This window comes from Pseudopipra pipra, chromosome 8 (genome assembly GCF_036250125.1).
Source record: "Pseudopipra pipra isolate bDixPip1 chromosome 8, bDixPip1.hap1, whole genome shotgun sequence".
NCBI lineage: Eukaryota > Metazoa > Chordata > Aves > Passeriformes > Pipridae > Pseudopipra > Pseudopipra pipra.
Window position 1 is genome coordinate 17,660,636 of NC_087556.1, and position 60,948 is coordinate 17,721,583.

A 60,948-nucleotide genomic window follows, 5' to 3' on the forward strand; every position below is an offset into this window, starting at 1 on the left:
TACCTCACATTGACTTTCTGACTCAAGATGAATTTTCACTTTGCTGGACATGAATCTTTCTCGTTTTGGTGAGTGACAGATCAGCCAGATGGCAACGGATGGAGCTCACTTCTTATGGGAGCTCTTCTCTGCTCAGAGAGAGCAGAGTTTGGGCAAGTCAAGGCTCACAGAGGGGGGACACAAAGTGGTAGGATAGGTGACCACTGGTCTTGTTCTTCCTCTCATGCTATTTTGGAGTCCTGGATAAATTCAGTGTTCTAATTTCTTAATACTTTCTGGCATCTTTCTGCTAGGGGAAAAGAGAGAGCAAAAGAATCCAGGAAGGACTGGTTAAGTTAGTTTTGTAAATCCATGCATGGGGGAATGTGGATGCATATCCAACAGCTCTTCTAGCATTTGTAATGTTCTTTTTTTTTTTTTTTTTTTTTTTTTGGCTGATATAGCTGTTAATTTCTTGTTGCTGCATCCCTGACTTGAAGAGAGCCATAAACTGTCTCACCACCAGTGTATTGGAATTTTTCATTTTTGGACTGATGAAATCACAGAATCACAGAATGGGCAAGGTTGGAAGGGACCACAGTGGGTCATCTGATCCAACATCCCTTCTCAAGCAGATTCATCCTAGAGCAGATGGCACATGATTGTTTCCAGACAATATCTCCAGTGAGGGAGACTCTACACCCTCTCTGGGCAGCCTCTTCCAGTGCACTGTCACCAGCACAGTAAAGAAGTTTCTCCTCATATTCAGGTGGAACTTCCTGTGCATCACTTTCTCCCTGTTGCCTCTTATCCTATTGCTCGTTACCACCGAGAAGAGTCTGGATCCTTCCTCTTGACACCCTTCCTTCAGATACTTGCATGAGGTAGACAATATCCACTGCTCTCCTCTCATCCATCCAGGTAGTTTCATTGTAGAAGGCAATCAGGCTGGTCAAGCATGAGTTACCTTTAGTGAATCCATGCTACTCCTGATCAACTTTTTGTCATCCATGTGCTTAGAGAAGGCCTCCAGAATGAAGTGCTCCATCACTTTCCCAGGGATTGAGCTGAGGTTGACTGGCTGGTAGTTCCATGAGTCCTCCTTCTTGCCCTTTTATGAAGAGTTGGGTGACATTCACTTTCTTCCAGTCCTCAGGTACCCCTCCTGATTGCCATGGCCTTTCAAAGATGATCATGAGCAGCTTGGCTATGGTGTCCTCCAGCTCTCTGAGCACTCACAGATGTGCTCATTCAGGGCCCATGGACTCATGAATGGTCCAAAAGTTGATTCCATTTTCCCCCCAACATTAGAAATCAGTTTAAATCGCGCCTTTTCTGAAGGAAAAATAGAGCATAAAAAGAAAGTGTGTCAGAAAATTCCCTGCCCGTGGTAATGGGCTGATGATCCCATTCACATTCTGTGTTTAGCCATGAAACAGTGCTCTGGGAAAAGCTGCGTGTTTCACAGGTACTGCTGATGTTTCATGGAGGAGACTGTGAATGACAAGGAGTCAATGACTAGCTTCCTGGCCTGCTGGTCCTCAAGTGCATCACTACTAAGCCCCTTCTAATGCCAGTACTCAGATGGGTCAACAGACTTTTTGAGTGAAGATAGCACCATTTTCACTTCCCTGCTCTCCCAGAGGTCCACAGGCACTTATCGTATGGAAGTCCACCCAGCAAGGGGAGCCCTTAATCCCCAGAGGCATGTCACACTGGTTTTAGCACCCAGGACGTAAGACAGGGAGGTAAGACCCAAGTCATCTCACCACCACTGAGATGAGATGAAGGATAAAACTTGGCATGGTCAAATGATTGGGGTGATAAAGACAGGATTAAAACTTCAGGTGGTGTAAGTAATTCCCACTTCATGGATTTTAGAGGACCTTGTTGCTGTGCACCAGTAGAAGACCTCAGCTTCTAATGCCATTCCTTTAGTGGCCAGCAAACATATGTTGGAAAGGAGCCATCAAGACAGAAGGCACCTTTCCTTGAGAGATCCTTCCAGAGCAGCCAGCAGAAGCTGAGAAGGACTTCCCTTCCTCCCCTTCCTTCTCCTGCCTGCTAACTGCACACACTGCACACCTCTCCAAGCTGGGGTCCCTTTTCCTCTGGCCAACCTATGGCCAGAGAATTGGGAACCACTTATAGGCGGTATCCAAAGATGCCTTTTTGAACACTGCATTTGCAAGGATGGGAGGAGGAGGGGAGGGGAGTGGGGGAAGAGGAGAGGTACAGACACAGCACTCCTTGGCAGTGATTTATAGACTGGGTCAGGCACAAATTGACTCGTATGCAAGAAATGTAAATGGAATCGAGACTTTTGATGGAGAAGCTCATTTTCAGACTTAAACGCTTTAGATTAAACACACTCACACACAAATGCTGGCGGGGAGGGTGTTTTATATAATTTACATTACAAATCAATTCATTATCCACAGAGGCAGGTTGCACTGATTTTCAAGGATCGGAGATTTGATGAAGAGGATTCATTTCAAGAAATAAACCTTTTAAATTAACCGCAAGATGAGGGAAATTTCTTTATTTAAAAAATGCGCCAGCCCCTTCTTTGTTTCTTTTATTATTATTAATATTATTTTCCATCCGGCTCTGGGTCATTAAGGAGGGTCCAGAAGTCACAGATTGCCTTTCTGAGGGAGGAGAGCTGAGAACTTTGAATGTCACACATTTTGTCTGGCTCCAAACCCTTCATTTATTGCAACACAATTTGTTACCTGTGGTTGGCTCTGCACACCATTGTGTGCTGTGTACCAGGACTGATTTAGCAGGGAATGTCCTCTCCACCTTGAGCCTGAGAGGGGGAGTATCCCTTGAGAGTGGATGTGGAAGTGTCACGAAAGACAGACTTTCAGCTGTCTCAGAAGGAAAATGCCCCTTGAGCCGTGGGTGAAGTCCCCTCAAGCTTTGGCAGGGTGTGCAGTAAAAACCCTAGCTTTAACAAAGGCAGATGGCTTTATGAGGGGACATTTAAGATATAGGGGTAAACAAGTGGAACAAAAGGAAAAACGAGAACCAAGTCCTGACATCCCATCCTGCCCTACAGGTGTGCAGATCACAGTGGACAATGGAGGCAAAGGAGGAGAAATGAAGATGACTGAAGGACAAGTGATATGTTACCCTGTTCTTTCTTGGCAAGGCTGCAAAATACCACCTTTGAGGAAGACTCTTTCTCATTCCTGAAACCACTTGGGTTTAATTTGTTTCCCTTCTAGTAATTCCTGGCTCCAGCTTCCTTATAACTCTCAACAACTGCTCCTACAACCTGGCTGCAAATGTAGCATCTCAGTTCCCCAGCATCCTGCCTGGCTGCAGTACAGAGAGAGGCAAAAAAAGAGTGCTGGATAGAATGCAACTGCTTTTCTGTCTTTCCTGAGAAAATTATTTTTTTAAAGATACTTTCATATCAAAACCTAAATGGTTGGGTGTCTTTCCTAACTGAATAAGAGTCAATCCTCTAAAAAGACAACTGCTCACCTAACTGTAGACAATTACCTCAGCTGCATGGGATGAACCTGGGCCAGAGGCTTTTAACAGGCGATGGCTGGAAATGGGCAACTTTTGGGTCCTGGAGGTATCTGCATCTCTTAGGGTCCCAGCAAGCCTTCCTGATCCAAACCCCAGTGTGGGGCCTTCTTGAAACCACCCTCCTCGTGAGAGGATCCTGGCCACTGGTGAGACTACATGGGTGGTGCACCAGTGTCTAAGGAGGGGAAGAGCAGCGCCTGCCCCATTTGAGAGTCCCAGTGCAGTGCCAGTGGGCAGGTGGCAAGTACCTGAGCTGGAGGGAAGCCAAGATACCAGGGTTAACAACCCTGATCTTGCGGAAAAAAAAGCCTTGGGATCTTTAATGACCACAAATGGCTAAGACTTTTGCTTTATATCTCTTTTTTTTTCTGCAGAGCAATTATGCACATTTTAGCTGGGGAGCTTTTATTCTCATGCAGACGGGATAGATAGCACAGTGTCCTCTCCCAAGCACATTCAGACATAGTCAGTCCAAGTGCCCAGAACAACATGAGACATGTTTGACCTTCACAACTTTCCTTTACAGACCAGGAAGCTAAAACCCTGAAGGAATTTTCCTGAGTGAGTTTGTCCAAAGCAACATTCACCACCTCATTCAATATTTGCCTGCAAAAAAAATGCCAATTATTAAGAGACAGTCCTGGCTGGGCATCAATAGGCAGCCAGGTGTGAGAAGTTGAAGAGAAATACATCTCATTAATGTGGAATTGTTTTTAGGTTAATAATCTTGCGTTAATTTTCCTTTAAAATATTGTCTTTGACCGTTAAACGCTCGCACTGTTATAAAAAGAACGTAATAAATGATCTTGAAGCAAATTCTCCTGCCAAATGTCATAATTTATTTGCATAATTAGCTCTTAATTTTAATTCAATATGCAAATCCACGCTTCCTTTAAATTGCAGCAGCCTGTTTCCCAGCCCTGGCTGCCATGAATTTATTGTGAGGCGGCTGTTTGAAAAGGCAGCTTCACTGCCTTCTGGGGATGGCTGCCTGGGGGAGGGGGTGCCCACCGCCAACTCCAGTCACTTTTTGTTTGGGTTTTGTTTTGGTTCGCTTCTTATTAAGTTGGACCCCAGCCTGCTTCAATCCCTGAGCATCCCCCTTTTTCCCCCCAACAAGTCCTGTTTCCCTTTGTCTTCCTTCTGCATTCTCTCTTTTTTTTCTTTTCCTCTGTGGAGAAGACAATGTTGATCCTCCATGTTCCCTGCCCCTTGCCCCTCTATGAAAGGCTCTGGCTCAAGTCAACCTGGCAACTGCTCTGCTCTCCTCCCCCCTTCAGCTCTTTCTTCCCAGCCCTTCCCTGTTGCATGGCAGCCGCCCCTTGCTCGGTGCCTTTTTCCAGTGCCCTCCTACTTGTGAAAGAAGGTGAGAGGGAAAGGCTTGGCTTCCCTGTGTGGTTTCATCCCCAATTCCCCATCCATGGCTAGAGCAGTTGCAGATCACCAGAATCCCATCTCACCTCCATGGCACTGGAGTATGGACTGTGCTCCATACTGAGCCACTCTAAACCCCCAGGCTCACGGCAGGGGAGCTCCAGTGGGGCCATCTGCACTGCTGGGGAGCAAGTGTGGCTGTTCCCCTACATAGTCATGCCTTGGCTGTGGAGCCAGAGCCAGATCAGGGATGGTCCCCTGCCTCACTCCCTCCCTATCCCAGCATCCCTCTGTGTTTATTCCGAGCCTCTGCATCTGAGAGGAGAATGGGAGACTGAACAGCTCAGGCACCAGGCCACACCCAGGCACAGGTCACAGCTCTTTCCCAGTGCCCTGGGATATGCAGCCACCTGGCACCAGGCACTGCTCCTCTGATACAATGAAAATATCCAAATAAGACAGTTTACAGGTTTCTTCTCTCTTCCCAATCCAACACTGAAACAGGATTTCAGAAACCACCCAGCCCCTCCACGTAGAGAGAGACCTGTGGAGAGGTGGCTTTGAGAGGAAGGCAGAGAGGTGTTGGAGGCATGAATCCTGCTCCCTCTGTCCTCCTCCCTAGCTAACACAGGTTGTGTAACCACACCTGAAGCAGTGAGGAGCCCAGGCACTGCTCCTGGCAGCTCTCTCAGGTAGGCATGGGGCCATGGGAACCAAATCTCCATAGGTTTTTAGTCACTTTGCCTCCTTGACAATGGCCAGTCAGTGAGGGCTGTGGGTGCTGCATGCTTCAAGTCCCTCTGGCTTCACATCCCAGAATTTATCCCTGGGACCCAGGGAGCACGGAGGACATCCAGAGACTCCTGCCCTTGCATTTCGTGGCACTGGGAGAAGAGTGGGAGAAATGGGGGATAGAGCAATGTGACCACAGACTTTTGCACACAGGTTAGGGAATCAAGCAAAAGAGACAAATTAGCCTAGACAATAGAAGATCTTTTTCACTGGGGAAGGACTTAGGGGAGAGGGAGATAATGAAATGTTGCTTCATCAAAGCGGAGGCAGTTTGCAAGCTGCTCTCCCTTGTAACTCTATCGTGTTCAGATCCCAGGATGGACTGCAAGGGCCGGCAGCCATCCCTTGCACTGGTATCGGGTGCCCTCCCTCCCCTGAGAGTGTGGGGAGGGGATGATGGGGCCTTTGCAGAGGGAGGGTCTGGCAGGGCAGAGGGTTTGTTTTGGAGGCTGTAGGAAGGAGAGGGTGTTGGTATCTCATTACAGGCCTTAGATCTCTGAAGGGGAAAAGAAAATGGGAAAAAAAAAACACCCCCTCAAACTCAAACCACAGGCCTTTGTTAGAAATGCTGTCCGGGAAGGAAGGAAGAAGACAGGAACAGCTCAAATTCAGTCCTTCGATAATTAAAGCTTGCAAAAGAATAAAAGGGGAGGGCAAAAAAATAAATAAAAAGGTCTTTCCCTCCTCCCACCTGCTCCCAAAACAGGGCTGCTGTGACTTTCCCGGGAACAAAGAGATGCGGTGAGAATGGGCTTTTGCTTGATCCCGCATTGGCTGGGAGGGAGCAGCGGGAGAAACGTGTGGCCCTGCAGATGGGAGCTCCTCATCAAAGCTGGGGAAAAATAGGGGGGAAACGTGTTTTTCTGTTTCACTGATCATCAGAGCAGGACTCTGACTTCCTGATCTGAGGAAAATTTGGAAACTGAAGACAAAAACATTTCCATTCCAAAACTGAGCAGAAAGAAGTCAAACCCCTGTGTTTTCTGCTTAGCAAAATAAAGGAGAAGGAAATCCAGCCACTGGGCAACCCACAGACCCTTCCTGCCTAGGTTTGGCTGATCAGAGCCTCTTAAGAAATACATGTAAACGCAGCACAATTTGGGATTTGCTTTTGTGTCACAGCAGGGGTCTGGCAGGGGTCTGGGGGGAGGGAGGCAGATCCCGGGAGCTCTGTGGGGGTAAGCAAAAGGGATTGGTGCATGACACGTAAAAGGCTTTCCACTGCCTTCAGCCAAGGCTACTCCTTTCTCCTGCACCCACCTGCTGCCTGTCTGGGGACCTCATGTGTATCTCTTACTGTAATGATGCTTCTGTGTCCAAGGATTTGTCTTCTTTTACTCTATTTACTGCCTGTGTTACTTCTTACAGCTTCAGACCTCAAGTACTGGTTTTCCCCAAGTGGACTCTGCTATTTTCCAGAGGAGGATGATGCCACTGAAACCTGGGCTTCCAACAAGTGTGTGGAAGCTAGGACAGAAAGGTGTTACTTCCAATTTTCCCCATGCCATCGAGCAATGCATATCAGTCACTCTCCTGTGCCTCAGTTTCTTCACCTAATAACTGGGGATATGCTCTCTGGGTCTAGAAAGTCTCGTGTAGGAACCAGCTCCTTACTGACAGGCACTAAAAATGTGCAGAGCACTCATGTCAGTTGTGTGCTTTACCAGATGCCAGGGCAGCAAGGATGCTGCTCTCTGCTGTATGCTACCACAACTCTCTGGCTTTTTGCAGAGACACAGCTCTGCAATCCCAGATTTTGCACCTCAAAACCCAAGAGACCAAAACCTTTGCACTGTGTGTTGCATGTTGCAGAGATGGGATATACAGCCAACTACATGTGGCAGGAGCCACCATGATCCAAGTGTGGGGTTGCAGGCAGACCAAGCATTGCTCCGAGCTCCTGTCTGCTGGAATGGAGCTCTGTTAAGATAAAGATAAATAAAAAACCCTAAAAGAGCTCAAGAAATAGAAAATAAAAGTGATACAAGGAGGCCATTTTAAAACAGCTGATACCATGACTCCTGGAGGCTGGTCTTGCAAGTCCAGCATCACCAGTTCTGCAGTGCTGCTGCGGGGTGACATCAGCTAACTGCTGCACTGGATTAGAGAGAGATCAAAGCATGCTTTCTGCCCCTGCCACAGCCCTGCTGGGTAATCTGGGGCTCATGTCTCCAAGGGCTTTCTTTCACCTGCTTGGCTTATCTAAATCAGAGCTGTTGGCTGGAGACAATCTCTCACTTGCCTCGGATGGGCTAGGATCCGTGTGTCATCTGGCACCTTGAGGCTCTTTGGGAGTGCAGCAATGGGCAGTTTCCCAAGGCTGATGGAGTTGTGGGCTTTGGTTGCATTGCTTAAACAAGCAACCTTACTCTGCTCCCAAACTGCGTACTTACTTCTAGGGACCAGGAATATTTGCACCCTGTAGGGCTAAAGGAGAAAAAAATACCCCATATCTCTCTCCCCATCCTGCCTGATCCCCACAGACCAGCCTGGTGCAGTTCAGTGGTTCCCTGGTGCTCAGTGCCCTCTGAGTCTTCACACTGTGAGGGCTCAGGACATGAAGCCAATCAAGCAGTTGGATTGCCTTAACACGCCTTAGTGCTCTATAATACCTGCCATTCTCCATGGTTGAATCTGTTTCTGATGCTTGCCATATTTGAGGGTTATACGGCTGCACTTTTCATAGCCCATGCTGCCCTTCTGCTAAATGCTGCCTTCTGTCTTGCTCAGTTAATAGTTAAAGTGGTTGCCACGTCCAGCCAAGGCTGGTCCTTTGGCTACCTCCCTGGAGGTAGCTGGCCTAGGAGGAGGGGGCTGGCAGGACTCCCCCCAGCCTCCCCAGCTCCCCAGGAGCGTTCCACACAACGCCTGTGGAAGTGTACAAAGTGTCAACCTCAGCGTAGTTTTTAACCTGGAGTGATAGCTTTACTGATTTGCCACTTTACTACTCTTGTTAATGAATTTTTAATCTTCTTAATGACATTAAACACGGAAAGTAATTAAGGAAAACAAGTTTGAAACTGCTGACTTAAACCCTTTATTCAGAACTATTTAATGTAGAATTAATTTGATTTTGCCCATTATTCAAATGAACACATTACCTTCCTGTGCATTAGCCTCTTTTCCTTTTTTTTTTCCGTGTGTGTGTGTGTGTTTTGTTTTATTAAATATATCTTACTATGCTTTGTCCTTTTTGCTTAGAGGTAACCAGAAAGTTCCTCCCTCACAATGACAGCAAGGGTCAGCCTTTGGTATCTCTCATGGGTCTTGTAAAGTCTTTTTGCATCAGGAGTTCAACTGTGGTTGGGAGTGGAGGTAGCATGCCTGAAATACCAGGTTGCTACGACCTGCTCAATTAGGAGAGAAAGGAGCTTTGCTTCTCAGTGTGATCTGCTGGATTGCATCCTTAGCAAAGGGTGTCACATCTACTGCAGAGAGCAAGGCCACCCTGATTTACACCAGACTACCTGGCCCTGCGAAGAAGAGAGTTGGATGTAAACACCTGGGGAAAAGTAGATGCTTAGTTTTGTCTTACAGTGGAAGAGAGGGGTCCTTGAAACTTGTAAATACCCTTTCATTGGCATCACAAGCTAGACCCTTTCTTTCCATCTTTCTTAGACATTTTTGGCTCTGACCCACATGTATGAAGACAGCAGATGTTCACTTGATATTGCCCCTACAGCTGATCTTTTCTTTCTCCAACCTGACTTTTATGTAGCTATAAACCCTGCTACCACTTTGAGCCTGAGTATCTGAACTTGCAAACCTGTTTCCATTGGGATGAGGATTCAATACCATGAATCAGTTGCATTCCTGCTGTGATTTTCCTAACTTACTGCACAATGTCTCCCAAATGATGCTCCTTCAAAATGCTGGGAAACTATCAACAGTCAGTAAGTTTTTAGCTGCCAGAGGTCTCCAGGTCTGCCCCACCAGCAGCTTTTGTGCTTGAGAAGCTCTACTTGAACTCTGTGATGTTATTACAACTCTTACTCCTTCATCTAAATTTTCTGCCTCATCTCCTGTGTTTGGAAGCAGTGGAATCCCTACAAGTACCATGGATTCAACCCACCATCAGCTCAAAATCCAGCTCTCCCCAGGCAGATGTGGTGTTGATTTGATGGCAGGAGCAGACTAGATTCTGCTGCCAACTGAGACCAAAAAGGGCAACTGGTCCTTGTATCCAGAGGTCTCTCATCCCCTTTGCTATCAAGAATCTCCTTCTGGCATTCCAATGCACTGTATAAATAAGCTGTTTTCTCTGCAGCCACCTGCCTGGCAGAGTAGGTAATGTCAGTGGAGCCACACAGGCTAGTCTGCTTCTGAAACAATGAGAGTTTTCCAAATAATTGTGTGCACACGAAGCATTGCTGCATGACAGAGCCAGTTTGGGGCCATAAATCCAGCAGATGTGGTGAGAGTCTCAGCTACAAAAAAGTGCAGCAAAAGCACACATCTGAGTCTCTCAGACCTGAACTGGGGAATGTCAAAGTTTTGTACAAAAAACTTCCTGCACCTTTCCCTGAGCAGAAGAGAAACTTACTGAGCAGGGGGTGAAAAATACTCATTAAAGCTGCATAGAGCACCCGGGTGCTCCCTTCGTCGTGGATTTGTATGACACAGTGACTGCAGGAGAGAAAGCCCTGAATCTAAAGCTCAGTATTCAGCTGTTGGAGCAACAGCTTTGTTTTGTGGGTCGTTGGTGAGCAGCCAGATCCATCCTTTGTGATGTTTGCTCCTCTTTGCAAAGACACTGATTCAGTGTCCACTGGAAGTAACAACATCCTTTCCCTTGGCTCCAGTACATAACTGGATCATTCCTCAAGCTGGAATATTAAACATGCCGGCAGATTGTCATTAAAACCCTCTTTACTTTATTATGTGTTTTTGCTTCAACAGCCAAAACTGGAGGAAAGAAAGAGAGCAAACAATTTCCCTGCATACTGGCTGTAAGATACTCCGTGAGCACTGAGCTGGCTCTATCAGGACCTTTTCCCATCAGATGAAGCAATGCTGTAGAGCACCACATGGGATGAGACCAGTGCTTCAAACTGTAAAAGCTCCCACCATGGTACCTGACCTCTTCGTAGTCAAGACCGCGTTTTAATGTGACAACAGATGTCATAATCCCTTTGGGCTTTTTGCAGGCAGCAAACTGAGGCATTGGATAAATTAAATGACATGGAAAAAAATCAGTTGGAGAACAGAAGAGAGCTAAGGTCCCTAGAGTGGCTGGTGACTGATCTCTCACCTTGAGTCTCTAGTGCTCTTTTACTGACATACCTGGATGTCACAGAACAGACTCAGTTTGTCAGAACTGGATCCTGGAGCATCATAGTGGTCTCCATGTCCTGTTCAGCACAGACTCGGGGAACTTGCTGAGGAATGAACACCCAATTCTGCCCACCCCACTCCTTTATAACTTTAAGCTTTGCATTAATGAGTAAATTATTTTCATGTCATATCTGGCATTCAGCTGCTCTCCAGAACATACCATGCTAAATTATGCAGGTCGTTAGGCAATAGGTCCCCTCTCTATGCCTTCTCCTTCATGTCTGCTGTATGCTCTGATTCTTCCATGTCTTCCACACTTCCTCTCCTAACAGCAGGATGACAGAAACCTGAGGACAGACCTTCAGCACACTGTCACTGTAATGCAAATTGCTCCTCTATACTTAGCAGAAAAGCAGTAGAAAGAGAGGGCCACAGATACCTCCTCCCATCCTTACAGGGCCTCCTAGACTGGCTGCCCTTAAGCAAACTGGCTTATTCCCACCATCTAAAGGGGTTCTCAGTATCAGCTGATGGCAGGAGCTGTTGAGGAAGTCAGCACCAGGGGGCAAGCCCAGCCATGGGAAGGGAAAGGCTTTGAGAGTTGAAGAGGGGCAGTCAAAGAATGGTGAAAAGGAGGAAGTATGGAGACGAGAAAGGTGAGGAAAAGGAGGGGATTTCAGGCTGCACACCCTTCCTGGTACCAGGGACAGCAGCCTGCTTGCAGGGCTATGGCCTGCAATCCATTTCCAATTTAGCTTGTTTAAGAGCATAAACCTCCCTCCAGTCTGGGCGCCAATAAAAGAGGCAGCTCTGCAGAGTCTGCACTCCACTGTGGCAAGCTGCCGACTTTCATTTCTTTTTACTACTGACTTTGTGTGTCTCTCGCCCCTTTCTCCCATTCTGGGGACTTTATGGACTGAGACGCAGTATCCTCCTTCCCCAGAGCAGGGGCTGGCTCTGGCCCTGGAATTCCAGGAAATTTCCAAGGTTGTCTCTGGACAGCAGCAGCAAGCATCACTGCTTGCACAACCCAGCCCTGTGCAAATAGAGGGTTATGCCCCACCAACGCAGTCATCCTGCGAAGTTCAAATCCCTATCACAGACTGGCATGGGGCTTCTCTATCAGAGCCCCTCCTCCTTCCAGAAGGACATCTACACATCCACATTGCCTATTCCAGATGCAAGGAGGCACCAAGATGCCAGGGCATCTTATTCAGCCTTCACCCTTCAGATGAAGCCTGACTCCTGTCCCAGGACATGCAGCTCTCCTCAGCCTAGGACAGCTGTGCCCCACTGCTCAATGTACCATCACCATCACACGAATCAGCTCCACACTTCAGCTGTGCCTGATCCATAACTCGTCTGATTTCTGGATGGGGACCACTGCCTTCTCAGACTCTGAGTCTGCTCATTGCCTCCATGCCTTAGTGGAGATGTGCACTGCTTACCTAAGTCACTCACAGTTACATGTTTGGGGAGGAGGGCCTGCATACGTGTCAAAGAGACTGCTACGTCACACGCTGCTGACTCTGCAAACTGATTAGGCAATTAAAATGTTTCAAAGAAGAGAAGAACAAATGACGAAGAACAAATGACAATGAACAAATGAAAGTGAAGCACAGCCAGGAATGAACCTGGCTAGAAAATGGTACCTTACACACAACTCATCACAGTTGTTCTGCATGTCAAACTGGCAGGCAAAAAGCCAACCATTCCTCTGAATAGAAGTTTTGGCTGGAAAATGTGGGTTTTCCAAAGAAGGCTGTCCATTTCTCCAGCACTTTCCACCATTCTTTACTTTCTTTCTTACTGTCTCTGAGCAAACTCTCATTTTCTCAGAAATGTCCATGGAAGAACTGTTTCCTGGACACAGGCTCGTACTTTCCAGTGTTGTACCTTTCCTGCCTCGAAGTCCCTTTTGTGCTTTGCTCTGACCAGCCCGGCACATGGAAGCGTTCCAGAAAAAAAAACCCAAAAAAACCCCCAGAATACTGAGAACCATGTGATTTGGGTTTACCTTGTACCCAATGACTGACCTACTGACAACTGTCTGTAGGTCAAATGCAGCTGAGCTGTCACAGCTTCAGGGAAGAAGAGGAGGCAACGAAGTAGGGTTTATTTCCTCATAAAAGTTGCAAATTCTAAAGTTAGCATTAAATAGCTTTGCAAATCTTGGCCTCCAGCACCCCTGCTGGTTGCTCCCTCCTGCACTCAGCAGCACACAGGTGGACGTATGATTTCTGACACATGTCCTGTATTTCATGATTACCGCACATTTCCTTATGCCTCTATGCATGTTTTGTAAGACATGATCCAACATGTATGTGTCCAAATTCCCTAGTCGTTGGGGTTGCTTCAGTCTGATTTTGCCATGCTCGTGGCTGCAGTTCACAACACACGTGGAGGTGCTCCATGGTGGTTCTATGCATGAACACACATAGAGTAGCCTTTTGCCTATGATATCATGCATTCAGGCCCAAATCCGCACATATCTCGTGACAGAATCATAGACAAATTTTGTTTAAAATGCAGAGGTTTTTTTGCTCCATCTATACCTCTACTGTATATGTATGTGAAAAAATCTTATGAAATCATAATCCATACCCTGTAGTATCCACGTCACATATAGTTGGTTTGTGAGTGGGGTGGTTCTTTTTATTTTATTTTATTTTTTGCATGTGTACCAGTGAGTACATGAACAGCAGAAGAGGAGGAAAGATCACACTGGGAAACCAAATATCTTGGTATTTGTATTTGTGTTTCTTCTTCACGGGTCCTTTTTTGCCTCAAGGAGCCACTTATGGGGCTGAAATACTGCAAGATCTGGTCTTCTTGTAGTATTCCTACTATCCAGGGAGTGAAACACCCTGAGCAGAACAGATCTTACATTATTTCAGCTTCACAGAGTGCTCCCTGAGGCACTGGCGAGAAACATAAGCACAGCTACAAAGGCACAGAAAATACTTGCAACACAGATGCAAGTGCTGAACTCCAGGAGTTCCTTCTTCAGAGGAATAAGTGGCCAGACATTGTGTCCACCCTGGCTGAGGCATGCTGCAGTGCTTGAGAGTGTCGTGCAAGAAGTCTGCTTCAAATCTGGGTGACAGGGAGCTGAGCCTAATTCAAACTGCAGGAACAGGACTACATGAGTTTTTGCAAGTTCATGGTCCATGACTGGAAACAATCACTTTCCCAGGGTGCACAGGACACAGGAGAGCTGGGGTCAAGCTTGCTGTCATTTACATGCTGCTCTTTCAGGAGTTCTTCCCAGGAGGGAACTGCAGTTCGGACTGGAGCCATCACACACACAGCAGAAACCAGCTCACAAGGTCTGTCTGTGCCACCCACGGGCCTAGAGGTTTTCAAGGTGGCTGGTGCACACCTTAGTCAGAGGGTGCCCATCCCTGATACCACACAGCCAACCTGAACCTAGACCTAAGTGAAACAAGTGGGAGTTCTAGAATTGCTGTGAAACAAATGGGAGTTCTAGAGTTGCTATGATGGTCTTTAGTGCAGGCTTGCTCATGGCAGGGTTATGGAGCTCGTGCTTATTGCAAGCCAAGGATGAATTAATTTTTCCTCTGTTACACATCCAAAACACTTCAGTGTACCTCCATGAAAACCTTCCAAATACATTATAGACATTAGCAGAAAAACACTAGCAACAAACCAATAATACAGACCCAACTCCCACAGCTACATATTTTAGTTAGCAAAGCCTATACTGGCAGAGGATGAGGCTTGCAGCCTCTCTGCTCCTTCCATCAGCATCATTGATTGCATTTTGCCAAATGATGTGACTGGGGCCTTACACTTGCATGGCAGTTCCCTTCACTGCATGGGTGGCTTTGGACATCAATGTACACAAACGCCCAGTGTCCAACCCTATTTTTTTGCAGATGGCTCAGAACTTTGTCTATTCTACAATAACTAAACACTTTTTGATAGAGATAAATATTTTCCAAGTAACATCTTCTGCCTTGTCATAATGTTGGGGAAAATGTTCCATTACCTTCTGGCACTGCTGGTCTCTAGAAATGGCTGGAAAAATAGAAATTCCAGCCCACAGGAAATTCTGTTATTTGTACACTTATTTTCATCATGAAGTGAAATGAAAAATGAAGAGGACAGAATGGGGTAGAACAGAATGTTAATTCTAAAGAAAATTCAATGCAGAAGCATGAAAATAATGTCAAAGTTTCTGTTTTGGTAGCACTAAAAACACAAAATAGCTTATAAATATAATGAGAAAAGCAAAACCAAATAATTCATTGCATTTTGGGTCAGTTCAAACTTCTGCCAGGAATTCCAGTCAACATTTAACATTTCCAGAAAATGGTTCAATTTTGAGGATTCCGCATTTTCCAATGGAATACTGGTTCATCAAAATTCTTTTTTTGATCAGGTCTCTTGATTATAGTATGCTACTATAGAGGGATGTTTTCTGCTGTAACCATTTTTTTCTAGCTGCAGGCATGTAATTTACGCTTATATTTCAACTGACTAATACCACATTAAGCATCCTCTCTGAACTGGACTTTCATTATTGGAGATTACATAACAACAAAAGAAAGCAGCTATAATGGACAAAAAACCTGGAGCCTGTGGCAGGGGAGCCTGTGATGCTGTGCCCTGCAGCAGCCTTGTGCCATGCAGCAGGGCAGGCTGGAGGCCCCAGCCCAAGACCCCACAATGCTGCAGCATCACTGTGCCATGCACCCCATGACGGAGCAGCCTGTGCTCCATAAACTATGCACTGGGCTAAACCTGGAGAACAAACCACCCTTTCCTGTGTTTGAATCAACCAGAGTCAAATGGAAAAGCTATTAAGCTCTGGGCACTCTGGTCCTTCTCTTTTTCCCAAATTATTTTCTCTTTCATTTTTCTGTTTTTTTTTTTAGTTTTCTTTCTTTCTTCCTCCTTCAAACTCTCTTTTTCTTCTTTCTTCCCCCTGATTTTCTTTCTTTTCTTTTAGAGTGTCATGGCAGGCACTGCCCTGTCTTCAAGGCTGCATATTTGCAGTTCATTAGTCTGGCTGCTTTTGCATCCTCCCCAGTCGACCTGCCCCACAAGTGGGCTCGTTCCTTCCAAGGCCTGGCTTTGGAAATACCAAATTTCCCCTTTCAGTGGCTCTGGGTTTCAGCAGTTCAGCAGGGACATCATCCTAAACCCGCCCTTTGAGTGACACAGAGGGCAGCACCAGCCAGGAGCTCTCCCCTCACAGACACCCTATTCACACAGCATTTCATCAGAAATAAAAAAGACAAGTTAATCTGTTTGGGCTAAAAATGAAGGAAACAAGGGGGGTAAAAAAACGGTGAGAAAAATGGTATTTCTCTCCTCCAGCAAAGGGGTATGTTGGGGGTGGGAAGGAGTGGGGGTGTGGGTAGAGGGAAGGAAGGTTGCTTTATTTTATTGATTTAGAAAAAAACACACACATATCCCACAGGCGCCAAAAAGCACAGGGCAATGATTAATGTCCCCTCAGAAAAAGAAATTATATAGAATAAATTAAACTACTGTGGCAGCAAATTGAAAAATAAGGATGTAAATGAGGTTTGAATACTTAATATCTGAGAAGGGGAAAGCGAGTCCTGGGCACGGAGAGAATGGTGAGAAATTGTCAGCGACCCAAGGGGAGACTCTCCCTTCCCCCAGCCCAGGAGCCCCTCTGCTCTGGGCAGGAGGCCAGCAGCAAGGAGCTGGCATCGGGAGCAGAGCAGGGTTGGCTCACAACTGGAGATGGAGCCAGCCATGCTCAAGCCTGTGGTTGCTACAGCACCAGAGCCTTGCACAAGCATTTTCACTCCATGCAAAGACCAAAATTGGGCTCGGCTACATCAGGTAGCCTCACAAGCAACATTTCATGGCACAGGTCATTTGAGAGGAAGCTGGGGAGCTGCAGGCATTTGCCTATATTTGCTGCATGGCATGCAGCCTTTTCCCTGAGGAAGTATGGACTGACATCAGTGTCACCTCCATGTCAGCGGGGCTGTACACTCCACTGTGCATTGTGGGCAGAGATTTTTGCTACCTAAATACATGCATTCCATCTGTGCTGGATGTTCACATCAGCAGCAGCCTGGTTGAAAGTTGGAGCCTGCAGACCTCTTGCTGTGATAAGCTAGCCCATCCCCATCAGGCAAAGTCAGCATGTGCCAGGAGTAAAGGAAGGGAAACCGCCCAAGGCAGGTGACAGGAAAGCCATGACAAAGACGTACTATCTTCGCACTGACCTTGTTTGTATGAAAAAAATCCTGGCCATGGTCCTCATTCCCAGGACTTCTGCAGCTCAGCTCAGCCAGGATGTAAGGGTGACCACATTCAGATTGGGATGCAGGCTGCCATTTGCATGCAGAACTGCAACAGCTCTATTACACCCGCTAGCTGTCAGCTTGTATTTCACCCGGTGCATGATGTGGTCCCCCTGGATGACAGTTTAGCAGGTCTACAGAAAGCAAACTTCAGCTCCCACCTCTGGCACTGACTCCTTGTGTCACCACTGTGAAGTCATTTCTTCCTTTCATTGCTCCATCCCTAGCAATGGGACAATATAGTGCTGCAAGGTTTGACACTGGAAAGCATGGAGGAGGTTTACGTTCATGTATCATGGCTGTGGAGCTGGTGGTAAGTACTGGGAGTGAGGAAGGATCCTACAGGAAACCTGTCCTGCTGCATGCTGCCACATGCACCTGGCCCTCGGGCTTGTTTTCTGTTTTCCATATTACAGATGCAGGTGAAAGATCCTGACTGGGGATTAAACATTTTGCTAACATCCAAACAGAACACAAAGCACAAAAATCGTGCCTTGAAGCTTATTTCTAGGAGTTCACTGGGCAGCTACTGTCCAAGGAAAAGGTTGCTGTTACCAGAGAGAGTGAAAATATATATAGTGGGTCTGGGGATACTTTACCTTCATTAGCCTTGAAATCTGGGGACACCAGACCCCCACTGGAATCTTGTTTCACGTTACAGGCTGTATTTCTGTGTTCCCTGTCAAAGATGAGAGAAGCAATGGGGCTGGAGAGAGAAAACCCAGTTACTCACAAACATGGGAGGGAAGAAAACTGCCACACTAGTCCCTGCTGAACTGAGCACAAGAAGGTGGCTCAACCTGGGAGCTGCCAGTCCAGGAGCCCTGCAGAGCCAGAGGCAGCTTCTGCTCCTGGGAGCTTACTGCTGGCCCGGGGTCAGGTGCAGACCTGGTTGCGGGGAGGACTGGTCAAATGGCAGAGAGGTAGAATGAGAAGGGGGCAGGGTACAGGGGTAACAGCCCAATGGGAGTGCCTGAGTTTGGGCTGAGGGCTGTAACAGAGCAGAGCACCTTCCCCTGCTGTTTCGGCTTAACCTCAGGCACAGCCATTAGTCTGACCCGATGGGAAATTAATATTCCCCAAATTGCCAGAAAGCTGCTCGCTCTGGCTTATTTTCTTTCCATCTGGCTGTGGTGGAGGAGAGCCTGTCCTCAGCTTGCTGCTCAGCTGGCTCTTTCTTTTTTATCTCTAGTCTCTCCATCTCATTCAGCCCCCTCTATCTCTGCATCCCCTCTCTGCTTCCCTCTGCCAGTGCGGGTAAGTGTGCGCGCGCGTGTGTGTGCATGTGTGTCCCTCTCTCTTCCCTTCTGTCTTTTTTGTTCATATATATTTAGTATTTATTTACAAGCTTGATTTTTTTCCCTCTGAGTGAAGCCAGGCATGCACAGAAATCCTTAAGATGCTATAAAGCCGCTGAGGTATAAAATGGAAAGTGCTTAGCCTGCCTGTACAGAAATATCTCACTGCGCCGCACTGGAAGCCACCGAAGCTGGGCACTGTAAATCTCATAGAGTTTAGCTTGTTTGTTTACACCATGACGACGATCTAAAGAGAAAAAGAGAGAGAGCGAGAGGGAGAAGCTCTCAGTTCCCCTGTCAGGCCACAGCACACATCCCCAACCATTTATCGGACCTCATGAGCAGGATGCCAGGCCAGCAGCGCCTTCCCAGCCCATCTGCAGACAGCTCATTGGTGGGAGGGGGAGAGGTGGCCTCTCTGATGCTGTCAGTTTGAGGACACAGGCCAAGACCAGATGTGCATTTCCCAAGGCCACCCTGAGAGAGATGTTATGAGGATGCCCTACTCCCAGGATACAGTGGACTTTCTTGCTTCTCACTTGGTCTTTTTGACTGTCTAGCCTTGGCCTAAGGGGGTTTCTGAGATCACCCTAAACAGCCACCAAAGTCTTCCTAAAGACTTAGAAATGGTCCTTGCTAGAAGCAATGGGCCACAGAAAAGCTGAATGTGGGGGAAATAGGTTCAAATTTGGACTCCTTTGTGACCTTGCACAAACTAAAGTCCCTCTTTGAAACTCGTCATGCCCATGTTCCTGAAGCATTGCTCCACCACTTCCCTTTCTATCAGCCCGTCTCTATGACAGGGCTCAGATGAGGATCCCATGCTTTAACCTCTGGCTGAGATCTGGCCTTGCTCCCACTATCTCTGTGTTTGTCCAGCCATGGCTCTGGAGTACAACAGCATCTCAGCACACATCAGGATGGGCCCTGCTATTTGGTACTGCCCCACAAAGTGCCCCACTCACTCCTCTCCCAGGCTGTCCTGGCTGGCAGACTGCCAGGGCTGTTGGATCTGCATCTACCCCTTTGGATAGGAGCTGTGCAGAGCACTGGAGAGCAAATGACAGGAATACCTCTGTTTCACAGCTCCCCACTCAGATCGTGGAGGACCAGCAGCCAAATTTCTTCATGTGGCAGATACAGTGGTCTCCATGTGAGCAAAAGACGGAGCTACAGTAGCGTAGGTGAGATGAGATTTGAGAAAGAAAGACAAAACAGTGCAAATCAGAAATTATAAGTGCTATATATAGTACAGTAGCAGAAAGACACTGTGGAAAACATGACAGCCTGCAGTGATGGCACTGTAAAAATATCTCTTGTTTAAAAAACCACCAAGCTGCTATACTGGTTCTTACATCACATGTGGGGAATTTAGCCTGCAATGTGACCTGACCTGAACCACATAGGGAGTTTGCCGTGTACCTGGCATTTGAACTCAGGTCTCCTTAGTCCTAGACATTAGACTCTTTCTAACACAAAGATATAAAAGTCTTGGACAAAGAAAAAAAAAATAGCAGAGGTTGTCTTGGATATCCATGGGCAGAGAGACTAGCAAGGAAGGAATCCTACCCTCCCCATGAATATCTGCATGCTGATAAGGGTGTCAAGTCTGCCAGGCTGCCTCCCAGCTTTCTGCTAGCTTCAGTGCCACAAGGCATATGCATGGAAACTCTTGCTGTGCTGTCAGTCTGCATAGATGCAGTCCAGGGACAGCGGTGGAAGAGAAAGTTGGAGTTCAATGTCTACTTGGCACGCTGGTGGGTTTGCACCTCTTTCCAGGAGCATCCATCGGAAAGATAGCTCCATCCATCCTCTTCCCAAAAACCCCTGCAAGCATTAAATCTACAGATAAACAGTCACAGGTGGTTGTTGACTCAAGCTCTTCTGTACCCTGTTATTCCTAAAAGCTGCTATGCTTCCCAGCAAGGGGAGGAGAAATTGGAGGAAAGTGTAGAAGTCATCGCTTGGGGTGCCAGCCTGCCACTGAAGCCTGCAAAGAGGGTGCAAGAGTGCTCCCTGCAGGAAGATGACTAGTTCATGGGCTTATGTTGGGCCAAGGCTGCAAGATCCTTTTGCTACTGGATGCCAGAGAACAGGATCCTGAAGTCCCTGCTTGCAAAGTATATTTGCACTGAGCCTTTTTATTGGCAGACAGGAAGGTAAATTTTTTATGTTGCCTGTAGAAAGGCATCCCTATACAACCCCCCCTCCTATGGATGCATGCATATTGGAAAGAACTTTTCACCACTGCAAGAGGAGAAACTGGGTCCTGCCACAAAGATAAAGACCTCATACACAGTAAGGTTGGATTAGCCTTGAAATATCGCCTCCATGATCCTTTGCTGAAATCCTTCTTTTCTGTTTGTTTTTCTCTTCCTTCCCAAATGGCTTCCTGGCCTCTTCTTTAAGGGGGCACACCAGGGCCCAGAGTAGGGGTCTCCACAGCACTCAGAACAGGCCCCCAGACAGCTGCAGTGAAAGGGATGCTGCAATCCTAAATGCCCTGTGCGCTCTACATATTGTGGAAAAAGCTGTTGCATTCATCAATGTCAGATGCAGAGTTTGAATAAATTTGAATGCACTCAAGCGTGTTCCCTGCAGTTTTTTTATAATATCACTTTCCAGTTTGAATATTTCACTTACTTTTTTTCAAATTTCTTTTTATCCACCAGTTTCTCCTCCTTTTTATCCTCCCCTCCCTTCCTCTACTCCTTCCACTTTACCCCCCTCTCCAGGTTTTTACATTTGCAACCCAAGCAATTGGACAAGGAAGCCATGCTGCAAGCTTCCTCTCAGCAGTGCCCTGGAAAAGGCAGTTACTTCTCACACTGTATTCATGGCTTCCCAGTTGTTGGTCACTTTGAACATCTTCCCACTACAGAACAACAGCCCATGGGACACTTTGGCTAGGAGAAACAATTAGTTTGCAGGGTATCAGTGCAGGATCGCTTTGTGAGGGTCTCACAGGTAGTTCTTGGTTGTCTCGGCTCATTGGATCAGTTCTGTGGGGCTCTGGCTGTGAAAAGGGTACAACATGGTCAAACAGTGCCATGATCCATCAATGGGGTTCCAGTCATCTATGTGCCCTGAAGATCAGACCTAGTCCCTGAGAAACAGTAGATCTGCAACTGATCTCCTGCTGGCGCTGCATAGTGGTGTTCCAAAGTTACTCTAAGGCAAAGTGAACAGAATTAATGCTTTCCTTCCTCCTCTTTGCACCAGCCTAGATTAAACCTATCAGCCCCCTTTGTCTCCCACGCTTCAGTTTGTCCCCTCTGTAACAGGAACCATCCTTATGAGTGTGTTCGTAGACCACTGAGTGATGCAAACTAAACAAACCTGCTAAAAGGTTAATTATAGTCTTGGCCAGCCAAGGAAAAGGGGATGCTATTATTAACCCTGCTTTTGGGCTATATTTCCATGTCTTCTGTACAAGCAGGGGGGGACAAGGAAGAGAAATGTCTTGTACTGACCTGACTAGACAGTCACCTCCAAGATGGCCAGCTCTTACCCAGGACTGTGTGTTGTGAGGGCAGGAGGGTGAGGGATTGGGGATGGGGAGGGAGGAAAGGGCTGATGGCACCACAGAATGAATGCATTCTGCTGCTTGTATTGAGAACTCACTGCTCTCCCTTTTAGTGAAAACTCTATGATCTTGTGACTAACCACTTTCCCCTTTCACTGTTTTTGATTTATATCCCATTACTTTGCCTGTTTGTGCCTTGCAGACATGAATTTTTTCCCTGACATCTCCTATGCAGCAGCCACGTCAAAACCTTTGATAAAATAATAGTGGTAAGACGTTCGCATGGCTGTTTTTATGTTTCCAGGGATATAGACATCAATTAAAACTCTTCATACGATCTGATCCGTCGTTATTAAAGGCATTAATACTGGCACGCCCCTCAGATTAGGGGCTGCTTGCCGGGCGATGGAGGAAAGCAGGGAACATTGTCTGCATGCATCCCCTTTCTGCTCAGCTCCCACAGGGACCTCGCTTGGAGGACAATCAGCACAGGCTACCAAGGGCACCAGGGGCTGTTCTGAACTGGTTGGGGGTAGTACAGGGCAAAGGCATCCCATGAACCAACAAAGCATGGTGCTGCCCTCCCAACACCTCTCATACCACCACATGACCTTGAATAAGAAATACAGCTCTGCCACTGACCCCCTCCCAGACTGAATGTGTCAGAGTTGCTTGAAATGCATGCCAGAGAGGACAGATGAGATTGCAGCCACGGGGTGCTTGGTGCTGAGCATTCACTTCAGGAAAGGCAACCTTCAACCATATAGGTAAAATGGGGAGGGAGAGTTGAAGTACTGAGAGAACATGTGATTTTTCCATGGCCACTCATATACCATCTCCTCATTAAAGATGTCCACATTATCAAATACAAGAAATACCTCTTAACCAGGAGGAAACTGAGGCTGCATAGAGTATACTGTTAAATATGCCAGTGCTGGTACCTAACTGAAGGAAGAAATGGGCACTGCACAGGTCAGCCTGTGAAAAATGTTGGTGTCATCACCCAGAGTTTCACTTGGTGAGGCAAACCAGAGGCTCTGAATTACAGCTTCCTGCAGTCCTGTCCAGACCCTTTTGTGCCCGGCTCTTCTCATTCAACACAGCCCAAAGTGATTCCTGCTGGAGCTGGAAACATTTGGTGTCCCCATCTAACCTCCTCACTACTCCTCTCATGGGGGGAAATCTGGATTTGCAGTGAACAGTTTTGGAGGCAGGACCTTTCTCTTTTCCCTCCAACATCGCCACTACTCAGAATCTGCATTCCTTCCTGTTGACACTTTATGATACAGCCCAAGAGTCCCTTTGTTGATGATGCCTTCCCCAGTGCTGTTAGAGGACTCTATAACCACAGTACTATCTGTGCTAGGAAATATTCCCTCCATGGAGTTTTCCAAATATTAATTCAGTAAAGAAACAAGATGTAGGAAATCCTGCTTAGTGCATGGTGGCTTACAGGTTACTGCTCTCTATGCTATATTTACATTATTTAACTTTTGTTTTATCTTTCTCTCTTTTTATTATCACTTTCTTTCCCTCCTTGCCCATCAGGAAGAGAAAACTGGTCCTTCTGTTTGGCATCTCCTGTGAGAAAAGACAGTCAATACGCTCAGGCAATGGCCACAGAATAGCTCCTGGTCTCTTCTCACACTCACACCAGTCACCTTCCCTCTTCCTTCCCAAGGGACAGGCAAAAGTGGCCAAGAGATGATGGAAGAAAGGTGGGGACAATATCTTGGGAGACAACCTCCAGCAGCAGTGACAATCTCTCCACACAGGTGCAAAAGCTTTGAGATACATCAGGGTTCAGCGACAGTGTGAACTCTGGGATGGGATGGCTTTTCTTTCATCCTGTCTGGGCATGGGAGCCTACTAGCCCAGCAGGCACTTCCTTGGTGGTTCACCAAGCAGGATAAAGATGGGGAAAACTGCCTTGAGTATTGCCTCCATCAGTTTTGCCCTGAGATGGGAAATTCTGTAAGGAAAATGTCCTCTCACTCATCCAAAGGAAACTTGGGCAATTGCTTCTTACCAGGTATCTTGGCGTGTCCCAGCACTTCCACCCCCTGCCCCTCACCAGCTTGTGCTATGGGCCTGCAGCTGAGAAAAAAAGGAAAATCACCCCCCAGCATGAGAGTTGAGGGCAGCAGGGGAGCAAGGTGTATGTGCATCCTCCATTTTGGTGTCTCTTTTTAAGTACTGGCTTTCCATTGCCCCAGGGGAGCCAAGGGGAAGCGTGTGTCTCTCAGGCACACAGCAGCCCTGACTGGGTAACGGTGCAGAACGTAAAGTGTTGTCTATTAGGTAGGAGACTGGTTAATACAAAGAGTTGTTGGTAATAACAATGTCCTTTCAGCAGTGACAGAGACAAAGTACCTGCATGTGGCGTGTACCACTGCGTGCAGCGAGTGATGGTCACAGGGAAGCTTTGGAGATCATTTGAATTTCACATCCAGGGAGAGTCGGCCTATCATTAAAAAACCCTAATTTCAGTGTCAGGTGGAGTTCCAGGTAATCGATCATGGTGTCAGCTGGCATAGGCTCTCCCTGCCTCCTTGCCTTGCCTCCAAGTCAGCCTTGGTTTTTTGCAATTAAACTTGTTGCTGGGATCCAGAGGGAAGTGCAGGAGCACAGGAAAGGCAGATCACACATCCCCCCTCATTACTGGCAAGGTGGAGGCTGATGGGGCCAGGAAGGTGGGGCTGAGGCTGGTGTAGAATGACTGTGGTTAGGGGGTAAGAAAACGGGACACTCAGAAAACAATCTTTGCTGCAGCAAGGTGCAGAAAGGACTTGCAGGGAGGAAATCTCAAAACATCATTGCATCTTGGGGAAGGCATTGCATGAGACCCTCCATGCATTACTGATGTTGCCAAGCCCTTATAGCCAGTTTTCCTGCCTCCAACATCCTCTCTGTCCCTGTCAGTCTTTCAAACCACCTGTGTCCCTGCAGGTCTCATCCTGCACTCATTGCTCTTGGCCTCTTCATCTCACATGTTTCCTCCCTCCTCCCCACACAGGCATTTCTGGTATTTCCAGCCCCTCTTAACCACCACCAGTCAGCTCTCCAGGGTCCACCCCTTGCTCTCCTGAGTCAGATTCTCTTTAATGGATAGCATAGGGATGCAGGCTGCTCTCTACAGCATCAGTTGCCAGGGCAACATTTTTGGCAAGAGAATTTTTTGGTTACAAAACAACCTTCCTGTTCCCCCAAAGGTCAAATCTGCATGAAGAATTACCATCAATAGAAATGTACTCTGTTTTCCATCATATTTAGCCCCAGTTTTCAAACTCATATCTGTAACCAAAGCTGACTGAAGAGGCTTCATACCGGGGGATAAAAATACTTTTAAAATGATGCCTATAAAAACATGTTTTAGAAAACTGGAGGAATCTGTCAGAAAAAGAGCTTTTAATTCCTACACACATTCTGCAGGAAATCCCATTGCAACCCTACTACACAGAAATTATATTGAAACTGAAACACTTCTACAACATTTGCTAAATGCTTTCACTAGTTCTCCTTCAAACAGCGACTATTTTGGAGCTAAGGTTTAGGAGCAGTAATAGAACCACCACTTATTGCTGCTTTTACCTACAATTTAGAAATATCAGCCTTAAGCAAGCCCAGCACTCTGTCCCATGTACCCAGTGAATGACAGCCATTAAGCTAAAAACTCTGAAAACAAACAGGGCCAGGCTTATCCCACTAACTAAGAAGCAGGGCATGGATTCACATGGAGCATTAGATGTCTTGTTTTATGCAGGATTGAGGTACATAACCTCAACAGCATAGTTCAGAAGCAAGGGGCTGCAGTGGGGTAAGAGATAAGGAACATGGGATTTTGGGGCACAATTGCCCTGGTGGACTTCCTGTGCCCAGGGCTTTCATGCTCAAGTGATTTCTAAAGCCGCAACAAAGCAGAGGGAGGTGGCTCTGAAGGTCAGTGTGGGGTGAGCCAGGTCTCATGGACAGAGATCAGCGGGGGCTGGCTGAATCGGTCACTCAGGGTTGACCATTGGGATTTGCAGTGCAAGTTGGAGGGAAAACATGGAATTGGAGGGAAAACATGGAATTGGAGGGAAAACATGGAATTGACCTTGACTGTGGGTGCAGGCACAGCTGAAGAGTAAACCTTCAGGAATGGTGTAGTAGGTGGAATGGTGCAGGCAAGCAGGTAAATTGGCTGTCTGTGGTGTGAGGATGCTGCCCATCTTTGCCCAGCCCCCTCTGACTTGTCTGGGCATCCACATGACAGGGAAAGGTCAAACTGGTCTAACTGCAGCATTGCAGAAATGCAATCTTCTTTTCCAAGAGAGAAACTGGGCAGCGGGAAAGACATTGCTGTAACGCTTAATCATAAAGCTGGGCAGGGAGCCCAAACACAGAAAGTTGAGGTTAACACCACTCACTGCTGGACCAAAGGTCATTGCAGATTGGGAACATCCAGCCAAGACTGGAAATCTCTCATGCATAGTAGATTGGCCACCCCATTTATGCCAGGGCTGTGGAGGGGCAGTGCACCCAGTGCCGGTGGAGAGTTTGCTAAGCCATAGCTTCATGCTGTACAAGAACCCAGTGAAGAGCCCTGCCTTCCATCTTCCTGACAGGGATCTATGCTGGGCACAAGGCCAGGTGTGAGCAGCAGACACCTTCCTGGTGCTCTTCACGGCTGGATACATGAACAGCGCTTTCCTGCCAGTCCTCCCACAATTCAGGACCACTCTTGATCTTGAGGGGTATCAGTTAGGAACAGATCTCCAGCAGCTGACACTTTTGCCTAGATGGTGACAGTTGCTGTAGAGCCCATGTCAAGACACTTCTAAATTTTCAGCCTGGTTGGCCAGACACTACTTATAATCCAGTTGGTGGCAGAAGGTCTTCAGTGCTGAGTCTGGGCTCACTGCGCTGGATCCCTCATAATTGTCCTGGATAACTTGTGAGCACAAAGACTACTATTCATTTTTGCAGAAATCCAAGACAAAGAGACATGAGGGACAGTATGGCCTAGTTCCTGTCTGCAAGGTATATTAGTCACTTCTTGCAACTTCTGAGCATGCTTATCTGCAGTCGAAGAAGTTCATTTCTCATCTGGCTGTGGGGTAGAGGGACCTCTAGTCCAAACTTGGCCAGATGAGTGTGATAGTCCCAGACCTGCTCCTCTCAGATTTGATCCTGGCTTGCCAGAAGAATTGGCAGCTGCTGCAGCTCCACAGGGAGCTGGAGCCACTTGGATCCCACATGATGCCCAGAGGAGAAGAGAAACCAATTGCCTTTGATTCAAGGACACTAAGCAAAGCATAAAGAAACTATGTGCAAATTGAATGGGAGGAATTAGGATATATCTTTGGACAGAGCACAGATTTCATCAGCAGTCATATGGGCTAAGATTGATGCATTTGATTTCCCCCTCTCTCATCTCCCTTTGCCCCTCAGGTGGCTCTTGTGGCTGAAGGTACCATCCCTAATCCCTCACAGAAGAGCTGGCAACAGCCATGGTTTGTTGAGGTTACCTCTGTGAAGTCCCCAAAGGATAAACCTCAGTTCTCAGGCTGAGGCATCTTGCTTTGTGTCCTTGGTGGAGGGCAGGCTCAGAGCTGTGGCAGTGCTGTCGGGTACATACTGAGAGGTAAAACCACGCTCATCTTCCCAGTGGTGCATGGATATCTGAGATGACACACAGATGCAAAACAGGTTCAACGACTGGGGACTGGAATGGGGACACTTATGGTCTGAGGTTGGTTTGCAGCTCAGATGCTGATTCTCTGTGTGACCTGGGGTGAAGCACCTCATCTCTGGGCTTTGGTTCTGTCTCCTCTTCACCAGAGGTATGGCCCACCAATTTAATGTGCCTTCATGGTCTCCTTGGTGCTGGGAATGGCTCTCCCTGTGGTATTGCACAACATCCCAGTTCAGCCCATCTGCTCTGCCAGGAGATACTGCAGTGGAAACAGCAGTGCTGGAATGTGTAATACTGCATAATGGAAAGGTGAGGCCAGAGCTGACATTCTCAACTCCTAAGCTTGCGGTAACAGTAACAAATCTCTCATCGTTTGTTCCTTTCTTGCCTGGCACTTTTGCTTCTCTTTAAACGGAGTTTATCATGGTGCAATGGGCTTTTTTCCAAGTTAATGTCTGTCAGCTCCAATTTTTTCAAATGACCTTCGTAGGCTCAGGGGAATTTTAAAAATAAATAAAGAAGGGCTTGCTGGAGTGCTTAAGGAGAGCTTCACCTGACAGTCAATGATACAGACACCTCAGAGCCTGCAAGCACCACATCCTCCCAGGACCAAGCCAGGGGAAATGAGCTGATTAGGGAAAAGACTTCAGGGCTCCAGAGGTGCCTGCATGATGGAAGAGAGGACAGAGCTGAGCCACAACCACAGCGCTGCTGCTGGTGGGAAGGGAGGCATGCAGCACTTTCTCTGAGTCCCATCGTCCCCAGAGCAGGCACTTCATTGGGGTGTGGGTTCATGTGATAGACCCCAAAGAACCCACAAAGAGTACAGTCCAGATGCTCTTGTCTTTGCTTCTCTCTCAGAAAGCACTTCTCCAATAACCTCGTTTGAGAAGCTCTCTTGATTGAACCCAAAAATCAGGTCCCCTTATCTGGGTTGGTTGGGATGAGGTTGGTCCTGGGGAATAGCAGACTTAGTGCTTTGCTTTTGCAGGGAGCTGGATACGATTCTCTGTCTCAGCTTTGCCTTCTGGAAAGGCTAAGATCATTTTATTAGAGTTTACCCCAGCCAGAGCTGGCAAGCCAGGTGGGAATGTGCATGGATTTGAATGTTCAGGAACAGTAAGGGGGGGAAAAAAGTCAACACTTCACTTGAATAAGGCTAAAGACATGAAAGAACAGGGAAAGAAACAGTTAGAAGGTCAGAGAAATGCACTCTAAAGCCAACCTCCTGGCTCCAGCTACCGTGGGCAGACTTTGCAGGGTTATCCAACCTTCCCGAGCCAGGAAGAAATACATCAAAATCTGTTTGGCCAAGATCCACAGGAGACCTGAAAGGATGGGAGCATTGGAATCATTTCACAGGGATGCCCCAACTGGAGCTTAACTGAAATTGCAGCAGAGGCCCAAGAAGATACAGTTAAATGGATTCCTGCTGGCTTCTTCATTACCACTGCTGGGGGTGTGGCACTAGGCAGAAGTCCTATGCATACACAGACACATGGACAGCTGCATGGTATAGTCATGACTCAAAAGTCCTGCTCAAAGTGCTTGAAGACACACAGTGGCCATCCCTGGCTTAGCAAGAGAAACTTGGAGGTTTAGTTTATATTCCTGGCTCTGACATTGTCTCAGTATGGAAACTCAGGCAAGTCAACATGTTCTTGTTTATTTTCTCCCAGTGCGTTTGTACAGTCCTCAGCACAACAAGGGTCTTTGTTCTGAGTGGTGCTGGGAGGCAAATGGTAATATAACAGTAGTGATAATATGGGCTGAGCTTCTTCTAAACGCTTCTACACCCAGTGCCTGAGAAGAAAAAGAAAATAGTCATTCAGAGTATCACAACATAGGAACAAGTAGGGTCAACTGAGATTTAAATCAGTGAGACCTGCGTATTGGGTTTTGTTCCTATCCTTCTGCACATCTGAGCCTTTTCCCAGCCTGTGCTGGCAGTGCTTATAGCAGCCCTCCCCACTCAGCCTTCATTGGTCTCAGTTCCTGGCCTTTTCCAGTTGCTGTGTGGGCTGTAAATCAAGCTTGCAGAAACCACAGGGCCATCAAGAACTATTGAACATCCATCAGTTGACATTTGAGCATGAACAAGGCATATGATGCATAAATATCCACTTGGCACAGTAAACAATACTCCATGAAGCCAGAGTCCCATGATAATCAAGTCTTAGAATTAGCGCTCTGCCTTCCGGCATGGCACAAAAGTCCTGGTCCTTGCAAGTTGTCCTCCATCCATTCTTCCCTCCAGACCTCCGCTGAGTCAGAAGAGCTTTGCACGTCCCAAAGGATCACGGCTCCAGTGGAGATGAGGATTCAGCCCAGATCTGGACTTCAGTGTTCACAAGGATTTGGGGAGATTCTTTTGTTTTAGGTAGGTCCATCGGAATACAAAATATTATTTTCTTCTTGATTTGCCTTAAGCTTGAGCTAGGCAAGGAACACAGCTTACCTATTATTTCACACATACACAACAACATGCACATCCCTAGGAGGGAGGCAAATAGTGGTACATATTTGTAGAGCCAGGAAAAGGGCAGTGGAAGTGGGCTTCAGCACCCTGTGTTCAGATCTTCCTAGTCTGAGATAAGACTCATAAATTGGGCCAAAATGAGGGACTCACTGCAGTAGTGATTTGCTGATCCAGGCAGAGGAGACACCAAGATGGGAGTCTGCTACATCAGCAAGGCCCTGCAGTCAAACCAGCCCTATCACAGGCACAGCCTCACACACTGAAGTCTGGAATGGTGGCACTTCTCCTGCCACGTGATACTTCGTATGACCCAGCACCTGCGACCAGGTGTAATCAGAGCAAAGAGACTTGAGGGCTCAGTAATTGTCTCCCTAACATGAATATATTGGCTTAATGACTGGACTGTACAGCTTGTGTGGTAGCACGGGATCTTTACTCAGTACTTTCCTGCTTTACCAGAGTTGCAGCTTTAGGACCAAAATCTGAATATACTTGGAAAGCTAGCACATCACAGAATCATAGAATCATTTAGGTGGAAACAAACCTTTAAGATCACTGAGTCCAATGGTAAACCTAACACTGCCCAGTCCATCACTAAACCATGTTCTAATTACAAATATACAAGCATATTTAATGTCCACTATTGTCTGTTTGCAACCCTAGAAGCATTTTTGAGGTGTAAATGAAAGGCTGATTTTGGTGTCAGACTTTCCATGCTTGTCAACATGGATTTGTAGATGAGTCCTTAGAACTTAGCTTTGACACTATTAAATTTCTCTATGTTAAAAAAAAAAAAGAGGGGGGAAGGGAGAAAAAGGAAAAAAAAGTATTGCCCTGCTGAGTTGTTAGAGAGTGGAATTGAACATAAAAACATACAGCAATGTCTGCCTGAGCCTGCAGACAGCCTGGACTGTAGCTGAGAAAGGCACAAGCTGCCTACACCCATCTCGGTATGTCAGTTCTGAAACCTAATGCTGACACTTTAGAAAGAACTACTCAAATGGCTTTCCTATCTGCAAATTTTTGCAGATGCCTGCAACTCTTTAATTAGCCCCAAGTCCCAGGTCATTTTCTGCTTCTCTCAAGAAGGCAAAACACTCAACTGTCTTTTCTTCAACAGCCAAACCAATCCGCGTCTTTCATGTTACAGACATTTATGTTGCATTCAGAATGAGGCACCATCTCAAAGTGTAGGAGCAGCACAGAATAAAGACTTTACCATCAATTTCAATAAGTTTAGAAATCTTGGAATGATTCTATTGTTCTTGATTCTCCTCAGTTCATCTCTCCTGGTATATAGATTATGCTGCAGTCCTGCCTATGTGCCTTCTTTTCCTTAGCAGCAGGGATCACACCACGGCACAGCTCACCTCAAACTCAGTACTGCAGCAGTTTGACCAGGACTGAAAGCTGTGGTTTCACCAAGGGGAGGCACTGCGAACTGGGAACAAGGAGGGAGGGTGTTACTGGAGATGTTCTGGTGAGCTTTGGATGGCTTTTAGCTTTGAAATGCTAGGACTCATAATGATGGAGGGGGCTTATGTTTAGTTGTTGGGGTTTTTGACTATTAAGAAAGAGTTTAAAGCTGGATGGATTGCGAAAGTTAGTGAGTTTCTTGTTGTCATGTTCCCAGGTTCCCTCTTTCCCTTGTGCTCTGATAGTACTGAAGACATAAGATCAACCTGATTCTGAAAAGAAAAAAACTATCAAGAGTGTGCTTACTGCCCTCAGTCTGATGAGGCATGTCCATCTTCACTCTCACCTTTATTAAGTACCCCATCCAACCCTATGTCTCACTGGTTTCAGCTATCTCTGCCTCTGTCCCATACAAATCCATATGAAGGGCAATTCCTGCCCGTGCTTGTCTATCCGTCTATCCATCCTAGCCTAGCTGTCTGTCCTCCTGTGAGAACTGACCTTCCAGAACATTTAATCAGCACAGCAAAGACCGTGTCAAAATTTTCAAGTTCTGTGGACTAGCTCTGAGAGTGTGCTCCTCTCCCAGGTAGCAGCCAGGGGGACATTTATGTTGACCCACAGTCCTTCTTATCCCTCATTTGAAGGGGACAGCCCTGCAATGATGAGGGAGGGGCCAGCAGACAATACCCCACAGCAGGGCTAGGAGTACACAGCAAGGTAAACCTCTGTGCCAAGGGTTTTCTCCCTTTGTGCTTGCTCCTGGGGATCCTATCTGGCAGAGCAAAGTCCACTGCCCTCCCTCTTGTCACCCTCCCTTTCCCCACCAGCAGCCCCCAGCCCGACGGAGAGCCCAGTCTGGATGGAGAGCCTTTCTCTCCAGCGTGCCGCACTATGACAGATGATTGACTCGAAACAATATCTAAGGCGATCAGGATAAAGTACCGACCATTTCAAGGCTCAGCAGAATTCAAATTCTAATTAGACTTCTCACCACATTCCAAATAAAAATTGTTCCCCTGATATCCTTTTTGCCTATCAGGTGTCTCTCCCTGATCGCTGGAACAAAACGCATAAAGAAAGTGATTAAAGCCATAACAAAGGCATAAAATTGAAATTATCGCTGGTATCACATCTGGGAGCAGAGTGTGTCACCACACTGCCCCCCTCCCCTCAGAGCGCTCCCTCCCCAAATAGACACACACACATCCCCCCACAGTTCTTGCCTCAAATGTGAGTGATGGGCTGGGGGAGAGGGGATGGAGGGGATGGGAGAAGGTGTTGTTACAAGTTGGAAGCCATCCATTCCTGTGGTATGGAATGGCATCTCAGCCTACACCCCCTGGACCCACTGCCTCCAGCCTGGGGCTGTGCTGGAGTTGCAGAGGGTGTAAATTGCCCCACAGACTCTGGTGCTATTTTACATCAGCCAAGGATGTGGCCCATATCATCTGCAACTGCAACACATGCAGGCGCCTGAAGCATACACACCCAGGGAGAGGAAAACACATAAGCACAGAGGCCTGCTCACTGCCAGGCGCTCTCTAATGAACACACAGACAAACCCTTCTCTAGGGCATAACCCCCCTGCTCACATGTATGCACAAACACACACACATACACACTCAGAGCCAAGCCTCCAGTGCACCACACACATACCAGAAGATTTCTCCTGCCCGCTGATGCCTATGGTAAAGCCAAAAAAGCCACCACACCCCCCCACATACAAACACAGACTGTGAGCCTGTTATCTCTTCACTACACACACACAGACACAGAGGGTTATAAATCAGCATAAAGTCAGAACCCTCCAAGTGTTCCTCCCAAACATGTATGAACCATACATATACACTTTAAACATGAGCGCAGCAGTCCATACAAACTGAATATTGCACATGCTAATTCCTACTCCATGTGTCCCCCAAGCACCTGCAGTTCCAGAACATGCATGTAGAAAGGCTATGTATAATCCTTATACAGCTTCTTGCTATTTTTTTAACAATGTCATCCATTTGCAATGTTTATATATATATATATATATATATATATATATATATATAAAGGCAACTCACATACAAGTGTGTATTTCAAATATATATCAATATTTCACATCCCCCCCTGTAATAGTCTCATGGTCACCAGCACATGGAGCTTACATGCACACACATTTGCACACACATGCACACTCACTCTCAATGTGAGCACAACCCTCAGTGGTCCAGATGTGAGCTCATTCAGCCAGAGTGAAAACACACGTGCCCTGTTAGGCAGGCAGGGGACAGCCTGGTCCCTCTTCCTCCTTTTGCACAGATGCCGTGCAATAGGCTCAAACAACCCCACTCCTGATTTACACCGGTATGGGGGAGCAGGATGCTCCTCAGCCAGGCTGGCACCCAGGGCTGCTGCGGGGGACATTTATGGCAGCAGGTGCTGGGCTGCAGCAGTGGGCACCCAGTGCCAGGGCTGCCCTTTCCCCTGCCTGGATCCTTGCCCTGTCTCGGCTTGGTTGAGGATGCCCTCAGGAATGGCCCATTTCATTTTTCAGCTGCATGAGGGGCCACTCCAGAAGAGAGTTAAAAAGAGAGAGAGTGAGGGAGAAAAAGAAAGGGACTAAAGCGATATAAAATTAAAAGGTAAAAAGCAGGAACGCAAATGGGAGAGAGCTCTTTCAGCTTTCACATTATTAATGACTCTTCAAAAAATCGGCGAGTTTTCCAATCTTCTCCGAGAAGCGCTTGAAGGAGCTCACAGATGAAACTGACCTTCAAAATGTTCTTTGGTCTTTAGTTAAGAAATTCGCTCGCCATTATGGCATCATTAGGGAAACAAGGATAAAATTACTCCATGGTTAATGACCTATAGTATCTCCCCACCAAAATTTGTTTCAGATCTAATAAAACTGTGCTTAACACACTCGGATGAGTTATGAGGACTGTTCTGCAGGGTATTAAAATGTGGAAAATAGATTTTCCGAAGCTGGGGGGACTGGACTTTTCGAATCAGATAGCAGAATGGAATTTTCTGGGCAATAAATTCTTCCATGTCTCAATTTCATCTCGCTCTCGCTCTCCCTCTCTCTCTCTCTCTCTCTCTCTCTCTCTCTCTCTCTTTCATGCTCTCTCCCTGAAATGCTAAAGCAACATGGAAATCTTTAAAGTGCAGGAGCTTATATAAACTTTACCTCCCAACCCCCAAAATAGGGCCCCCATCCTTTAATGCTTTTTTTTGTCTTCCGTCTGAGAAGAAGGCATAACCCCTCGTCAGGAGAGGTTTGGTACCATTCACAAATCCAGTTCAGCTGTGAGGCCTTTTGGTGTTGCAACGTTGTGGTTTCGACTTTGCATGAGCCCAGCAGGCTGCCAGCATCCCTGCACAGGTGTTGGTGTGCCAGCAGGGAACAGGAGTGGGAAGGAGGCTATGCAGGGCTGCCTGGAAGTGTGTGTGTGGGATCCCTCCCTGCTGCCCCACATGCCAGCCTGCGGCACTGGGGGGAGCACACAGGGGACCACTGCTAGGTGCTTGGTCCCTGGGCACCCATAGCTCATGTCTGGCTAAAAAGACACTATCTGGCGCCTACATGTGGGGACATGCTTGTACACGTGTGTCGGTCCCAAGGTGACGTGCTCATGTGCACTCGTACAGCAGCAGGCAGTCGCATCCTCGATGGAGTCACAAGCCCCGTTGCCATCGCTGCCTGCAGGCAGGTCACTGGAGCCCATGGACGGGCAGCTTGGGGCAGTGCAGGGGCCCGTCTCATCTGTCGTTGCCTGAAGCAGGAGCCAGGGACTCCAATGGTGCTTTTAGGTTAGTGAGGGCTAGTTACTGCCGCTGAGAGAGGTGGCTTGCGAGGTAATGGCATTTTGCTCTCTTTAAACTTTAATCTTTCCTATTAATTCCCTGCAACTGGAGAATGTATGAGAGTTAATGTTCCATGAACGTGTTTCTCAGCCGACAGTCTCTTCGAGCTAATTACCTTCAGGTGCTAAATGGAGGGAAATTGCAATCCATTTGGATGTGAAAAAATTTCGCCTTTCCAATCCCCTGTGCAACATTCTTTTTCCTGAGTGTTGCAGAAAGAATGCACTTGGCTTCTTTCTTTTTTTCTAATGTTTTCCTCCCTTCCCTACCCTCACCCTCCTTCTCCAAGACCCCCATCCTCACAAGTATCTGTCTTCCCCTCAAAGACCTTGAGTTCTCCAGAAGACTCCAGGGCACATTCACCAGGGAGAAGCATCATCCTCAGCATAGTCAAGTGGGACAGCACACCAGTCAGATAGAGGGGGGAAAGTAGATATACCCATGAAATCCAAACACGTGGCGAAAACATGGAGGGGAAACAGCGAGGAAGACAGCAAGAGACTTCCTTTGGAGGTCTGAAGTTAAAGTGTATTTACACGCTTAATAACACGCTTATTACAGCCATTTCCCAGTTGTTGAGTTTTGAATACAGAGATAATAGAATTTTACAAGCTACATAAAGCCATTATGCTTTTGGATCCAGGACTGGGGAGGGAGTTCGGTAGAACCCACGGAGAAAAGAAAGGGGAAGGAAATCAGATCCAAATGGGGGCACATGTGTTCAGACTGGGCCTGGAAGTCAGTGTCTTCACGTAGGCTGACAGAGCCAGAAAGAGCCAGTCAGGATACGTGTGAACAGGACATAACTGGAGGCTTCAGATGAATACCTCTCCTGTATGCAAACCCCATTCTCTTATGGCCCACAGGTGACCATTGGACATATTGGACATTTCAACTGGAAGTCCCTGGTGATAAGAGGTTCCCCATTTCCCATTTAGCTGCCAAAGAGCCAAGACAAATGGTGCCAGACACATTCACCAGATCAAAAAACCTCACTGAGAATAGTTACACTAAATTCAGAGGGTGTGAGCCATGACTACCCATAGTTGGTTTTGATCTAATCTGTCTTTATGTGTATATGACACACTTAGTGCAGCATTATCTAAAAGGCTTTGTGCAACCTTGCCTCAGAATCAACCATGGCAATTAACAGCAGCAGAAGTTTTTCCACAATAACGTAAATGTGCTCCAACTGGGAGTGGTGTAACTTGAGAAAAATTCTTGGGAGTTTTGCTGAACCAGCAGGATGTTCTTGCAAGATCATTCAAATGCCCTGTTTTTATGGCTCTCCTCATAGTCCAGATGCCACTGAGAGATAAAGCTAAACCTGCATTTTGCCAGTAGACTGAAATTGAAAACATTTATCAATCTCTGTAGACTGAAGACATGCTGAATTCTCCTAGCATCATTTCAGCAGTGAATGTGCAGATGGTTTGCTGTTCATCCCACTGGTTGCCTGCAGAGATACGTTCACCCTGACATGGGTGTGGGAAGCTTGTCTTGGAACTCCCTCCAGATATAGCAGTTCAGAGATGTTCTGTCTTTGGACTCTTGGTCAGTCTGAATTATCAGCATTTGACCAACTGCCCTAGATAGTGTTTTAAACCATCTTTACTGAAGCAATAAGGGCCATAGCAGGTCCAAAGCTTGTAAATCATGATGACATTCCAGCACACTGGAGGAGCTGGTTTAGTACTTGGCTCTGATAAGGATCACCAGGTGTGAGGTAGCAGACTAGGAGGGGAACTCACATCACTGCAAAGATTTTCAAGAGTGTTCTGGCCACAGACCATGTCTGTATCCTCTTTGAGGTGCTTGTCTGAGCTCTATTACTGGAGAATATGAGCATCTCTTAGCCTCTGAAGGATTAACTTCCCATGGTTTCCACTGAGACTGTCTGCCACACATGAAAGAGTGACTTACCCACGGCCACCTGAAGGTCATGGCAGAAGAGAGTTGTACCAGAGGTTTTCTGAACTTCTAAAGCATCCTTCCTGCCTGTCAGCCCAGTTACACAAGTGCAGATTTCTGTCACCTCTGTGTGCAGCCACTCCTCCACACGTGTATCACACACCTATCCATCTGTCTGCCCCACACACCTGTGCTCTACTCAAGTCCACTTCCCACAGTCTTTGAACATCCAGTTCTCAGCCTTTCTATATGGTTCCATCCATTCTGCATTTAATAAGATTTGCACAGGAAACCAAATAGGTTTATTTAAGTTGTTGGTATCTTTCATAAAAGTGGGGCTTTCTCCTGTGAATTACTAATCCCTCAAAACTTTATTGTTTTGTTTTCTTCTTTGTTTTTTTCTTCTGTGAGGAAGGTGGGTGGGCATAGCAGTGGGACTTTAACAAGGAGACAATAATTTCAACAGCACTGTCACAAGATAGTAAGGTTTTTACCATATTTTCCATGGCCATGTCTAGTGTTTGCTAGTCATTATGGCAAATACTTGATGCTTCAGCCTCAGTCAGAATTAAACCATTGGCTGAAGGAGAAGGTTTAAGCTAGTAGCCAGTCTGAACTATTGCCTTATGCATGCACAGAAGCACAAATTGTCATGAGTTGCACTAAATCTTTTTTAAAACACTGTGCTTGGGATGGAGGTGGAAATGGGCAACACAGGCTTTTCCCTTCCACCTCAACTGTACACACGAACCTCTACTTTTCCACTCCTAGCTACCTCATTCCATTCTTGCATTCTTTTTCTCTCTTACTCTCAAACTATGCTTTTCTCCACCCATCCTAATTTCCTTATTCTCCTTCTTTTTTAATTAAAATTCTGGATTTTTTTTCTTTTTTTTTTTTTAAGTTCTGGAAATAGAAATATTAAGAAAAAATAATTCCCGAATTGGGGCTGATGAGAAGGCAGTAGATTTTTTCCCTGACTCACACTTGGTGCTGACTGTGTTGCAGTAAATGCTGTCTCTTTTCAGTTGGTTGCTTACTTTTCAACTTTCCTTATTTCTTTTAGTTACATGGCAATTAGTCTGAAATTGAGGGAGTTTGAAAAGGCAGAGCAATAACAAATCTTTATTTTCCTTCCTCCTTCATCCCAATACTTCTCTGAAGCAAGAAAAGCAACTTCAAATTATAAGGAAGGGAAGAATAAAATTAAACTCCAGACTGCACACACTTTTCAATTGTTGGTTAAAATAACAAAATAGGAAAAAGAAATAGGACAACTAGCATGTTTTGGATGCAAAAGCTAATGTGCGTGTATGTATGTCAGTACAGAAAATGTGTTCATGGATAAAAGAAAGATTGCACCTAGGAATTGATGTACATTACTAGCAATGGTTTAAATACCGTTTCTTAACTTCTTTAATCTGCTTTAAGACCCCTGTGGTTAAATCAGTATAAACCCTTCAGACTGTAAGCACAGTTATACTGGTATATGTGTACCTAATACCTGTGTAGCTTAATTTCATGCCTACAAGAGAATAAAGTTAAACTGGTAAAAAGCCTATTTATATCAGTGTAAATGCTAGAGGGAAATGTACTGTGTTTAGCCTGCTGCTACAGTTAAAATTTCTTATACAGATAAAGCAGAAATGGGAATCCTGCCCATCCACCGTTTCTCTCCCTTCCTGCTGCATCCCTTCAGCCCCCACATTTGTGTCAGCCTTTCCTCGTCTCTAGAATTTCCCAGCACTCACACTTGCGGGATGACTGCGTCTTGGAATCCATGCCCACATCTCACTAAAGGACAGTCTTGTCTCCCTACAGAGCCCAGTGAGGATTGGATGAGTCCTAAGACCAACCTCCAGCTCTGCAATGCCAGGCAGGGACAAGGAGAGAATAGTGCACATCTCTGAGTAGTGATAGGACTCATTTTCCCTCCAGCTCAAAAATTCAGCTTTTCCTGTTTGCTTGCTTTAAGATCAGGAATAAGCCCAGATTTTGCTGAGGAGGAAAAAAAGGACATTAAATTTTAGCAAAGAGAAGAACAAGTGTTTGTGAGAATTTTACTATGTGGGTAAGAAGAACCAGAGAGGCTGAAACTGCAGGAAGACAGAATCTACTCTGGGCAATGTGTAATATTCCATCCAAAAGCTGGACTGCTGGCTCATTCACTCCCCACACTTGTCCCTCCTGGCTATTTAACTTACAAGCTTTTGGGTGCAGAGGCTACCTGTACAGCTCTAACAAAAACCCTTGGAGGTTTTCAGTTGACTCTTTACAGCTGTCTGGGGGATAAAAAGGAAGCTGTGCTTTAACAACATACAACATAGGTCGGAGAAGTAGCAGCTGAGCTCAAGGAAAGAGATGAAAAGGCTCTGCCAAAGTCATCCTTTTAGGCACTGGTACAATTAAGGCATCCTATGTGCCGTGCCCTAAATGCGGTATATGAAGTAAGATAGTCATAGAGAGACAAAAACAACTTACTAGAATGACAGAAGATACCTGTTTCCAGGTATCTTTGTAAGAAGACTCTGCATCCTTTAATGACTTACGCTGGATGTGAAAGGCATCTAACTCCTTGGCTGTCTCCTCATTCTCAAGAATAAATATAAATCCACCCAAGACATGCCTTTGGTCTGGGCTTGTGGGCAGCCAACTAAAACCAGACCAGAAGCTTTCAGGCCAAATTCATCATTGGAGCAACTCCATTGACTTCAGGGTTGTTAAACTGCAGAGGGATTTGGCCTGATGCTTTTTAATTGTAGTCACAAACCCAACTGCAGCCTGATGAGCAGAAAATAAGATGTTATCAGAACCATACAGTCCTCTATGCTACAGAAAGGAAAATGTGCATGAGCAAGAGCCTTAGCTGTCCTGAGCTCAAGGCCAAATGATACATTTGGAGGACTAGGAATCTGGAACAGTTCAGATGTCTGTGTTCTGTTTGCATCAGGTACAAAGTACTGCGACATCCAGAATCAGTTCACCATCAGGTGATTTGCTCATTAATTTCATCTATAAATCATGTTCCTGATTTTAAAATGGCAAGGACAATAAAACACACAGTAAAAGGTATGAAAGACACACAGATCCATATGGTGAGGGAAAATGTTTGCAAAGACATTCTAGGTATAAAACCAAGAAAATTTCCAAAATTATATAGAGGATATGTAACAGTCTCCTAGGGAGAGTCATCAAGATGGGATCATCAGTACAGCCATGCAAACTTCATGAGCTTAGGGACTCTAGTAGAGGTTGGCAAAATGCATTAAAAGACCACCTAAATCTCATCACTGAACTACAGTCACTCCTGGGGAGAAATTCAACATCTTACTTACTAGTGGCACTCAGTAATTAAAATTCCTCATTAAGTACCCAGCACTTAAATGTGTGCTGAACTCCTAGCACATGCTTAAATCCTTCTCTATTCAGGAACGGTTGAGTCCATGACTGATGAAAAAAAAAGATAATTTACAAATGTTCAGTCCTTCTTTGGAAGGTTGGAGTAAAACATGCAGCTCTCCTACGAGTGTCTCTCGATCTTTAAATGCAAAAGTAACCAAAACATTATTACTAAAGATGTATTTGTTGTCCCCATGTTAGGATTTACAAAAGCTTTATAGTTGTGAAAAATTGAGTGAAGCCTGATGAACAAAATAACAAAATTCTTATAATTTACAGGAACACACACACATAAACATGTATCTCTCTGTGTATCTGTAATACACAGTGCCTGGTATATAAAAATTTTACTGCCAAATTGAATACGAAATAATAAGTTAAGCTGACAGAAGCACAAAGATCAGCATTAGATGGCACCCAAAGGAAGGCAGAATTTCCAGTAGGAAATTGCTTGCTACCCCACTGTGATTTGGGGGTAATATGTAGGATATATGGCAGTTGCTGGGATATTTTGAAAGTGTGGCAATATGTGTCCCAGGGAGATGTGGCTCCTGATGAGGGATGTGGCCTTTCTATTTTCAGAGCATACATCTGAGTTGAACTCAGCTGCAAGTGCTGAGCCCTTGGACATTTCTCTTGCTTCCCAAGAACTCAGCAGAGGAATAGGTTTCTTGATGGTTGAGGACAGAGAAGAGAGACCACCAGGCTGTTCCAGGCGCAGTGCCGTGGTGCTGCATTGTAGCATGAGATGAGGGCCAGAGGAAAGGAAAGTAAGGCAGGAGCCAGCTGTGATGAGGAGCAAGGCTGCAGGAGGCATCCTCTGGGCAGGTCCAGAGTGGTTTTGCTTGGCAGAGCACCCTTCGGCCTTGGGGCCAGGGCTGCCCTCACCACCAGACTGCATCAGCCCACGTGGACAGGGTGCAGAGGCTGTCCTCACAGTGCAGGACAAGGGGAATTACAGGGACTCAACTGAGACCTGGATGTCTTGGAGACACAAGGGGTTAGAAGCTATACTAGGAGGCAGCTGGCAGAACAGCTCCATTGCATTTGAATGGTTTGGCTGATGCAGCAGAGCCGTGGGGGGGATTACTGGTCTCATAGTTCATGGGAGGTGCCAGTTGACTGGGTGCTCACTTTCCCCCTGGCTTGTAACTCCTCTTCAGGTCTTTTGGAGCATGTCTCCTGTCGGAGGCACCCCTCCTCCCTCAGCAGCCATGCAGCCTGGGGTAGCCCTTGCAGTCCCTGCCAGTGGTGCTTCCTTGCCAGCTGGCAGGAGCAGCCGATGGTCAAAGGCAGTCACCTCGCTCCTGAGATCCAATGACTGACAGGTGACAACACCACAGACATGAAGGGAGGCCTTTCCCAGTGTCCCTCGTGGCCAGGAGAGATGGAAAACTGCTTGTTGTTTGGAGCTGCCCAGCAGCCACAGGAAACCCTGCAGATGGCAGAGTGTAAAAGACTGCAGTCAGACGTAAGCTCTATTTGATAGATCTAAGAGCCAGAATATATCTGATTATGGACAAATTACTGATTGGCCTCACCTGAAAAGATGGTCCTGGAATGTCTACTTGTATAGAGAAGGCAGTGCCTTAGCCTTCATCCAAACCCAGGTTAATCTGGTTCTTCCATGGATAGAAATGCTCCATCATAAACTTTGTCTGGAAATGGAGTCATCAGCCTTGTTACTTTGCATGGGTCCCACAGGTTCAGAGTGTAACCTGATGGTTTCACTCAAGGGCCTTCATTGTTACTGCCCATTCCTGCCGGGTTTCCTCCTGACCTCTGCCTCAAAGGTACCTGCAGTGTAGTGTTCCTGTGTCTCCAAAGGGAAATACACAACACTGTGTCTAAAAAGCAATCCAGATATGAAGCTTCTCCTACCTCAAAAGGGGAGGATCAAGTTCCACAAGCCTGATGTTAGTCTGTCCTGGACGAGATGCTGAAATCAGCCATGGAACTTGTATTGCCTCTCCAAAACTTATATAGTTTTGGTCCCTCCTATACTGGTTTGAAAGCACCCATGGGGAAGGAACAGCACTTTATTCGAAAGCATGGGGAGAGATCCTGTAGGAGCCCCTATGGAAGAGGGGTGGTGATTTGCACCATGAACAGTACAAGGCCCAAGTACTCTATGCCTTCAACACAAGCTGCTAAAAATGGGCTCTTCTTTCCTACCAGAAAAAAAATTAAAAAACATCTCTCTGTGCTTGTACTGCCACCTCTGCTTGCGACAGACAGCTCGGGCTGTGAAGACACGGTGCCGAGGTGAGTGTGTGTGTATGTGAGTGCGTGTATGTGCATGCCTCTTGGTGCGATTCCTCCTTCCTTGCCAAAACATCTCCTGCTGTTTATTTATTTATTTCTCTCTGATAACGGAGGGGATCGCGTTTCCGGAAGAGTGCCAGCAGATGATACGAACTCAGGACTGATACTGCCAGCAAACCCATGCCAGCCCTTTCTGCCGGAAAAATTTCATTTTTTCCAGAAGGAAGCCATGAGTGTGAAGCAGAATCCAAATCCGATTTCTCGGCATTTTTTGTTATCGCTCAGCAGCCCACCAGGTGGGGCAATGGAGGGAGCTCACTCAGCTGCAACTCAGTGCCTTAATCCAATTTACAGCTTCTCTTGGAGAGATAATTACAGCCCTGAAACCAGTTAGCACTGTACAAAGAGGCTCTCGAACCAAAGCCCCGATCCTGTCTTTCAAATATTCACCTAGAGTGTCAGGGATGCTTTGGAGAAGGAGGGGGGCACTTGAGGCAAGCCACTATGAATGGAGAAGTGTGTACACAACACCCCTTCCCAGGCCACATATGCCTCACTCATACACTCACACAGATTTCCCAAAGCCCCACAGGAAGTGACAGTGCGGGACTCAGCTCCCAATTCTCCAGCTCTGGACACCTGGACAGCAGGAAGCTGCAAAGCCTTCTCTGCCAAACACTACTGGCAGATCGGTCGAATGGGAAACCTGAGGTGGGTTGGGCGAGAGAAAATGGTCAACACTTTTCCTGATTATGGACACTGCAGCTCTCCCATTGAGGTTGCTCCTGCAGCTACCCTTAGGGAGCCAAACCTATTCAATTTTTTCCCAGTGATCAGTGATAGCACTCGGTTTCTTACAAAGATGCACCTTTTCTTTGCAAAGACACCACAGGCTGTGGCATCTCATAGTCTGAGCAGGCCACTACTGCAGGTGCTGACTTCCTTGCATCTCACAGCAGCTGGGCCTGAATTCTGCACAACCTGTTATCCCTCCGCTTGGCCCTTTGTGCAGTCACTCAGATATGTCTCTAAGCTGCAGGGCTACACTTAGATTCACAAGCAGTGAAGAGAAGGAGGCGAGGGCACTCTGTAGCAGGGCAAAAGGCATAGAGGGGCAACTATGCTCCATGCAGACATCCAAAACCCATCCTTTTCAGCACCACAGCCCATTCTCACTGCAAGACACTATAGCTGATGCCTCTCCTGCCACCATCACATCACTGCCTTAAGAGAAAAACATTTGAAAAGCTGAATAGTGGTAAAGTCTGTGCAGTAGATACCTTGAAGATTTCCTGTCATATTACCATGGTGAGTTGTGGGGAAGGGGACATGCAGCCAGATGACACTTGGTGATGTACACAGTGGACTCAAAAAGCAAACTATCAAGGAGGAAGCCTTGGGCTTCAGTTGGTTTCCTTAAGCCACATTAAGTAACTTGTAAGCTGTAAATTAACTTCCTCTGGCTTAATGATCTTGATCTTCATCATTTTGATGCGATTCTGTAAGATCTTTCTTGCAGCTGATTTTCACTCTCACTGGCATAGCCCAGAAAAGAACCCAGCCCTTGGGATTTAAGCATTAAAAAGGAATAGAAGAGACAAAAATACAGATTCTTGCTGGTAGGAATGCCAGCTGTTGTAGGAACAATCTGAGATCCAAACATATAGAGTGTAAGTAATCCACTGGGGATATGTAGCATGCCCCCTTCCAAATGCCTTGGTTCATAGCAGAAGCCAAGTTCTTACCACTGCTGAACAGCTGGAAGTTCTCTTCTGGAAACTTTTCCTCTAGGTATGGGTCTGGAAGAGTTCCCAGGAGAGAGTCAGCCACTATAGCTGATACTGCATCTACTGAAGAGGACCAGCTCAGAGGTCGAAGTGGACTTTCCTTCCCTGCCTCATGCAGAACTGAAAGAGTCAGGCTGGCTCACTGGCAGAACATCCTCTTCCAATAGGCAGAAAGGCCATGGCAAGTGTGCAGTGACAGAGCTTTCCCTGGTAGAAAACACAACCTTTTTGTTGTTGTTGTTCAAGCTTTCAATCATAAGCAGAGTGTGCTTGGTTGGGATCCAGGTTCAAGCCCTCACTCTTCTTTCCTCTGTGTCCTTGGCCAACTCTCTCCACTGAGCACCAGCATTTGACAGAAGGCACTGTCTCTCTCTGGGTGTGCCTGTGCTGGCAGGTACACAAAGAACTGAGCTCTGAAGCATGGCAGTATGCAAGAGAGGTCGGAGTTGGCTGGATGCAAGAGGCATGGCTTATTTGTTCAGGCATAGCTCTGGAAGAATACACCCCAGCACAGAAAGCTGGCACATGCTGAACTTCTCGACTTGCAGACCTCTCTGGATGGACTCTTCTGCAGGGCAGACATGCCCCCCCATGAGCTTGTACCTGAATGGACTAAATGATGGATGTTATCTTGATTGAAACCTCACAGCTATTACCTGGACTCTAGGATTTGAACACATAGAAGTTTGTCTTTAGCAGGAAAGGAAGTGACAGATATCAGACCTCAAGAAGAGATGTTCCATTTGGAAAGTCTTTAGGCTCTGAAGCATATGCAGAAAAACCTCTTTCCTGTAACACAAGACCATTGTAGGCCTCAAAATGCACATCTACTGTGTACAAGATACTCACACAGTGGACAGGTTTATGAACTCCCCAGCTACACTGTTAGGTCCTCTCTCTGGCAGTAGTTGCAATGTTAGGGCCATAAATATATTCCATGAGAAGAGTTGCTTATATTTCCAAGCAGTGTATTAGCATCTAATCCTCTTAGCTTCTTCGTCTCTTTTGCATAATATTATTGTCCAGTAATATGAAACACAGAAGGCCTATTTTGAACCATGGTGTTCCACCTTTGATTCAGGTCTTCTGAATCAATGCTCTAGCCGTGGTGCTTGGCTTTTCCATTGACTGCTCCTGTGGCATTTCTGATCTGGTAGGAATGTGGCTAAAGGGCAGCTGGAGCTTTCCCTTCTAATAAACCTTAAGTGTTTTTACTAGGCAAAGTGTGGTTCATCTGACACACTGCCTACCTCTCACAGGGATGCCAACCTTTGTGCACATGCTATCCATTTGCTTTTCATAGCACAGCACCATCAGAATCAGTCATCATCCAAGAGTGTAACAGGGCTATCTTATACAGTTGATTTGCTTATGTAGATACTGGGGAACACCTGGAATTTCCTGTATTTAAGAAGTCATTTCATCTGTCTCTCTAATGCAGACACCTCTAACATGGAACACAACTGCCCCATTAGCAAGCTATTATATGGTTCCTTGTGAAGTCTGCAGAGAAATGAAGTATATTGGTAGCCAACCAAGTTGAAATCCATGTACCCCTTCACTTGCATCCATTTGGCAACTGGGACATAATATCTAACTGGAGAGACCCAGACACTCGAAATCACCATGCTGATTGTGCCAGCGCCAGAGACATACTTGCAGGAAATCAATGCACTGGACCAGTGCTGACCCAAACAAAGGGGAAAGCAAGGCATTAGCACTCTGCTTCTTAACTCTCCACAGGCTCCACAATGGATGACTGTACCCATTTCCCCTATCACAACACTAACTGCACCCCAAACTAGACTGTATTGGGAAAGCTCAGGAGACCTTCTAGTCCTACATTAGATATCATGCCATGGGACCAACTCCAACCAATAATACCTTCTCCTCTGGAAGACAGACTAGGGGCTCTTCATCTCAGAGATATTTTCCAATATATAGGCAAAATCCATAGCCCTTAAAGGAGTGCTGGTAAAATCACTAGTATTAAACTGAACTACTATGTTTGGGCTTGGAGTGTTTTATTGTTTGGTTTGGTTTTTAAATTGTTGACTGGTTCTCTCATCACTGAATAGGCTAGGGCATAAGAGGGGCAGGACACCTATTAGGTGAAAAAGCATGTGTCCAGTGGCAACGGATCAGGAGGCTGGCTTTAATCACAACCTTTTACAAATAACTGCATCTTTTAAAGGCTGTCCTTCACTAAACCAAATTCTAGCGGCCTTGCTTATCTCAGAATTTCACGATTCGGCCTGCAGTCTTTTGTCAAAATTGTATGCCTAGATCTGAGTAGGCAAATTCAATGTTCTCTGCTGGAACTGCACTGCCATTAAAAAGCACAGGAATACAGAACTAGAGATTATTGAAAAAGAACAGATGGAAATGAAAACAGTCACCTCTGGTCAACCTGGAGACTTCAAAAGGCACTGAATGGCTCCGATCTATGACATCATCTTGAAAGCTGTGGTTTATGCAGCTTCAAACTGGATACCTAATTTTTTAGGAAAACCTAGCTTTTTGTTTCTGCTTTGGCTTTGTCTAGACTCAGAAAGCAGCTTACATATATGGAGAGAAGAAAAGCTGGGCATTTATCTGAAGTAAATGGGTGAGGATCCCCTGTTCCCAGCAGCCAAGTAAGAGCTGGGAGAGATGGACACTGTGACCCTCTCTCAAACTTCCTTTGGTTGGTGTAAACAGCAAACTAAAGGCTGACAAGAATTTTTCCCCCTCTCTCATTGTGGTCTGAATTGGGAATATTGCATGGAGGTTGATAAAGCTGAGTAAAACAGAGCCCTGCAGCCAGAGAAGCTGCCAAGTGGCCATCAGGCGAGACTATGTCAAGACACAGGGACCTGGGCTAGGACCCAGCAGGTCCCTGCAGGTCCTGACCCCTTGCAGGTCCAGGACTATTCCTGTCTCTGGCAGCAACACAGCTTCCCCCCGGCCTGTCGCCACTGCCGAGATGTGCGGCTGAAGGGGATGGCACATTGAAGCAATTTGCAAGGCTGCATGACAATTACTGACACAGATGCTCCTGTGTCAATATGGGCTCTTCTCTCCATTCTGGCTACAGCGATGGGTGTGTCTGGCGGGGACTCCTCTAGGCACGGGCCAGTAGGATTATGGGGTTGGGAAGGGGCCATGTCTGCCTGGGCTTGCGAGGGCAGAAGCAGACTCAGAGGTTGTCCTTGCTCCCTCCCCTCCTCCAGTCTTTTTGTCAAGATCTTCAGCTGCCTACCACCCCCATACTTTTCCCTCTGTTCCCCCCTACCCAAACACTGTAGCTTTCTCTCTGCACAGTCCCTGCATTGTTGCCTGTTTGGGGATTAGGGATGTGTTTTTGCTTGCCAAAGCCTGAAATGCAGGGAAAATGCTCACATCCAGTATTCAAATGTCATCAAACTCCATCCAAACAGAGAAACATCACCAAGGTGACATAAGGACTTCTGATAGACACTGTTAATGCTACATATTCCCATCACCCAGCACAGGATGTTGTTCTCCTGAATGCCTTGGATGATTCCAAGACCCCTGGGGATGTGGTGCAACTAGTGATCAGGTCTGTATGAACAAAGGGTCCTTCCCCTGGCTGTAGCTTCAGCACCAGGTGAAGAGACAAGCAGTCGTGGGCCATTTGCTGCAAAGCCTGTGCCTCATGGCTGCTCTGTCACCAGTGCCTGTCCAAAATTTAGACATGGCAGTCAATGATGAAGGCTGAGATATGAAGCACTCTGCCAAACTTCTTCTGGCACACCTTGAAGTGATTTGAGATATCACTGCTTTGAGTTGCTCATCTTTGTTTACCACTCCCTGTCTCATGGGAGCATGTCCTGGTCCCCCCAGGCTGAAGCAGCTGAGGCCCAGCCACGTGTCACCCTCTGCCAGCACAGCAATGGCAGATGGGTCCCCAGGAGAGGGGCAGCTGGGCCAGTGAACTGGGAGGAGGTCATGTCTGTGACAGACCTCTCTACCCAGCAAAACAGTGTCTGCTAGGACATGGTACATAACACCATGCCTCTCCTCCCAGAGAAGGCCATCACTGGCTTAACTCTAGGACAAAACCACCTTGGGATGCATCCTTAGTGTCTTCTGCCCTCTGAGGAGACCAGCAAAGGGGTCTGCCAGTGCTGCACAAAACTGAACAGGCCACCCGCAGCCCCAAACCAGCTTCTTACTGCTCCTCCTCTGATGAAAAAAAAAAAAAGATGTACTGCTCCTTTAAATGTGGTGCATGTTAAAAAAAAAAATTGACAAGCTCCCTCACTCTCAAAAGAGTGAGAAATTTTCATTGATTGATTTCTTCATGGCTTCTTAAACAGATAATTAATTCACCGTGAACCTGCGGACACACCGTCGTGAGTCGTTAATATTGTAAATTCACATATACTTCAATAATCGCCTGACCCCCCCGTCACCCCGAAAAACAGATAGCTGTGCAGCGAGGAGGAGGGGAATGGGGGGGGAATCGATTTTCGAAGACATGAAGGGATCACCCAGCAAAGGGAAGCTATTGATTCTCTTTTATAAGACACCGCTATAATATTTATTCTTTTGTAAACAGAATTAACCCAGCATCATGGGTCATTCCTATCGAACAACTTTCCTCACATGTGCACAGCAATGCTGATTGTATCAGATGAGGTAGAAACATCCAAACTGTACCACCCATCCTGGCCCACACCTCAGCATCTGCTCAGCTCACGGCTGCCGGGTCCCAGCGCCATGGCGCAAACCCAGCTGGCGCCGGGCAGGCCACAGCAGGGCTCGGCTGCCCAGGTATTAGCAGCCTGGGAAGCAGCCATGCTTTTCTGACCAAGTGCTGCTGGCACTGTGGTGGTCTTGGGCTGCCGTGTGCTGGGGGGGAGATGGTTAGGGGGCTCCTGCAGCCGGAGCCACAGACCCAGCACTCATGCTGGATGGCTGAGTTGTGACTTCCACCTACCAAGTGCTGCTGATAGATGAAAGGAGAGGGAGAATTGCGACACAAAGAGGAACTTCTCTCCATGCCCTAATCCCTTCTCACTCTTGAGAGGTTTCTTCCCTGCAGACTCTTCTAAGTCACCCAGAAACCCATCCAGCAGCAGATGGGGCAGCAGCTGGTGTGAGAACTCCATCATATCCAAGTTCCCTTTTGCCCACCCATGCCAGGGTACGCAGACCACAGGGTCTGTGCAGGGCATCACACTCCAGAGCCCTGACGCTCAGTGGCCCCTTGCACAGGGACAGCACAGGGACAAGGTGCAACAGGGCTCCCTGTTCCTGAGGCACGAGCTGCTGCTTCTGAGGGGACAACTGCATTTCATCCAAATGAAAGGTCATCTCTGAAGGAAGTAAGAGCCTGAATGTCAAAAGTGACAAGCAAAAGCCAAGGGGAGGCTTCTGGATCAAGTATCCCAAAAAAGAGCCAACAAAATGTGATCCAGTCAGGAAAGATCTGTAAATCCTTCCTGGAGCTGTTTTCCTTCCCTGAGTTTATCTGCATAAACATAGAATCACTGTTGCCCATAAGAGACTAGTTATAAACATTCAAGTATCTTGAAGATGTATCTTTGTGGGACATAAAAATATGTTTTGTGTAGAAAAAGATGCAAATCTTTGCCTTGGGTACAAACACGCCTGAGGTCTAGAAAAGTCTGGAGGCTGTTAACTGTGAAACTCCTGGCTGCCCATCATCTCCTGAATTGCCATCAAGTGCCACCATGCAGTCCAAAGCAAAGACAGAAACATAACAACACAGGGCTTCCTTGCATTTGCCTCACAAATGTGAAACCATGTTTTCCAGCAAGGACTTTCCAAGAACTTCCTGCCACGAGAGGTATGATTCAGTTTTTACAAAAATAGAAAACCACATCTCGGCCACCTTTCACGGGCTAACTCCAAATCTAACCTGCCCAGAGCCCGGGGCACCCAGGAGAGGTGCCTCAGGGGTTCCCTGGAGGAGCCCCGACCGAGGCGGCCGAGGCTCGCGGGCGCTGCCCGGGGCCGGTGGGGCTGTGCCCGCCTTGCCCCGGGCGGCAGCGGTGGGACGGCCCATGGAGCGGGGATCCGGACGTGCCGGGCCGCCGGCACTCCGGCTGGCTTCCCCTCGCCTTCCTCCCGGTGGCCAGGGCGAGGGACAGCGAGCGCTGAGTGGTGCCCGCGGTTTGGAAGCGGCGGGGGGAGCGGCAGCCGGGGCCGGGCAGCGGCGGCGGGGCAGCGGAAGCCCTAATTAGAAGCGGGGCCGCGGGCAGGCAGGGCTCCATTCAGAGGGCTGACAAAGGGACGGTCTGTGGAGCAGAACCGGCCGGCACTGAAAGGAGAGCAGCAGAGGGCCCCTCGCCCGGCAGCGCAGCGCCCCGGCCGGAGCGCACCTGACCCGGCCGCTGCGGCCCCGCACGGCGAGGGGAGACCCGGCCAGTGGCCCGGGAGGAGGAGAGCGGGGAGCGCCAGCGCCCCAGGTCACCTGCCGGCCCCCGCCGACAGACGAGCGCCTTTCCACTCCAGCAGCGCCCCTGAATGCGCTAATTAGCCCCCCGATCCCGGTGCTAGGAAAGGCCACACCGCTCATATGACAGCCACGAGGGCCGTCGGGGAGCGGCACAGCGCCCCGGTCCGCCCCAAGGCCTCGGGTACGACGTGGCGGAGCAAAGCCTGGGCTGGGTAGGGGTGCCAGCGCCGTGGCACCCCCTCTGTGAGGGTACCCCTGCAGCGGCGGGGCTCGGGGAAGGTGCCGGCCCTGGAGGTGGAGTGGGCTGTCAAGGCGATGCTATGAAAGGCTGAGGGGAGAAGTGAACAAGAGGCCCAGAGCTTGTTGAAGGGCAGTGTGTACATCACAATTAATTCAGGACTCTTTCGAAAACAAAGGCTCTCTATCGCTTTCAACATGTTTATACAATAGTGGACAGAAAGAGCAGACGAAGTGTCATCTCAATCACCCCCTCCCTATCTGTTGTCTTTGCCTTCCCACACATTCAGCCCACCTTCAGCACTGTCTCCTCTTCAGACCCTTTCTTGCTACAAATTCTTTTTTTTTAACTGTGCCACAGACTTTGCTGTCTACAGACTTCCCAAGGTTCCACTGTGAGGCATCCATGGCTGTGATGCCCCACATGCTCCCACTTGGGGATACTCAGCACAGGGAAGCTCATGGCAACAGGAGTCCTAATACAGCAGCCATGCTTTAGGAAGGTACTGCTGGCAAAGGGAAAAGTCCACCCTAGCTCAGCCCTCTTTCCCCTGGACTTGAACAACATCAGATTTAAGCCTTAGCGGAGGCCACTCTATTACATGTACAAAAGCAGGTTCTATAAAAAGAGAGAAGAAGACCACCATTTCCTTCGAGTCGTATAGGAATCCCCAGGTTAAAGTGGCTGCACCAGGGCCATATGGTCTTCTCCATCTAAAGAGCAAGACAGCTGAGATGCACCAGGCTTCGCTTGCCTAGCAAAAGGACAGAGAGGTAAAGGGAGCTATATGAGACCTCAGGAACAGTGGTGGGATTGGTGAAAGAGGCAGGGAAGGTCACACATGAAGACCAAGGCATGTGGCTTGGGTCATGAATTCCTCCCCAGCCCTTCCCACTTGACTCCCCACGCAAACACAAAGTTGATGGCCAACAGCTTTCTCCACCTCGTGGTCTCCATCATGAACCATCCTGGAAAGAGGGCATCTCAGTGCACAGCTACACCTCTCTGTAATGCTTTCTCTTTCCCTTCACTTTGGAATATGCACCCTAGCAGACCCCAAGACCTTACATCCTTGCAGTGAGCATGCACTGGTCTCACTCAGCCAACACATACCAGTTAAACCAGGCTGACATACAGGCTTTTGTCCTGATGCCAACACAGAACAAACCGCACAACTTGATTTAGCTGGATGTGTTAGCAAGATCAAGGATTCATCAGCTCCCAGACCCTCCCTTGTGGTGCTCACAGCCCTCACAGCAGTGTGGTGCCCCTCCCTGGCTCTCCACGCACTCCAAAAACCTGGCAGAAATCAAAGCCCCTCACAGGCTCTGGTGCTGGTAAGGAAAAAGCCGCATAATATAGGGGAGTAAACAGCAGGCAGTAAAACAAGCCCATGGATTAACCAACTCATCTTTGATTTTCCTCCCCCTGCATCTTCTCTATTCAGCTTCCAAGGGCAAGGGCTTCCAGCTGGGGCTGCTTTCTCACCTGTACTTCCTCTGAGCCCCAGAGGCCTGTATCGCACCCCAGGACCCTGAGAACAACTGCAAAGAGCCAGGAGGCCTCACGTGAAAACCCACCAACCCTGGTGAGAATGTAATTGCCTTCAAAGCCAGCAGTGCCGGCGTGAGAGGCTGCCTCTAAGTACAGCCATTCCATAATCGCATGCTTCACCCAGGTGCACAGCATCTTTTGCAAAGGCCCAAGGGACTGAAACAGCTCTAGCAAGGCCTTAAGAGAAGGGAAATTGCTATCAGAGACTCCTGTCGACTCCACAGCCCACCAAGGAGGCTGCTGGCTTCTACAGGCCATCCCCCATCTGTTGGAATAGCAGGAAGTTTTACGTTAGCAATAAAAAATAAAAAATGCTGGAGTCCAACTGGTGACTGAAGTCTGGTGCCAGGCTCTGCTGCAGAGACATCACAGCTGCTTACAGTGCCTGCTCTGAAAGAGGTACTCATTAAACATTTGCCTTGGGTTTGTTTTCCCTGTTTGCTAAAAGCAAACATTCACAACAAAAATCTAAAAGGGAGGACTGCAAATCAAAAGTTTGATTAATAAAAAACAAATAGCACCACCCATCTAACTCTGAGCTCTTCTTCCTTTGCCTTCTGCTTTTAGCCTTTAGGGGTTATTTTTGAAAAGCTTAAGGCCATGTGGACTAGAAGTGATTTTTATTTTCTGATTGAGAATCCTAGATTTTCAACTAAGAGATCAGGCTTTTTGAGAAGACTCCAAGTAACCAGTATACTCTTTAGAGCTGGAAGAAGGTGTTTCATATCACAGAACTACCTCAAGATGCAGAAAGGACTTTCCTAAGCTAGGTATTTTTGGCAGAGTTCCTACCTTTTTGCCCAGCTATGGAGATGCTTTCAATAGCTGCAGATACCTTCCATGCATAAACCATGAATATTGGCAGATCAAGGCCGAGGAGTTGGTCAACAAACTGGACTACTAAAACACAGAACACATATCAATGCCAGGCTGCTTAGAGGAAAGCACTCATCAGTAGAATTGAGACAGCAGAGCTGTGAACAGAATTTAGAAGTACTAACATCTCAATGTTAGAAATGCATAAGGTCTCCAACAGGAGTGGGAGGCCCACAGCCAGTAAGCCAGGCAGCACCCACCACTTTGCATCATATGGCCCCATAGCACATGAGCTAATATTAATATTAGTACCATTCAGCTGCATCTGAAGCAGTTTGAAAAGTTTATTTAGCAGGTTCCACACATTACCCTGAAGCTTGGTGAGCTCTGGCTGGTTGCAAGCCCATCTACTGTCACACTAAGGGTTGAGCCTTCAGATATCCCACTGTCCCACTTTCAGGAAGCTAGTGCTCCCCAGTCACCACTGCTTTTCTTGCACCTCATACCTCCTACTGCTGCACAGCATCCATGGAGCAAGACATTACCTGCCTGCAGCTCTCCTGGTGGTGCCCCTGCACCTGGAGGCCTGCCTGTCTTTGGGCCCACCCTTCTAGGCATGGCCAGCACCAAGCTGATCTCCTCCAGCTCTTGGGCACCTGGGGGGAAGCTGGTTTCCTTGTGGAGCTGCACTGTGAGGCACTGACATGAATCGATCCATAAGCCACCCTGATGTTCTCTGCTTCTGATTGCTACATTTTTTGTGACAAATTGATAAACTGCATCTCCACTCAGTTAAAGATTTGATCTCGCTCTCTTAATCCGCTATCAATAAGATATTAATCGCGCACCCGACCCGTTCTGTTCCCCGTCTGCCTGCAAATCCAATAATCATTTCAAAATTCACAGCTGAGTGGGGCACTCCCTTCAAACAATTAATTATAGGGGAGTCTCATTTATTTTCCCTGTAACTCTCTTCCCCCCACACCCCTCCCCTGCCTGCCTGTCTGTCTCCTTCTTCCCCCTCCCTCCTTCCCCAGCTGAAATTCATGCTTAGCAGAGACAGAAGATGGGATTGCAACTTAGACTGGGAGCTGAAGAGGTCCTGTTGAACTCCCTTCCATTTGCTGTTCCACACAACAGATTTAACCCCACTTGCCCACCCCCCAGATTTCTCTGAAGGTGGAGGCCAAATTCACCCCAAAGCTAAAACTCTGAAGAATCCCCAGAAATGCATAGTCCCTCCAACACCGACCCTGGCATTTGTCCTGCCAGTGAATTGGGATTTTCACCTCTGGCCAGCCAGGACAGGATTTATTCATGCCCAGAGCCACATGCCTCAGGATAGCTTAGGTGAAGGATAGTTGGATGAGAAGTCTCTGTGTGGGCCATGAGAATGGATGAACTGATGACAACTGAGCTTTATCCACATATCGCTTTGACATCTTCTCCTAACAGCCCACACTGCTACCTGAGTGCATCTTGATTTGGACTTTAGAGCTTTTAGTTTCTGTCCCTGGTCCAGAAGAGAACCAAGCTTCCTGGCCAGCTGTGCTCTCAGGCAAGGTCTCACTGTACCATTCCTTCCCTGTCCAGCCTCTTATGGCATTGCATCTCAACAGCCAGCCCATTTCAGGTGATGCTGTTAGGTACATTAGTCTTTGCAATAATTTCTAGCCACAGAATTCATATGAAGGCCAGATACACAAATTAAAGTAGTTTCTCCCAAACTTGCTACCTCAAGTGCTGGAGACCAAGAACACAGCCCATGGGGAGGTAAAAGGTTGCAAAGAGCACCACAGAACGTGCAAGTCCTTCATTGTCCATGTAACAAATACTAAGGAAAAAGCTCAAGTTAGTGTCCCTCACTGTCAAAGGACTCCCTCCTGATGTGCTTCTTTTGCTTCATACTCTTTATTATCCTTCCCATTTACCTCAAAACCCACAGGAGACAGAAGCGCTCTGACCAGAGATGGGAAGGGCTGGGAGAGTGGAGCTGTCACTAGCAATAGCTGCCGTAGGCACTGGCAGGAAGGCCAGAGGAAAGAGTGTCTCTGCTCTTGTGTGGGGACAGGAGCAGGGCTCTGACAAGCTCTTTAAGCTCCCCAGGCTCCAGAAAATGCTGTGCAAAGTGTTTTAGCAACAAAAGTCTTGAGAAGAACAAACACTCTAATCCCTTAATGAGCTGGCTGATCCCCCATCTTGGCTCTGGCTTCTCTAAAGAGACACACGCTCCCCTCCTCCCTGGCCCCCAGCCCCCTTCAGAGCAACCCGCTGCGGCCTCCTCAGAACTGATTCAAGGTGCTCTTTGGGATCCAATCCAATTACCCTGTGTCCTGCTGAGCGGCCCCACAGACAGACTGGCTCTTTCAGGGCAGAGTCTTATGGCCTGTTAATCCTCCCCTCATTAAAAGACCTTGTTCCTCCCTCCTCAGAGATGAAAAAAAAAAACCACCACAAAAAAACCCTCAACCCCACACTGGGAAAAGTTTACGCAAGAGAGCCCCAAAGTGGAGTGTGAAAGCTGGCCTGCAAGCTGTGGCCTCTGCCCGCTCTCAGGGGTCACCTCTACGTAACTTAGGAGTATCTTTGTCTCCTCCTGCCCTCAGACCTGGCTCACGCATGAAGAAGATGGGCAGGAAACCGTCCCTTGCGCTGTTCTTCCACTGTGGCTTTATTGGCTTCTCTTTAATGGGCCTGTCATTAAGCCAGGAGGAAGCTGGGTGGGAGGGTTCCCATAAAACTAAGGCCTCACAGCTAATGAACGCAGCACCTGGGGGGAAAGGACACAGGAGCAGCAGTTGTAGTTGGTCACACAGGGCTGAGCTGGCTATTGGCAGCCTCATGAGGACAAGGTTCCTCCTCAGAGAGGGAGGAGAGGAAATGTCAGAGCAGCCCCCTCTGCCATCCACCCCTCTGGTACCACACATGCAGGAGGGACTGAGATCTCCATCCAGAGGGTGGCTGTTCCCACACCTGGGAGTTCTTCTCAATACTTAGCTGGATGGATGAGCCAGAGATCAGTCAGCTGCAACCACCTCCTAACAAACGTGTAACGATGCCGTGATTTTGCTGCTCTCTCTTCTGCTTCCTTTTGTTGGATGATGCAGTCACAAACCCCAGTGTTTTCCCTCCGGCTGCACGTGCTATCTGAAGTCTGACCAGCTCAGGTTCAAATCCACCAGTCTGACTGTAGATACTGCTACTGGTACCAGTACTCATTAGCCCATTGATGGAGTGTAATGAAGAGAAGGACCACTCCTCTTCTGAGGGAAGATCCACTTACATACAAGCCAGTCACTCTCTGAAGCAGGTGTCTTTAACTCAGCCTATTACACATGGCAATAAGGAAGTATGGTAATGCTAATAAAATACTTCATAGTCACGTTTTCCAAAATAAATTATAATTCTGATTGTTACTGTCTGGTAAGCTGGATTTATATCCCCACCAGCACATCACAGTGCAGAACTTCAGTCCCAGGAGTGTTAAAAGCTTTGCTACAGGTGGAGATAAACATGGTATGTTTAGATGGAAGATAATAACAAAACCAGAGTTAGGTAGGATGGTAGGATAAGAGCAGGGACTTCTCTGCAAAGATAAGGAGATAAAAATGAAGCAGAATAATATCAAGTGAGAAAATTCCTGGCAGCGAAACTCACTGGGAATATTCACTATTTAAAGCTATAGAAGATTGTAATGAGGAAAAAGGCTACAGGAGTGCCAAAAGAGCCTGAGCAGATATTGTGGTACAATACAGGGCCTAGGGAATCACAGTTTTATTCTTGGTCCTGATACCAGTTCCCAGTACAGCCTCACCACAGATTAAATTCAGCATGTGCTCAGATAGTGCTCCCATCTCTCCAACTGCCAACATATAGAAGTCTCTTGCCAAATTTAGGACAGCCAGTCAGGGGTCTCAGTTAGAGGTAACCTAAGTGTCATGATTTCTGGGCTCAGGAGAATGTTAATAATTCCCCAAAATCTTCTCAAAATTGAGGCAGGCTCACAGTTCATGTGAAAACTACTATGGAGGTGGTCAACCTCCCTCTGGAGCTGTCATAACATGTATGAAAAGGAGCCACAGGAACAAAGCAACTAATTTTTGTGTGGCAAATGGCTCATCCCATCTTGGGCTAACCCAGGCACAGGTGAATCAGGCTCTGCTCTGGCTATGCACTGTCAGGAACATCTCTAACATACCTGGGATGCTCTGATGCAATGGGGCTCATGATTACAGGTGACTGAGAAGGATTTCAGCAATAACAAATGTCATTATTAGGTCTTCTCAAAATTTTGTTGTAGCAGGAAATTAAAGCTTGGACTTACTGAGCATTTTCACAGTACGTATCTAAATTTTTTTCTTATAAGACAGCAAGAGGGGAGTGAACATATTAAGCTTGAAATGACATTTTTCAGTGAGGTTTTGATTTAAGTTTTGGGGAGAAGGGAAGAAAAAAACATTCAAATTTCTGACATCTTCTTTTTTCCCTCCGCAGCAGAAAAAATAATTCCTTACCAGTCTGTCACAGGCCCCAGGGAGGTGAACTGCATGATCTAATTGGGCATTATCTCAGTCTTCTCCAATTTCTCTCTTGTCACACAGTCTGCTTTTTGACCTATGCCAAGAGAAACAACATTGGCATGTATCCTTTTTGGCTTTGACAGAGCCTGTTTCTGCTCAGCTCTCTTCCACAAATTCTTTCCAGTTATGCCATCTCATCCATTCACTTTGCGCTTGCACATTTAACACCATAATTACAACACACAAGATTAGAAATCAGACTCACCTTTTCCCACCTACAGCTGTTTGTTTCTTGGTTTTTGTACTCCCTTCAGTAGCACCAGTGAAACTTACTCGTTCGCTTCACTTTTTGTTAATGGTCAGGTTCGTTTTTTTATTCTTTCCTATTGAACCAGCCATCTGCAGAGAACTGCTTTGCTCAAGAACTTGGTCTCTGCTCACGGGTTGTCTGCCATCAGGTGATAATTCCTCCCCATCTGTTGTTTGAAATTATTTTCTAAATAATTTCTGTGAATGATTCCAACTGTCTTGGTCAGCTTTGACTGGATGGAGTGGTCACACGCTCCATTTCTTTCCCCATGGATCTTCAGTCACTTTTAAAGTCATGTCTTAAGTGACAATCCTGGAATTTTTAGGACAAAATAATATTCCATTAGCTCCCACTAAATTTTACTTACAAGTCCCTTGTTCCACAAATACTCTGACTAGCAAACCTGTCTACTAGAACACCAATCAGAAAACACACATCTAAGAGAGAAATCCCAAGGAAATTTAAGTTTTTTGTTGGGTAGTAAACTAACTGAAAATACTCTCTGTGTGATGATTGAAATTATTATAGCCTGAGTTCAGCAATGCTGCTTCAAATGCAGACCTGGTCCTTTGACACCACACAGAATGCTGAGAGCTCTGGACTCGAGCCAACAAAATATTTATGCACACGAGCAGCTTAAGAAATGAAGTGCGTGGTTAAATATCTAGCTAGATCAGGGCCAAAACATTTGGCATCTCATAGGATTGCTCCATAAAAATGCTCTTCATTTTAAAAAAAGTCATGTTTCATCAAAAATATATTAGGAATTACCAACTTCCTTTTTAGATGCAATTTAACATGGTTATCTAACATAATATCATGCCTTTAACCCTTCTCTCTGGAGGCAGTTATTTAGAAGAAGGGTTCTTCTTGTATCTTGTCACTCGGTTGCACCACAAAGCTAATCTCTTGCCAAGGTGTTGCCTGGGAATCCCCCCAGCAGTTGTGACCAGTCTCAGCACATTCCAGCAAAGAAGGGAAGGTGGTCTGAGGGACACAAATATGCAAAGGCTCATAATTTATAAGGGGTATGTTTCAAAACAGTGTTTGTAGCAGGACGCCAAGGGACTGGCCCAGATGTGGAGGTCAGATACACGTGTATGAGCCAGACTTGCTCTCTCTGTTTGTCAAGCAGTTACTTGCACTGTGTTTAGCAGAGAGACTGTGAGATAGAGATCAGAGCCCTCTGTGCTAGCTATGGGCATGAACGCAGAGTTACTGTCCCACAGACTTTCTGTGGAAATAACCACAGCAAAGACTGGGAGGGGAAATGGAGCCTTTCCAACGGGCAGAGCAAAGAGTTTTCCCGTCTCTGTTTCCAGAACCAGTTACAGGGGCTAGCAGTGAAGAAGACTACAGGACATTGCAAGACCTCTTCCTTCACACTTTAAATACCACCTCACAATTTTAATGGAGCTGACACATGGTCCGCCATGTTCTCCTCTGTCCACTACCACCTTCACCAGTCTATCCCTGTACCCAGACACTGGGGACACTGGAAGCCCTTGCGGGCAAGTGGTTGCACCAGTATCTCCCAGAAGCGATAGGTCAAGAGGAAGTCAAGTCGAGCTAGATGGCCCTTTACTGAATCCTCCCTCTTAGGGCCATAAATAGCTCTTTCCTCTGTGACCTTCGGCCTCCCACAGCCCTTCCCTGCCTCCTCCCCCTCCCCAGCACTGGCTGCTCCTTGCCCTCTGCAGATCATTGTCTCCCTGTTAATTGCTCTGTCTAGGAGGAACAGGTCAGCAGCTTCAGGTGAGAGCCAGAGAGAGCTGTTAATAAGTAAATGATAAGAAAAAGAGTTACAGAATGAACTTGTTTCTTTCCAGGGCTTGCCTTGCAGTTTGGCAGCCACAACTGTCCTGTTGCAAAAGGCCTCAAGCTCTTTTTATCTCCTCAACACAAAACTCTAACGTTAAGCTCAAACATGTGACCCTAACTCCAAAAAGTGTGTGTTTTTGTGTGTGTGCATGGGTCTTGCCAGCTTAGAGGCTGCCCTGATAGCCTCACTGTATCTTCCTGTCTATGTTACTAAACAAAACAAAGCAGGAAACAATGTGCCCCCAGATCATTCCTATTTTTTAATTACCCAAAGGCTCCCTGGCTGGGAGACGGTTCTGTCTCTCAGGCAGTGCATGGCCAGGCATGTGCCACCAACCAGCCCCACTAGACAGCATGGACAAAA

General features: G+C 47.0%; 2 long non-coding RNA genes across 3 annotated transcripts in view; both read left to right on the forward strand.

The window, feature by feature from the left end:
• LOC135417972 (uncharacterized) overlaps positions 1-4,341 on the forward strand; it is a 23,255-nt gene extending 18,914 nt beyond the window's left edge. Inside the window, exon 2 of the long non-coding RNA XR_010432285.1 lies at positions 3,044-4,341. This is a non-coding gene — a long non-coding RNA (uncharacterized LOC135417972). The remainder of the gene's footprint in view (positions 1-3,043) is intronic.
• Positions 4,342-50,422: 46,081 nt separating this feature from the next.
• LOC135417976 (uncharacterized) lies at positions 50,423-57,349 on the forward strand. 2 transcript variants are annotated; one of them, XR_010432288.1, is made up of 2 exons: positions 50,423-51,506; positions 53,011-57,349. It is a non-coding gene; the product is annotated as an uncharacterized LOC135417976 (long non-coding RNA). The 2 variants fall into 2 exon arrangements; XR_010432289.1 differs by lacking the exon at positions 50,423-51,506 and adding an exon at positions 51,515-52,900.
• Positions 57,350-60,948: the final 3,599 nt, after the last annotated feature.